Source organism: Callospermophilus lateralis, chromosome 17 (assembly GCF_048772815.1).
Source record: "Callospermophilus lateralis isolate mCalLat2 chromosome 17, mCalLat2.hap1, whole genome shotgun sequence".
Taxonomy (NCBI): domain Eukaryota; kingdom Metazoa; phylum Chordata; class Mammalia; order Rodentia; family Sciuridae; genus Callospermophilus; species Callospermophilus lateralis.
Genome location: NC_135321.1, coordinates 47,046,897 through 47,118,554, shown reverse-complemented (window position 1 = coordinate 47,118,554; position 71,658 = coordinate 47,046,897). Strand labels below are relative to the sequence as shown.

The 71,658-nt window shown below is 42.7% G+C and overlaps 1 protein-coding gene and 1 long non-coding RNA gene across 2 annotated transcripts; one reads left to right on the top strand and one right to left on the bottom strand.

Moving 5' to 3' along the window:
- Nucleotides 1-26,941: 26,941 nt before the first annotated feature.
- On the bottom strand, nucleotides 26,942-28,918 carry LOC143382580 (uncharacterized). The gene is made up of 3 exons (XR_013089012.1): nucleotides 28,848-28,918; nucleotides 28,450-28,722; nucleotides 26,942-27,002 (listed from the first exon to the last, which is right to left on the bottom strand). It is a non-coding gene; the product is annotated as an uncharacterized LOC143382580 (long non-coding RNA).
- A 4,093-nt stretch (nucleotides 28,919-33,011) lies between these two features.
- Gata6 (GATA binding protein 6) lies at nucleotides 33,012-63,865 on the top strand. The gene is made up of 7 exons (XM_076837026.2): nucleotides 33,012-33,133; nucleotides 34,488-35,647; nucleotides 40,295-40,461; nucleotides 43,848-43,973; nucleotides 44,872-44,959; nucleotides 45,055-45,158; nucleotides 63,698-63,865. The coding sequence occupies exons 2-7, from the start codon at nucleotides 34,525-34,527 to the stop codon at nucleotides 63,863-63,865; spliced, it is 1,776 nt and encodes a 591-aa protein (XP_076693141.2). The 5' UTR covers nucleotides 33,012-33,133; nucleotides 34,488-34,524.
- The last annotated feature ends 7,793 nt before the right edge of the window (nucleotides 63,866-71,658 follow it).

Genomic DNA, 71,658 nt, shown 5'->3' with positions numbered 1-71,658 from the left:
TTATGGGGAAAAGAAGACCATAAACCAAGAAACTATCAATATAGCTGATAGTGTTGTGTTATTGGCAGGCATAAAGAACTGAGGGAGCAGATGAAGAGTCATTTTGTGATTGTACATCAGAGAATGCCTCTAGTGACAGTAGTATTCCAGGGGAGCAGATCGGGGCAAAGGGAGTAGCATGGGGGAAGGCTGGAGGATTAGACCGGGCCTGGTAGGTTTGGGGAATTTCAACTCCATGGTGAAGTGATCAGATATCACTACCCATGCTCTGCAGGGGACTAGCTTTCAGCAGGACCATTATGGCTCTATGTTGGGAAGCAGAGTATGTGACAAGGCAAGATCTATACAGTGCTGTCTGCTCCACGGGATGGTGAAGCCGACTGCTCTAAATATTTTTAAAAAACAAAAGTTTAGCCGGGTGCAGTGATGCACACCTGTAATCCCAGCAGCCCAGGAGGCCGAGGCAGGAGGATGGCAAGTTCAAAGCCAGCCTCAGCAAAAGTGAGATCCTAAGCGAGTCAGTAAGACCCTGTCTCTAAATAAAATATAAAATAGGGCTGGGGATGTGGCTCAGTGGCTGAGTGCCCCTGAGTCCATCCCCAGTACCAAAAAAAAAAAAAAAAAAAGCCAAAGTCTTTTCTGAAATATGTAAGGGATTCACCTATGCTTCCTTAGGAAAGAAAAATAAAATGTTTCCTAGGACAGTGGCTATCAGAGATCTTGCCTGAAGCTCAAGAGTTGCTGAGTTACTCAAGGTGACTCCAAGGTTGTTGAGTCAGAGTTGCTCTGCAGGCTGTCAGTCCGGTAGCACCTGTAGTGCCCACATCCCATGGGGGCCTCCATGAGCTCTGGAGGCCCCTGTTTTCTAACTAAGCCTTGCTCCCCTTTTCCTGGAATCTGTCAGAACTGAGCCTTGGAATCCAATCACCCTGGATGGTTATAACCAGGGTCTGAATGAAAGGGAATGGAACTGTTTGAAAATAAACCAAGGAAGAAAAAGTAAGAAAGATGTTTAAAAGGACTCATTTCTCCTTCCAAGGTGATGTTTTCCCAAAATGGCTCTGAAGTGGTTCAGGGCACAGGTAGCAGCTTCTTGTCTCAGGAGGATCCGACTGCCTCGCCCTTGTCGTAGCCCAGGGGACTGAGTCCTTCCGTGTGTGACCATATTTGCTCTGACTTTTTCATGCAACACTTAGGAAAACAGCTCAGAAGGACTAAAAGCTGTGACCCCTGCAGCCTCTCCTCAGATATCTGAATTTTATAATCTTACTGTGGAAAGGGCTGCTTAGGCTTACTTAATTTGTTTAAATATGCTATGGCCTTTTTTCTCGGTGTCCTTCAGATAAGAAGGCGAGGTAGTTTCATTGGAGGAGGGGCTGTGGCTGAGAGTGGGGCAGGGGTTATGGGTAGAACCCCCACTCTTTCTGCTTCTGGGATCATAAAGAAGCTCACTCGTAGGGGCTTTATTAGATATGACCCTTTTCCCATCTTTGACACGTGCAGACCAAGCTGGGGTCTCACTTTGGCCCTCAATTGGCATTAGAATCCTTTCTTGGAAGGAGAAGTTTCTCTCTCTCTCTCTCTCTCTCTCCTACTGGGGATTGAACTGGGCACAAAGCCATATCCCCGGCCCTATTTTGTATTTTATTTAAAGATAGGGTCTCACTGAGTTGCTTAGTGACTCACCATTGCTGAGGCTGGCTTTGAACTCATGATCCTCCTGCCTCAGCCTCCCAAGTCGCTGGGATTACAGGTCTGCACCATGGCGCCCACCTGTAGCTCCAGGGCTCCAGAGTAGAATGGTGAGAAGTGGAATCTCTCCTTACCTTGAGACATGCTAACAGATCAAAACTTTTGGTGCCTCCTGCCTCTGGCATTGCAGTGCCTTGAAAGAAGGCCCCCTAATGTAAAACAAAACAAAACAACAACAAAACCCCCACAAATTTAATGGTCATTATTTGCATACATTCGTGGTTAGTGTATATTCAGATGATCATGCATGATTACTAGTTTGTTTTGATTCAAATAATTCAATTGTTGGCATTTTTTAAAGGACTGTTCTGTGGGAAGTATGGGAATTTAAATATGAAGAATTTCCACTGGGAGTAGTGGTGCATGCCTATAATCCTAGCAACTGGAGGCTGAGGCAGGAGGATCACAGATTCAAGGCCAGCCTCAGCAACTCAGTGAGGGTCCATATCAAAACAAAGAAGAACTGGGAATGTGACTTAGTGTTAAAGCAGCCCTGGGTTAAATGCCTAGTATCCAAATAAATACATAGCTGGGTGCTGTGGTGTATACCTGTAATCCCAGCTGCTGGGGAGGCTGAGGCAGGAGGATCATGAGTTCAAAGCCAGCCTCAGCAAAAGTGAGGCACTAAGCAGCTCAGTGAGACCCTGTCTCTAAATAAAATACAAAAAAGGGTTAGGGATGTGGCTCAGTGGTTGAGTGCCCCTGAGTTCAATCCCTGGTACCCCCCAAAATAAATAAATAAATAAAATATTAGAATAAAACAAATTATGAATATTCATAATGTACTAATAAAAAATTAAATAAGTGATGATTTCCTTTTCCAAACAACTTAAAATCTTACAAACACCACATATTCCCAAATTAGAAATGCTATATAGTTGGTGCTGAAGGAGGCCAGAGGAAAGTCACAATGGTGACAGCAGGAGCAGTTTCTGAGAAGACTTCCCAGATCTCAGGCAAGGAGCTAGCAGGCTTTAAATTCAGCAAATAGAGGTGAGGTGCAGCTCAGTGGCAGAGTGTATGATTTAGCAGGCAGGAGGCTCAGGGGTCAATCCCGGCATCAAAAGATAAGAACAAAAATGAATTCAGCAAATATTATACATAACACATGTGAAAGGGGGTCTGGAAGATACAAACTAAACTTGGTTCTGGGAAGAAAACTGGGATCAGGCATGGGAAACATTAAAGAGGACACTGGATTTTGGTCTTATTTATGCTTTACTTGTATCATTCAGTGATGTGCTGGTAAATATTTCAGAAGGAGCTCTCCAACAAACAAGCAGTCCCTATTGTAGAGACTATTTATTTTTATTTACTGTTTGTCAATAGTGTCAGTCCCTATTGTTTGTCAAGTTCCTTGGTGTAAATATTCCCACCATGGAAGATTTCAAGAAAGCAATGTGAGATTGAGCAGCTCACAAATTCTTGGAAATTTAACAGCTTCAGCACTTATTACGTGTCAGGTTCCAAGTCTGTGCTGAGGAAGATGGAGAAAAAGTTAGGGTGCAGCCATTATCTGCCACACAACAGAAACACAGTGGAGGAGTTAAAGGAAGAATTGAGGGAAGGACGTCAGGGGCCAGGGGCCAGGGGAGGTGGTGCATGCTCTAATCCCAGTCACTCATGAGGTTGAGGCAGGAGCAGTGCAAGTTTGAGGGCAGCCAGTAATGTAGTGAGACTCTGTCTCAAAATAATAATAATAATAATAATAATTATTATTATTTTTTTTTTTTTTTTCAAAGGGTTGGGAATGTGGCTCAGTGATGGAATGCCCCTGAGTTCAAATCTCAGTACCACAAAAAGAAAAGAAAAGGGAAGAAGGAAGGAGAGAAGGTAGGAAGGAAAGAAAAGAAGAAAGAAAAGTTAACTTTGGAAAAGTGTGGGAGAAATGGGGGAATCCGAGAAGGTTTTCTGAAAGATGAATCAGAACATGGAAGTACATGAGATATTTGGGAATTGTAAGTTGCTGTCTTTGCACAAGATTATTGGCAGAAATGGGGGATGAAGCCAGAAAAGAGCATTTGGGGCCATGTTATCAAAGAGGTTGCATTTCTCTTGCAGAAAGGAAAGCTACTGACAGTTTTGAGAAGCATTAGGTAATAACTCTGATTGCAGTATGGAAATGAAACTGATATAGAGACCTGTTCCAAGGAAACCATTATAATGTTTTGAGCAAGAGAGAATAAGAGCTTCACTTGAAGCCATACAGTAGAGGTAGAAATGGGGCAGATCCAAGATGCATTTAAGGGGGAAGACTTGATAAGACAGCATATTGGCTATGGGGAGGAATAGGTTGCTTGAATGTAATACACAGGACTTTGAAGAATAATCACCCTGCCTTCTGTGGGAATGAATGGCTTTTGTAAAAAAATAAAGAAGACTTTAATCAACTCAGTGAGACCCTATCTCTACTAAAACATTAAAAAGGGGCAGGGTTGTGGCTCAGTGGTTAGGAGCTCCTGGGTTCAATACTCAGTACCCAAGGGAAAAAAAAGTTGTTGTTTTTTTAAAAATGTGTGTGTGTGTGTGTGCGCGCGCGCTGGGGATTGAACACAGGGGTGCTTAACCACTGAGCACAGTCCCCAGTCCTTTTCATTTTTTCTTTTGAGACAGGGTCTCTCCAAGTTGCTTAGGGCCTCACTAAGTTACTGAGGCTGGTTTTGAATTTGCCATCCTCCTGCTGGGATTACACATATGTGCCTCCACACCCGGGAGAGAAAGCATTTTTTAAAACTATGTAATTTAGGACTTAGAAACCCAGTTGGTTATTTATTGGCATTTGTAAGTGTGAAAGAGAGAAGATCTGAGACATGAATGGTGGTCATAGAGATGTTTTGTTTTTTTTCCAAATTTGGATTTATGGATCTTTTTTGTGTGGGGGATCACTGGGGATCCAACCCAGGGCTTTGTATATGTAAGGCAAGCACTCTACCAACTGAGCTCTATCCCCTGCCCGATTTATGGATCTTGATTCTGTTTAGTGATGTTATTAAAATGACGGATTTTGACTTGGAACGAAGGGCATCTCAAAAAATGGGGATATGTAATTGGCACAAATGGGTGTGGTGGCGCGTGACTATCACCCCAGTAATTTAGGACATGGAGGCAGGATGATTGCAAGTTTGGGGCAGAGTGGGCAACTTAGCAAGATCCTGTCTCAAAAAAAATAAATGAATAAAAAGGGCTTGGGTGTGGCTCTCTGGTACAGCACCCCTGGATCCAGTTCAATCCCAATACAGCCAAAAAAGAAAGAAAGAGAAAAGAAAAAAAGAAAAATTAACCCAGGAGTTAGTTACTAAGTTAGCTCCCTTACTTAGTCTCCTTTCAAGCTCCACTGGATAAACAATGGGTAAACAATGGAGCTTCACTGGATAAACAATGGAGCTTGAAAGGAGAGTCAGTAAGGGAAAGGAGTCAAACAGGTAAACCTGTGAATTTAAGTGCTCTGCAGAGTAATAGCGTAATGCAGAAAGAATAAGGGAGCAGGAGGTGCCTGATGATTCATACGAGAAAACAGCTGGGAAGAGGCCAGAAATAATCCTCGGGGCCTTAGCTGTCTGTGTACTGGCACACAGGGCAGAGGTAACAGCAAAGTAAACTTGGGATTATAGCACCAGGTGGTAAACATGGTCATCTCCTTGGAACCTAAAGGGATGGGACCTAAGACTGACATTGAGTTTGAAACTGAACCTATATCCTGTTTGAAGAAGTGTACCTATGGGTTGAGGAAGGAGACCAGTGTGTGTTGGAACTCAATGGAGGCCCATTGAAGAGCATGAGGAAGAGCAGGAAGGAGAGTCAGATGAGAACATTAAAGCAATGAATACATGTCATCTTGTAGAGAATAATAGGACAAATATTAAATATCACATTTGTACAAAGCATCTAAATAAAATTTTCAAACATTTTAATGAGAAATATATTTGGGTTTATGAACATCATATTTTTATATTCATTTTTATGCTTGAAGTGGCTTCATATAATTCCTGACCAAGACTTTTAAAATATGATCTCAGTTAGGTGCAATGGCACACACCTGTAATCTTAGTGACTCTGGAGGCTCAGGCAGGAGGATCACAAGTTTGAGGCCAGCATGTACAGCTTAGCAAGACCCTGTCTCAAAATAAAAAAGGTTGGGGGTGTGACTCAGTGGTAGTGCACATACACATACACTCACACAATGTCTTAAAATTCCCAATAGTCACCATCAACAATAAAAAAATTTCCTTGCATAAGAAGGAAATACTTTTAGCCAGGTTTGGTGGCATGCCCCTGTAGTCTCATCTACTCAGGAGGCTGAAGCAGGATGATTAGTTGAACCCACAAGTTCAAGACCAGCCTGGGCAACAGAGACTCAATCTCAAAAAGAAAAAAAAAATTAATAATCATTTTAAAATGTGCAGTATTTATAATATAGAGGATCCCCTCCCTCCACCATTGGCAAATGTAATGTTGAAATGCATGTGATAAGGCAAAGAGTCTTATGATGGGGTAAACACGTGTGTCTCCTCTTCAGGGATGGCCTTCCAATCCGGTTAATAACCCCTCCAGCCAAGGATCATGACCATGAACAAAGAAATCTTATAAAAAATGTTCAATGAGAGTCTCTGGGAAGAGCCAAACCAAAGACATACAGGTGCGCTCAGGTAGTCTCTTTGGGAAGAGCGATGCTCCATTAGTACCTGGGAATATGGGTGGAATGCCTACAACCTTGTCTTTCCAAATTCCTGGGTGAACTCCTAGTATTTCGGAATGTGACCTTGTTTGGAAACAAGGTCTTTGCAGATATAATCAGGGTGAGAGTGACTGGATTAAGTTGGTTCGTAATCTGATGACTGCATCTGTTTTTGTCTTTTCTTTTCCCAGTTCTGGAGATTAAATTCAGGGAAATGCTACTTACTACTGAGCTTCGTGGCCAGGCCTTTCTTTTTTGAGATACTGTTGTGCTAAGTTGCTGAGGCTGGCCTTGAATTGGTAATCCTCTTGCTTCAGCCTCCTGAGTTGCTAGGATTATAGTTGTGTGCCACCATACCTGGCTGACTTGGTTCTTATAAGAAATTTGAGGGTTGGAGTGCAGCTCAGAGGTAGAGCTCTTGCCCAGCATGCGTGAGGCCCTCAGTTCGATCCGGGAGGTATGTTAGAGTAATATCCAAGCAGAGGCATAAAGCTTCAGTCCCAGGAGAGAAATGAAAATGAGGAACCAAGCCAAGCCCTAGAGAATTTCAGGCAAATTCAGTGAAGTTAAAACCATAGCTCAGGGGCTTCCCCAGAACTAACTTCCTTGGGAAGTAGCCCAGTGACTGGGTCAGATTGGTACATGCGTTAAAAAAAAAAAAAAAGTCCCCAAGCACCTATGACCCAGGGGATGCATGTGAAGTAGTTTTATGGAATAATGTTTGGAATTTGGGCTCAAAATTAAGGGAACATTCATTTTTTTTCATAAAATGCCATAGGAAATTTTGGAAAACAGGAAAAGAAGAAAAAACTCCCCACAATCTTCTAATTTGCATCTTGACTTTGAAAGAAAGAACGTAGGGTACAAACGCTTTCCCATTTTGCTATGTGATTTCTCATAAGTAAGTTTTTCTTTCTTTTCTTTTTCCTTTTTTCTTTGTGGTGCTAGGGACCTAACCCAGAGCCTTGTGTAGGGTGGGCAAGAGCTCCACCCGGAACTATGCTCTAGTCCAAGCATAATGTCTAGTGGTCAAGTCCACAGAGGGTGACCTGTAATGAGCTGTTCTTCTGCTTGGAGGGTCCAGTTATGCCTGGGTTCTTCCTATCAAAATTCTCTTTAATATATCTTCCCAGCCTAAGATTTTATGATTTTTTCTTTGGCAGAAAGCATTGCAAACCATTTCGCAAATTATCTTCTTTCTCTGTCTAAATCCTCTTAAGAAGGACCTTGTGCTACTTTTAGTCAGATGTCTGTTTATTTCCTCCATTAAAACCACAAATATGATCTTAAGAAAGTTCTAGCTAGCCTGGTGTGGTGGTGCACACCTGTAATCCCGGCAGCCCTGGAGGCTGAGGCAGGATGGTCTGGAGTTCAAGACCAGCCTCAGCAACTTAGTGAGGTCCTCAGCAACCCAGTGAGACCCCGTCTCTAAATAAAAAAGAAAAAGGGCTGAGGATGTGGCTCAGTGATCAAGTCCCTCTGGGTTCAATCCCTGGTACTAAAATTTTAAAAATGAATAAATAAAATAAAGTTCCATCTAGTTGCCTATCTTTGGTAGGTTTTCTTTTCAGTTGTACAAAAAAAAAAAAAAAAAAAAAAGCAAAATCAGTATGAATAATTCCTATGTACCCTTCACTCAGATTCCCCCAAAGCTAACAGAGTAATGATCTCAGTGCAGTGATCTCAGCAGAATGATCAAAACTGGGAAATTGATACAATACTCTTATCAGATTATAGGCCTGATTTGTATTTCTCCAATTGTTCATTTTCCTGGTTCTTTTTAGATATACATGACAGTAGAGTATATTTTGACATATTTCTACAAACATGGAGTGTATCTTATTCTAATTAGGACCTAGTCTCGTGGTTGTATATGATGCTCTAGAAATTAATGAAGGAATCACAGTCAGATTCTCTGTCCTTAGTCTCCTATAATCTAGTACAGTTCCTCAATCTTTCTTTGTTTCTTACAACCTTGACACTTTGGAAAAGTATAGGTCAATTATTTTATAAAGTGGCCTTCAACTTGGGTTGTCTCCTATTTTCTCATGGATTTTTTTTATGCCCTCACAGTGAGGTTGGATCTCTCCCAGAGCATCTGTATCAGGCTGTATGTGATATAGATTCATCTCATTACAAGTAATGTTTATTTTTATTTATTATTTTATTTTATTATTTATTTACTTATTTTTGATACGATATTGAACCCAGGGACACTTAACTACTGAGCCACATCCCTAGCCCTTTTTATATCTTTATTTTGTGATAGGGTCTCACTTAGTTGCTTAGGGCCTCACTATGTTGCTGAGGCTGGCTTTGAATTTGCTATCCTCCTGTCTCAGCCTCCCAAGCTTCTGGGATTACAGGAGTGCACCACTGTGCCCAGTTTAATGTTAATTTTTAATGATCTGGTTAAGTCCTTATCTTTCAGGTTTCTGGACTGAAAAGCTACTATTGTTTCCTTAGTAAGTATTATAGGACCCTTTTTTGTAACTATGTACAAATCTTGTTTTTTATCATTATTTCTCTCTCTCCTTCTCTCCCCACCCCCTGTTAGGGGGTCTTGTGGTTTCCTAGGCTGGTCTTAAAACTTCTGAGCTAAAACTACAGGTACATGCCACTGGGCCCCACTGACTTCTCATCACATTTGGACTAATTTTTGCTTTCATCAGTGAATCTTCCCTGGATCTATTATTACAGTGATTTCTGGATGGTGGTTTTCTAATTTCACTGTTCTATGTTTAGTAGGGGTACTATATCTTGAAAAGAAAAGAATATTAGTCTTCTGTTCATTCTATGTTGTTCCTGTTATCAAAACACATAGGGACCCTCAAAAGTGAGATGTCCAGACACAATGCATCCAGATGAAGGAGTCTCTGATTAACTTCTCTTGCAGTGCTGGACATCAAACCTAGGGTCTCGTACATACTAGACAAGACTCCGCCACTGAGTTATACCCCCAGCTCTTTGCCTTACTTTTCTCTTGCAGTACTGAGGAGTGAATTCAGGTTTTCACATGGTGGGTGAGCATTCTACCACTAAGCTACCTCACTAGCCCTTTTTATTTTCTAAATTTTGAGATAGGGTCTCACTTAAGCTGGTCTTAAACTTCTGATCCTCCTGCCTTAGCCTCCTAAATAGCTGAGATTGCAGGCCTGTGCCACTTCATCTGGGTCTCTGTATTAACTCTTGATGTTCTGAGTCTTCCTGAGCAATTATAGATCGTTCTGCCAAAGAATCAGAGGTTCTTTTTAAATATATCATTTATGGGCTGGGGATGTGGCTCAAGCGGTAGCACGTTCGCCTGGCATGCGTGCGGCCCGGGTTCGATCCTCAGCACCACATACAAACAAAGATGTTGTGTCTGCTGAGAACTAAAAAATAAATATTAAAAAATTCTCTCTCTCTCTCTCTCTCTCTTTTCTTAAAAAAAATATATCATTTATCCTTAATCATCACTATAAAGCAATATGGAGAGCTAGGGTGTAGTGTACTTGCTTATAGCTTGTGCAAGGCCCTGGGTTATATCCCCAGCCCTGGAAAAAAAATGAAATGGAAATAGTAATGCCATTTCCTCTCTACAGATGAATATACACTGTCCCAGGTCAGAACGGGCACAGCTGGGGCTAATTTTCAATGCCCAAAGATTTTAGTTCCTATCTGGAACTTCTCTAAAAATTACATTACTTCTATTTGTAAACAAATAACATGATATGTAAAAAGATGTTTTGATTGATTGATTGATCGATTGTGGTGCTGGGGATCTGGCCATACAAGGATTCTTCCATTGAGCTATATCCTCAGCCCCAAACGAAGCTTCTTGCAGATTTAAATTATGAAAAGCATTTCTATCTCAGGTTAAGCCAGGCACAGGGGAACATGCCTGTAATCCTAGTGACTCAGGAGGCTGAGACAGGAGGAGCACCAGTTCAAAATCAGCCCTTGCAACTTAGTGAGACCCTCTCTCAAAATAAAAAATAAAAAGGGCTGGGGACATGTAGCTCAGTGGTTAAGTGTCTCGTGGGTTCAATTCCTGGTACAAAAATCAAAAAAACAAATCTCAGGCTAAAATTTTCCTTTTGAATGGGGATTGAACCCAGGGATCACTTAATCACTGAGCCACATCCCCAGCCCTTTTATTGTATTTTATTTAGAGATAGGATCTCACTGATTTGCTTAGGGCCTTGCTAAATTGCTGAGGCTGGCTTGAAACTTCTGATCCTCCTGCCTCAGCCTCCTGAGCCACTGGGATTACAGCGTATGCCACCACATCTTGGCTTGACAAATCTTAAATATGAAATCTTCCATTCCTCTGGAATGATTATGAGATTCTGGTTAATTGAAGGTTGTCATATATAATAGGATCACAACTCTTCACAGAATCTAAACACAAAACTAAAGGAGAAACATTTACTTCATTAAAATTGGACAGTATCTTACATCAGTATGAACAGCAACTATCATTGCACAGACTCATTAAAAGAGATGCAAATTAGCTGAGCTTTGTAAATTCATCTTTTATGTTGCTTCATTTTCTTGTCATTTATCCCCTTCTCCCTAAAATAGCATGGAGGAGAAAAATATTAGGTTATTTGGAAGTTCTGGTGATTGGAATCTTGGATTTTAAAAAGCTACTATTAGACCCATTGTTAAATGAGCTCCTTTTTCTTAGCATAACAGCCCAATGGGGACAGCAGGCTTTCACACCCATGCACACAATTCAGACTCATTTTGAACTCTGTTCTCAGTGCAACACCCCTTCCTGGTTGTTGTTGTTTTGCTTTTAAGCTTTTTGCTCCCAGTGTGTGTCCCAGGCCTGGCACCAAGTAGGCACGGGATAAATATGTGCCAACTGATCCACTGACCCACTGATAGCCAGACTGACTTCACACCCCAAATGAGGGCCCGGCTGGGCTGTCCTCAATTCCTGGAAGTGTTTTTCTCATTTCAAAAAAATAATATCTGCTTGTAAAAAAAACTCTGGCTGGGGATATGGCTCAGTGGTAGAGGGCCTGCCTAGCATGCACGATGCCCTGGCTTTGATACCCAGCAATGAAAACAACAAACCCCAAACAAAAACAAAAATAAGGCTGGGGTTGTGGCTCAGTGGTAGAGCGCTTGCCTAGCAGGAGCGAGGCCCTGGGTTCGATCCTCAGCACCACATAAAAATAAATAAATAAAGTTATTGTGTCCTACTACAAAAAAATAAATATTTAAAAACAAAAACAAAAACAAACCAGAAAATCGGTAGGAATGATGGTAAAATGAATCGGACATTATTGCCCTATGCACATATATGAGTTCATGACCTGTATAACTCTCATCATGTACAATAGACGAATAAGAAGTTTTACTCCATTTATGTATGATGTGTCAAAATGCATTCTACTGTTGTGTATAACTGATTAAAACAAATTTTTTAAAAACAGAAAAATTACATATAAAAAAACAAAGCACAAGACAAGCATTTCCCCATTCACTAAATATTCTTCAAAACCATGCTTTTAAGATTAATAGAATGATATTCTATGAATTTGCTATATATAACCATTCCCATGTTGTGGAATATGTAAATTCTTTCTGATTTGTTATCACTAAAATCATATTGTAACATTACACAAAAACACTCTATTAAAGCTGATTATCAAGTTACTTTGCAAAAAGGTGATACCCATTCAAGTACACTTTGTAGTGGCCCATATATTGCACATGTTGACAGTTGAGAAATGAGGCTTTAGAAACAATCCCTTCTATTTAAGCAGCCTCTAGTGATAAGAGTGAACTCAGCTTTTCCTCCAGACTTAACTCTGGGTGCTTGTGCAGGGAAGGGTAAATCACAGGTGAGTAGATCATTCAGAAAGATTACCTTGAAACCTCAACCTAAATTTAGACCAGAGCATTAGCCAAGAAAGCATTCACCCTTTTAAAGAAGCCTATGACAATGAAATCTACCCTTCTGTATGAATAATGTGTGCCAATTAAAAAAAATTGGACTTTAGCTTCAAGTCACTTAGAGCAATGTTTCAGTTATCAATAAAATAATAAATTTGAAATATAAAAAGCTCATAAGATAAAGCCAAGAACCTTTGCCAAACTAGGCCTCTAGAACTTCATAGACCTAAGAACAAAGATCCCCAAACTGAACTATTAATAACACAAACAAGTAATATCATTATAAGCAGGTTGATGTCACTTAGTGCATGACTCCACATTAAAACCTATTTTCTCATAAAACAAAGAACCTATTTTTTTCTTCCAGTGCTATGGTGCACACCTGTAATCCTGGCAATTCAGGAGGCTGAGGCAGGAGGTTCACAAAGTTGAGGCCAGCCTGGGCAATTTAGCGAGATCCTGTCTCAAAATGACTCAAAATGAAAATAAATTTAAAGGGCTGGGGATGTACTCTGTGGTAAAATGCCCTTAGGTTCAATCTGCAGTGAGAGAGAGAGAGAGAGAGAGAGAGAGAGAGAGAGAGAGAGAGAGAGAGGAAGGAAAATTTCATTCTGGTACTTGTCTTTTTCTGCCTCTATGTATTCTGCTACAGAGCCTGAGAAACTATAGATGTCAGAATGGAAGCTTCATTAGATCCTATTGCAGGTGCTCTGCTTCACCTGAACCCTAAACACAGCAGATACACATCTCCTTATTTAGTCAGCATTTAAAATGACTGCAAGCCTTTACAAATATCTAAAGTGGTATTATTGCAGTAGACTAGCTTAACTATTTGAAATTTAACTATTAATAGGACAATTTATTTCTAGGCTTTTAGTTGAGCAAAGAGCTGGCTGTATTACTTGGCACCCTGGGGAAAGATAGAACCCTGGGCTCTGAGCCAGTCCCTCAGTGGGAAACCACCACATTAGAAAGTGGGATTTGGGGAGGATGGGATGAGTGAGATGGAAAGCAGCCTTCACAGGGGACAATTTTGCTGAGAAGCCTGAGTAATTGGCCCTTTCTTTATTTTACTTTTGTGTTGTCATTGATTGTCAGGCATCCAACTCCAGCATATTTTCTAATCACAAGGCCATTTATTATGTCTTACAGATTAATGGCTGGTGAGTGAACACTGTAACCGCCATAAGTTAAAAAGAGAAGGAAGGGCTGGGGGTGTAGCTCAGTGGTCAAACCTTTGCCTAGCATGTGTGATGACATGGGTTTGATCCTTAATGCAGAGAGAGAGAGAGAGAGAGAGAGAGAGAAACACTCTAGAGAGTTAGGCACACTTACTTTTATTAATGTGAGAGTAATCATAGTCAGGAAAGCAATGTTGATTTCACTTTCTTTATACATTTCTTTGATAGTTTTATGGTTAACTTTGCTAAAGAAAAAATTAAAAAAAAAAAGTTTGTGTATGGTACTGGGGATTGAACTCAGAGTTGCTTTTTTCCTACTCTTTTTATTTGGTTTTGGGACAGGGTCTCACTGAATTGCTGAGGCTGGCCTTGAACTTGTGATCCTCCTGCTTCATCCTCCCCAGTCACTGGGATTGCAGGCGTGTGCTACTATGCCTGACTAACCTGGCAAATTCTTGATGTAACTTACCTGAAAAGACATTGTTAACAAGTGGGTTCAAAAGCCACCATGGTTTCCTCCCAAAGCATGCTGGGAAGTCAATGGGCACCAAAGCTATTTTCACAGGGAACAAAGAATAAGTCATGCTTCCAGTGCTCTTCTACAAGGAAGTGGAGCCGAGAAGAAGGTAGAAGACTTCTAAATGACCCAGGAAAAGAGACATGCTTCTATTGACATTTTCCTTTTAGTGGCAGATCCTGAAGTTCTCAGCTGTCCTGCAAATTTATGTGGTTGGGATTTGAGACAAGGAGTGGGGTGTTTATGGTCTGGGGCTCCTAGGGGATAAGGATAGAAGGATAGAGTGTGCTCTTGGGTTGGGTGAGCAGAAGTAGAATCTTTCTATTTCTTTTTCTCCTCTCCATACTGTGTGCTGCCCCTGCTAATCTAGTTTTCTTAACTTTGCCAAACAATACCTTTTTGCAGTGGTCAAGGCTGGGGACAACCAGGAGAGCTGGTGTGGTGGACCTTGCTGGTTATCTATTGTTCCCCTTCAGCCATCTTGATGAACCAACATTTTGATTTTAGTTTACTTCATTGCCCGTGTACCTTTCGGGAGGAGATCTCAACCTGACCTCAAACCAGTCAGCCCATTCCATTTCTGAGTTAAGGTCATTGGCTCAAGGGTGGACACACAACTTACAAGGTCCAGTCAAGGTGAATCTCAGAATTCCTCCTTGGGATCCTAGGACCAAGGTCTTTCCCTCTTCTCCTCTGGATACCAGGATGTGCGGGAATAATCATGATCCTTTTGCTACCCGGGAAAAGCAACCTAACGAGGAAGTCAGAATATGGGAGAAGCACATGTATGGAAGGGGCAGAGATGGGAACAGGTGCTCTTAGAGAAGCTGACGTAAGGCTATGCCATTCTGAACTGCCAGTCACAGGAATGACCACATGAATGTCCTTATTGTTTAACCTATAACTAGAGAAAATTTTCTCTGTCTCGGAACCAAAAAAATATTCTGACCTTTAACAGAAGATTGGAAGTGTCTTCCCACATCCGTCCCTGGGGGCCATGTCTTCCGTCAGACACCATGTTATGAATGGGAGTCAACTGTGCACCTTCTTCTAGAATACAGATTAAACCGGACAGACACACTTGCGGTGGATGATAGTAGGAAACAATACTGTTCAGGCATAGAAGACTGTAGAGGGAGGGCAGGAAGGACAGTATTTGGGGATCTAACCATCATTTATCCCTTTCTGTCTTTGGGAAAATCTGTTTCACATAAGCAACATACTGGTGCTGGGGATTGAACTCAGAGTTGCTTTTTTCCAGCTCATAAGCAACTTAGAATGAACTTTTGGGGATTCTCTGGAAAGAAGTGAGAGACTATTCTTGACACTGTGGAACAGAAGTACGGGTGAACTCAGGTGGGTCTGGGCTCATGCTAGGTCCCTACCTGGAGTGCATCTTAGTAGATTGAATATTTTGTTCTGACAATTGAAGAAAAAGAACTCTGTAGTTCAGAAATTTTGCCCACACCATTCTTACAGTGTTCTACATTTCACCTTGTATGAGAATGTGTTTGTCTGGCCCTTTTTGCCCTCTATTTGGGTGTGGATGATTTTCCTCATATAGGTCACCAGTTCTCAGACTGCACACTTCCCCTACAAATGAGAAGAAATCTGGATTGCTTTGAATAAAACAATGGAAAATGTGATAGGTTTGTTTGTTTATTTATTTTTGCTGCAATGTTGGGGAGAGACACAGTGTTGGGCATGCTAAGCTTGTACTTTTCACTGAGCTATAATACCCCCAGTCCTTCTTTTATTTTTTTTTTTTTTTTAGCTTTAGTGTTTTTGGTACTGGGGATTGAACTCAGGGGCACTTGACCTCTGAGCCACATCCCCAGCCCTATTTTGTATTTTATTTAGAGACAGGGTCTCACTGAGTTGCTTAGCGCTTTGCTTTTGCTGAGGCTGGCTTTGAATTGGAGATCCTCCTGCCTCAGCCTCCTCAGCTGCTGGGATTATAGGAGTGTGCCACTGCACAGGCTCTTCTTTTATTTTGACACAAGGTCTCATTAAGTTGCCCAGCCTGACCTCAAACTCCAGAATCTCCTTCCTGTCTCAGCCTCCTGCCTTGTTGAGATTAAAGATGTGTGCCACTGCTCCCAGACTAAGTGACCATATTCTATTTATTTAATTTTTTATTCATACTAGGGATTGAACCCAGAGATGCTCTCCCATTGAGCTAGATCTCCAGCACTTTTTATTTTATTTTTTTTAAATAAGTTGCTGACCTCATACTTATGCTCCTGCCTCAGCCTCCTGAGTTGCTGGGATTACAGGCATGCTCCACTGTACCCAGCTGAGTGATAGTATTCTTAAACTGAGTTCAGCAAAAGCAAAAGAAGTCTGACTTTTCACTTGAATGAGCCCTTCAGAGCAACCCTTGATTTTCTTGTACTTTTCCTTCTTTTGGTGTCACCTCATCCTTTTTCATTTTTTGGTAGGTACCAGTGAGAATCCGATTTTTTTATGCTATAACCAATGGCCAAAAGGAGGCCACTCTTGAGACTGAAAATTGCTCCTTAATATTAGAATGATGAGAGCAAATGAGGAGTGTGTGTCAGCACTGAAAACAGACGTTATCTCTGTGCGGCATGTACATGGTGCTGACTATATTTTTGATGATTAAATTCTTACTCCTCGATCCTATACGCCCTTAGCCCTTAATTCTTCTTTTAAAGTGCTCATTCTAATAGGCTTACTAAATGATTGAGTAATGCAAAATGCTTAATACAGACAATGTAATATTAAAAAATGGCTGAATTAAGGAGAGAAAAATGTGCAGCATATATTCTTTTTTAAAAAAATTTATTCTGATTTGTTATTCATGATGGCAGAATTCAATTCCTTTTATATTATACATATAGAGCACAATTTTTCAAGACTCTGATTGTACACAAACTATTTTCACACCATTCGTGTTTTCATACATGTACTTAGGGTAATGATGTCTAACTCATTCCACCATCATTCCTACCCCTTTCCCCCCTCCCTTCCCCTCCCTCCCCTCTGCCCTATTTAGACTTTGTCTAATCCTCCCATGCTCCCCCTTCCAACCTCACTATGAATTAGCCTCCTTATATCAGAAATATTCAGCATTTGCTTTTTTGGGATTGGCTAACTTCACTTAATATGATTTCTCCAACTCCATTTACCTGCAAATGCCATGATTTTATTCTCTTTTATTGCTGAGAATATTCCATTGTATATATATGCCACATATCCCTTATCCATTCATCTACTGAAGGGCATCTAGGTTGGTTCCACAGTTTAGCTATTGTGAATTGTGCTGCTATAAACATTGATGTGGCTGTGTCCCTGTAGTATGCTGATTTTAAATCCTCTGGGTATAAACTGAGGAGTGGGATAGCTGGGTCAAAGGGTGGTTCCATTCCCAGTTTTCCAAGGAATCTTCATACTGCTTTCCATATTGGCTGTACCAATTTGCAGTCCCTCTAGCAATGTTTGAGTGTGTCTTTTCCCCATATCCTCACCAACACTTGTTGTTTGTATTCTTAATAGCTGCCATTCTGACTGGAGTGAGATGATATCTTTTTGAGTAGTTTTGATTTGCATTTCTCTAAATGTTAGAGATGTTGAAAGTTTTTTCATATGTTTGTTGATTGATTCTATATCCTCTTCTGAGAAGTGTCTGTTCAGTTCTTTGGCCCATTTATTGATTGGGTTATTTGTTTTCTTGCTGCTAAGGTTTTTGAGTTCTTTATATATCCTAGAGATCAGTGCTCTATCTGATGTGCTTGTGGTAAAGATTGCTCCCATTCTGTAGGCTCTCTATTCACTTCACTGATTGTTTCTTTTGCTGAGAAGAAACTTTTTAGTTTGAATTCATCCCATTTATTGATTCTTGGTTTTAATTCTTGTACTACAGGAGTTTTATTAAGAAAGTTGGGGCCTAATCTGACATGATGGAGATTTGGGCCTACTTTTTCTCCCATTAGGTGCAAGGTCTCTGGTTTAATTCCTAGGTCCTTGATCCATTTTGAGTTGAGTTTTGTGCATGGTGAAAGATAGAGGTTTAATTTCATTTTGTTACACATGGATTTCCAGTTTTCCCAGCACCATTTGTTGAAGAGGCTATCTTTTCTCCAAAGTATGTTCTTGGCACCTTTGTCTAATATAAGATAACTGAAGTTATGTGGGTTAGAATCTGTGTCCTCTATTCTGTACCATTGATCTACAGGTCTATTTTGGTGCCAATACCATGCTGTTTTAGTTACTATTGCTCTGTAGTATAGTTCTAGGTTTGGAATAGTAATACCACCAGTTTCATTCTTCGTGCTAAGGATTGCTTTAGCTATTCTGGGTCTCTTATTTTTCCAGATGAATTTCATGATTGCTTTTTCTATTTATATGTGGAATGTCATTGGGATCTTGACTGGGATTGCAATGAATCTGTACAATGCTTTTGGTAGTATGGTCATTTTGACAATATTAATTCTGCCCATCCAAGAACAAGGTAGATCTTTCCATCTTGTAAGGTCTTCTTTGATTTCTTTCTTTAGCATGCTGTAGCTATCATTGTAGAAGTCCTTCACCTCTTTTGTTAAATATATTCCCAGGTATTTTATTTTATTTTTTGAGGGTATTATAAATGAGATGGTTTTCCTAGTTTCACTTTCAACAGATTTGTCACTGATGTACAGAAATGCCTTTGATTTATGGGTGTTGATTTTATATCCAATTACTTTGTGAATTCATTTAGCTTGCCTTGCATGCACAAAAAAAAAAAAAAAAAAAAAAAAAAAAAAAAAGGAAGCCTGAGGAGTAAAGGAAAATCCCTTCTGAAATAATAGTTCTTTTAAAGATCCATCATACAGTGCCTGGGACCAGGAAATTTCCACAGATAATTTTGCCTGCACTAGTATTATTAAATCTGAAAACGACATGTAATGAAAGCATTTGATAATAAGCTCTACTCACTATAGATTCCTTCCAAGAGCCGATGTCCAAACTTTCCACTTTAGGATTTTATTTGGGAGGATGAGGAAGAAGGAAGTTGAAACTTAAAGAGATCATTGTCAGTTGGGAGCTGTGGCCTACGCCTGTAAACCCAGTGACTCAGGAAGTTGAGGCAAGAGGATCACAAGTTCAAGGCTAGCCACACAACTTAGGTCCTCAGCACCTTAGTGAGATCCTGTCTCAGAATAAAAACTAAAAAACAAGCTGGGGATGTAGCTAAATGGTCGAGCACCCTTGGGTTCAACACCTAAATGCAGCACTAGGAAAAGAGAGAGAGAGAGAGAGAGAGAGAGAGAGAGAGAGAGAGAGAGATATCATTGATTTAGTATGGAATGGTACATTATGGATAACTCCAGAATTTATGCTTTGGACTTGAAGCATTATCTGAAACTGTCAACATTAAGATGGTCGACAATTTTATTCCACTGGCATTTAGTGAATTCCATGTGCCAAACACTGTGTCAGTGGGAATGCAAAGATGAATGAGATATGATGGGTGCCCCTCAGATCTCACACACTTGGGTAGCAAATGGACATATTTGCCCATTTTTATGATTGGTTTTAGGCAGTTGGTAGCTTCCTACTTCTGCATCCTCATCCCTGAGATGGAGACCGGGGTGTGGTGGTGCAGGTTTGTAATCCTAGCTGCTCAGGAGGTTATAGTCAAGAGGCTTACAAGTTTGAGGCCAGTGACACCTTGTCTGAAACCAAAGGTTTGGAGATGTACCTTAGTGATAGAGTGCTTGCCTAGCATATGTGAGGCCCTGAGTCGGGTGGAGCATACCTTCTTCTATTCCCACTCTCTGCTCAGTTACTACTTATTGTATGGTCATTGACAAGTAAGGATTTTTTTTTGCCGGGCAAGGGGGGACTGAGTATTGAACCCAGAGGCACTTTACCACTAAGTTATATCCCCAGTCTTTTTTTATTTTGAGACAGGATCTTGCTAAAATGCTGAGGCTGGCCTTGAACTTGCAATCTTCCTGCTTCCCTAGTTGCTGGGAATACAGCCATGACCGATCATGCCCAGCAACAAGTACCCAGTACTGCAATGAAGAAGAAAGATGTAAATGGCTGGGTGTGGTGGTGCAGGCCTCTAATCGGAGCAATGCCAAGCAATGCCGGAGGCTGAGGCAGGAGGATCACAAGTTGAAGGCCAGCCTCAGCACACACCGAAAAAAGTAAATAAATGAAAGTAGAGAGATAAAATGGCAAAGGGATTAACCTCAGGCTAGTCACGAAGAGACCTGAGTGAGATGACTGAGGTGACTTGCTCTCTGGCCAAGCTGATGAATTCTTCAGGCTTCTATTTCTTCCTTGGACCCTCAGGATAACAGTAGTACTACCTTAGATTATATTACAAGAATGACATTGAAATAATCCATGTGAAGAGCTTGGCTCATAGAAAACACCTGGGAAATTGTAGCTACTGTCACTACTACTATTAGTATTACTATCTCTTAAGTATTCAGAAAAAAAAAATCCCACATTTGAAATAACTGGCACACTTGCCATTGTGAGGACAGCACACTGGAAGGAAGATAAAATGTTTTCTTTTTCGAATCAGGTCAGGCAGCATGGAGTTATTGTCTAATGCAGATCCAGCTCTGCAGTGAGCATCCATTATTTAAAGATGGCAATATATATATATATATATATATATATATATATATATATATATATATATAAATTTGTGATCCTCATTATTTGAGTTCTATATTTGCAAATTCTCCTACTTGCCAAAATTTATCAGTAACCTTCAATCAAAACTTAGGTGCTTTCATGGTCATTCTTAGATGTGCGCAGAGCAGTAAAAATTTGAGTTGACCAAGAAGCTTGTTGCCGCCAGGGCTCTCTCTGCCTTCTCCTTTCATCTCTCCTACTGTGAACAGGTGTGGTTTTCAAAGTCTCTGTAGTGCCATACTCCTTGCATTTTTTGTTGTTGTTGTGATTTTGCTGTTTGAAATGGCTCCTGAGTATAGTATGGAAGTGCTGTCTAGCTTTCCAAAATGCAAGAAACCTGGGATATGCCTTATGGAGAAAATTCAAGCATTCGTGAAGCTTCATGCAGTAATAATTTCAGGGCTGGGGTGTGGCTCAGTGGTAGAGCACTTGACTAGCGTGCACACAGGCATGAGGCCTGGGTTGAATCCCCAGCACCTAAAAAAAAAAAAAAAGGAATACATTACAGGGTTTTTTTTTTTTTTTTTGGCTATGTGTCCAAGTGTTAATGAAGCAAGATTGATGAAAATGTAGTGAAAGAGGCTTGAAGAAATTAACTCTGTACTTTCCTTAGACACAATGTCTCAGTATTGACTGAGTCAGTGGGGTACAGGGAACCAAGGATTCTATGTAGGAGTGGCAAGAGTAGTACTCTCTGGGGTGTCTGGGAGGTGTTGAGTTCTGGACGGATGGACAGAGAGAGAGACCCCCAAAGACCACAGTAATGTCATCCCCATTACCAAAAACACATTAAATGCTCAAATGTACAGGATGTACAGGACCTTGTGCTAGCTGCTGCCCACCAGACCCCTGAGCTGTCTATCAAGGAGAAAACAAAGAAATCAACGTATTGATTACTGCTGGCTGTTGGGTTAGCAAGAGGGAAATGATCAGAGACGCACTCATAGGGGCTTCAAAAATATTGATAATATTTTATTTCTTAAATTGAATGATGGCTACACTTTGTTTCAGTATCAGGAGACCACACATCATAGTCAGACAGACTCATATATATATATTCATATTTATTAATATAGTCAGGCTATTACATGAGACAGAAATTACTTCCAACTTGTTTTGATAACAATTATTTTGATCTGAGACAAAGTGATCCTCTTCTAAAGCTCCATGGTCTCTGAGACCGAAACTCTCTATTCTGCTGTCATTTGATGCAACATGTGGCTGCTGTCCCCTCGTAGTACATGACTGCTCCAGTACCTGCCATCGCATCTAAATTCTATCCCACAGTTTGAGAAACAGAGTCAGGCGTGGTGGTGCACGCCTTAATCTCAGCAGCTCAGGAGGCTTAGGTAGGAGGATTGCAAGTTGGAAGTCAGCTTCAGCAACTCTACTCAGTGAGGATCTGTCTCAAAATAAAATAAGGAAAAAAAGAAAAGAAAAGAAGGGCCCAGGAGGTAGCTCAGTGGTTGAGCATTTGCCTAACATGTGCCTGGGTTGAAATCGCAGCACCCTCACCCCCTACATGAAAAAGAAAGAACGAACAAATGAAGGAACAGGTGGGTGCAGTGAGGAAGATTGGGGTGAGAATCAGACCTCAGGAGAGACAGAGAGAAGGACTTCCAAAGTAGAGGTGAGGACTGGTCAGTCAAGTCTGAATGCCAGGTAGATTTTCTTGCTGTTCCAACATCAGGGTCCTGCACTCAACTCTCTGCTTTCTGGGAGGCCTGCATAGTCCAGGGAAGAGATGGCCAGGGTCTGGAGAGAAGGTGCTACAGGTAAACAAAAGTAAGCAACAGTGGTTTGGGATTGATTTGGCAATGGCCTGGGCGTGCAGAGCAGGGCTGCTGGTAAGTGAGAATTATATTAGCTGCAGTCTTCGTTTGTTTTCTGTGGTTATAACTGAATGCTGGAGATGGAATAGTTTTTAACGAATAAAAGTTTGTCTGGCTCAGGGTTCTGGAGACTGGGAGGTCTAAGAACTCAGGCTTGCATCTGCTAAGGGACCCTGCAGATGACATCTGACACAAGGTCGTTACATGTCCAGACAGAGCCTCTCACTAGCTCTGGTCTCTTCTGCATGAGCTCATGGAATCCTAATTACCTCTCAAAGCCCCACCTCTGAAACCCATCAACATATGCATTTTGGGATCAAGTTTCTAACAGGTAAATTTCGAGACACACCCAAACCATAGCTGATGGCACATCCAGGAGGCTGGTGATGGTACGTTTCTAGGTCAGAGAAGTGAGGGGTAAGTTTACGGAGATCTTATGTGCCATGCATGAGTCTTCACATACGTGAATATGGCTCTAAGAAACTCAGTACCAAAAAGAAAAGAAAAATTCCAGCTTTGTAGAGCTTACACTCTAGTATTCTGTACTAGTTTTATTAGTTTTGGGTCCACTTTAATGCCTAAAATCTCACTTTAATTTGCTTTGAGAGATTCAGTCATTACTTGGCCCTCGTACTACCCAACAGTGATCTCTTTGTTGGAAAAGGTTTTCATCCTTGAGGCCCATCTTCTAGTGAATGTACTCAGGGATAATTTCCTTCCTCATTGGCAATTCTCAGGATCACCTTCCTACCTCACAGTTTTGAACCCTTGATGCCTTCCCTATTCTCCTTACTTCCCTCTCCTTAACAAATGGCCTGAAATAGAAGTTCATGTTTTTGCTGGGTGTGGTGTCACATGCCTATAAACCCAGTGGTTTGGGAGGCTGAGGCAGGAGGATCTCAAGTTCAAACACAGCCTCAGCAATTTAGAGAGGCCCTAAGCAACTAAGTGAGGCCTGGTCTCAAAATACAAAAAATGAAAAGGGCTAGGGATGTGGCTCAGTGCTTAGGTGCCTCTGGGTTCAATCCCAGGTACAACCCCCACCCCCCAAAAAAAACCCAAAACCAAAAACAAGAAAAAGAAGAAAAGAAATTTATGTTTTTACTTATCAAATATTTCAAATGGCCTGCCAATCCTATGAATCAGCTACTGTTACTACCACCTTCTTTTTTACAGATGAGGAAAATGAGAAGTAGGGAGATTAAGGATTTGCATAAGGTTGCATAAACTAAAGAGGGACAGGGAGATGCATGGCTGAGATTTGAACTCATGCCTGCAGGCTGCCTATTTCATTGATGCCAGAGAATGTTGAGGGGGTTTTTTTGTTTGTTTTGTTTTTTGTGGTCTGGGGATAGAACCCAGCACCACTGAGCCACACCCCCAATCAGAATGTTGAGCTCTGACAGAAAGATGCCTTTGAAATGGAAAGGTGGACAGCTTTATTAGTGTATCCACACTGTGGTTTTTGGCTGGACTTTGCTGGGCTCAAGCTCCAAGGTGGTCAGTCTTTTAAACGGATGTAATATTCACACTGTTTTTGTTGGATAATTGCATGCCTTTAATTTGTGGTAGTATAAACAGAGTAGTAATCTGGCTTAGAAGTAGCCAGAAAAAGTTATTGGATATTATTTGCTTAGGTAGAATTGAATAATATTATGATCAGGAAAAGGTTAACTTTGTAATATATTAATATTTGTTAATATTTGTAAACCTGACCAGACAGGTTTAAAAAAAAAAATGCCTTGTAGAGCAGGTGACAACTGCTTCCTTCCCTGATTAATATACTTGTTCCCTTAGATATTATGACAGTTAACATCTTAAGGGAGATCATAATTTTTTTTTTTAGTTTACAGACTTGGAACAGTAATCTCTCTCTCTCTCTCTCTCTCTCACACACACACACACACACACACACACACACACACACACACAGAGATAAATGCTACTACTTAAGGTGTCTACCTTAATCAGAAAATTCTTCTCCTTCTTTTGGTGGTTCTGGGGATTGAACTCAGGGCCTTGCATGTGCTAAGCATGCATTCTACCACTGAGCTACAGTCCCAGACCAGAAAATTCTAATACTTCAAGATAAATGCAAATGTCAACTCATGCAAAATAATGACTTACTTAGTAAATATGAAGTTCTCATATAGGATCCATATTGAGAATAAAGTTGTCCATCCTTGGTGGTGGCTTTTGGTCAGTGTAATGTGATCTAGTGGACTTCTATATGTACAAGCCCAGGATAAATTATTTAGATAGCATTTTCCATCAGGAGATATTTCGGTGGCTTGAAAACGTGAGTCTAAGTTAACTGTTCGGCCTTTGGAGATGAATCATTCCATTTGTTTGGCCCACTGGTGGAGTATTTAGATTAATGACTAAGTTTGTATTTAACCTGACAGAAACCAAAGAGCCAGATCAGACAGATGCACATGGTCTTCCTGAAACCCTGACAAAGGACAGAGTATGGGAAGGAGCACCCGAGTCATTAGTTTGTGATGAATGTTTGTAGAAAGTAATATTTCTGCCATTTTATGGATGGAGCAACTGAGGCACAAGAGGTTAAGTGCCTTGCCCTAGATCACAAGGCTGTTTGGTAGATCCAGCAAAATCCAGCACTCATGCAGGCCCTGATTTTGCACCTGATTTTAAACATTTGCAAATGTTGCAAGTTACAGTTCTTGTATTTGCCCACAGGTAGGTTATAAACTAGATGCCGACAATTTGCCTAGGGGAAGGAAGCTACCAAGGTTTGCTGTGGAGAACAGCAAATAGGAGCTCAGGCTTCCTGTCCCATGAGCATGACCCTCCTGGACTGGCTGGCTCTTTGCTGATCCCCAGTGGCTTCTGTCCATGAGGATTCAATCAGCCTCAGGGGCCGGCTGGCCAGGGTGGGGGGCAGGAGGACTGTGACTCTGGGAGAGCTGCAAGTATTCAAGGTCTTGAACTTTATCAGGTTTGAATGTGTGATTGTGAAAGTAAAGAGCAGAGAAATGACAGCACTCCGTAAATCAAACGTAGAGAAGATCAAGACTGTCAAAGAGAGAAAAACAGGCTCTGTGCACAAACCCGGCTGGAAATCTACAGGGAGGAGAAGACTTTTATGTTCCCTCCAGACTTTGTTTTCTGGAAAACAAATCTCTTTCTCTGTCGTTTTATCTAGAGAAACAGTATTCTTTGTTATGTTTCACAGATTTCTCTTTTAAAGTATTCATTGTTGAGGTTTAGACCTTGTTTTAGAAGACAAAGTAGAAGGAGAGGAGGAAGAAACCAGAAAGAAAAATAAGATGGAAAATATCTGAAGTGGTCTAGATTTTTCCCTATCAATAATGTGTTCTGGCTCAGAGGGTGTAGCTTCCTGGTAGAACATTTGCCTAGTATGGAAAAGGCCCTGAGTTCAATCACCAGCACCAAACAATAGATTAAATAAATAAGTTAGGATCAGATCAATTTACTTAGTTCTTTTTCTTCTTTTTTCCCCCTAATGTCAAATGCTAGTCATCAAGGCTGCCCTCCTTAATGACTTTCAGTTAATTCCATCCTATCTACTCCCAGTGAAGGTACTGCAGAGGGCTGGGATTCTTCTGTTGGAGCAAGAAGAAGCCTCAAGATTACTATCTTTGTCCCATGGAAGACACTGGAGTCTGCTGCTGGCATTTGCCAGAAACAGCAAGGAATGTTTCCTTGTTTCCTCTTCAAAGGAAGCAAAAACAAGTAAAGGACTTATGCCCCCACCCCTGTGCTTTCCTACCAGAATGTAATAAATGAAACCTTCACTACTGCTACTCAGAGGAGGCTTAAAGTCTCATGGATGCTGGGTCCCAAAATTAAATAGGCACTCGAAGAAGTTCTTTCCCAGGAACTAATTAATAGTTAGGTTATATGTGACATTGCATTGGGCATAGCATGCAAGTCTATTAGTCATAATAGATCCCACTAATACACTGTTTACTATGTGCCAGGTACTGTGAGCGCCTTCCATTGAAGACATTTTTTTTTTTTAAATCTTGTCAACAATCCTGTGAAAGAGGTACTTTAATTATCCTCATTTTACAGAGGAAGAAACTGTGGTACAAAGAAATTAGGCAACTTGAATTGATCACATAGCAAGTGATCACATTCAAACCCAGGGAGGCTGGCCCAGAGTCCTGTGCTGATCCAGTGGCACCTAGAAATTTCATCAATACATGAGCCAGAGTGAATGCCATCTTTTCAAAACCATCATGAAGCCTAGAAAAAAAAAAAAATCAGTATTCGAGTGCTTTTCTAGCCTTCCATCTTGGAAGCTGTCTGTGGAACTTTGCCTAATAGGCTTTATAGAGGTGCCAACCTTCTAGACTGTAAACACTTCAAAACTAGGACCTACCTCTTAATTTTTTTTCTTCATGCAGTGCATATTCAGTGAATGTCAGGCAAGTGGCAGGAAGCTGGGGGACTTTATAATGGTAGACAAGTCTTCCGTCCTAATTCTCTGCATATTTGCAACATAGCTGAAAAGAGAGGTCATATTTCTGAGTGTCCAATGTAGCAACTTTAAAAAATTTCTTGGGTACTTTTTCCTTCTAAGATCAACTCAAAGAAAGGTATTTGCAATGTAACAAATCTCCAAAAGCTCATTTCCTCCACTTTTCTGCTTCCCTTTAGCAATTACTGCTGCTTCTTTGAAAACAAAAATGAAAACAAAAACACTACCAAATGGCAAGGAAGATCTCTGAGCCAAGATCTTTGGGGCAGTGGTAGCTGGACCCTGACCTTAGACTTGGCATGACTGTAGCAAATTCCAAGAAGGGCCCAGTTCCTACCTGCCTAGGGTGTTGGAAATTTCTGTTTCTTTTACCTTCTTAGGAATAGAAATGGTACTTTTCCTTCTGATGCCCTAATTGTTCCTCATCCCTGTGTTAGGGGTACAGATTAGATAAAGGGGATGATTGTGGAGTTCACCTTATTTGGAGGGGACCAGGAGAGAAGAGGGGCATCTTTAACTTCCTGTCTCAGCATGAAGTGACAGACATCCTGGATTGCCTTTTGGAATTAAGAGTCCTATCTCCAACATTTTCCAGAGAACAGTTTGAGAGAGCAGAGGAGTGGGAAGGAGTTATGAGCAGGGACCCCAAGGGGTCTCAGCTGCACCTCCATGCTCCCCCAACTTCTGGTCTGTCCTATTTCAAGGAGGCAAAAAAGGCTTCTGCTTTTTGTGGCCTGGAGTATGGGGGAATTCTCCATCTACAGAAAGGGAGGAGAAAATATCAAAAATACTGGAATCTGACTCCCCAAGCCCACTTCCAGAGTCCTGAATCAGGAAACTTAACTGGATATTCCCTCCCTTTGGTGAGGAACGCCATTGCTCCAGGAGCAGGGCCTCCACCCAGCTGGCAGCCCCAGGCTTTATGTAGCCATGCCAGTGGTAATTAATAATGATAATAAATACCACACTTCACAACCAAACCCAACCTGAGCATGACTGAATGATTGGACCTCTGCCTCCCACCTGCACGCTGTTAGCCTGCGAGTCCACACCCTTAGTTAGCCTCAGTCGAATCCAACTGCCCAGTTCCACCCACAAGGTCCTGCGTGGGGTTCAAAGGACAATCTGTTCACCACCACTACCGCGAGATGCGGGACACCAGAGTGCTCCTACGCAGAACCCTAGGGAGTGGGATGGAGACTTAGGGGGTGCTCTGGCTTTGTCTTTACTTAATTTTGGAACATCATCAAAATAGGACAGTAATTTAGGGCCCGATAACCTCGCTTTAGTTTTTCAGCCAAATGCAGGAGGGGAGGACGTTTGATTCAACAACCCCAGCTCGGACCTGGAGTCCGCAGCTCCCAGGGGACCCCAATGTCCGTCCCGCCCCCAAGTCCTGGCATTCCTGATCGAGGTGGCCCGGGCGTCTCCACTTCCCCTCCTCCAGCGGCCACCAGTCCCTCTGGGCCTACCCGAGCTCTGCGGTCGCCGAAGTCGGGATCGCAGGGTCTCTGGACTCAAGCAGGCCCGGGGAGGGAGGCCGGCGCCGGTGTGGAATTTCTTTATCGGACTTTGAGAGCTGCAAGCTTCTCCTTCGCTTCTTTAAGCGATCACAGAAAGACACCTTTCGATCTTTTGTCAGACATCTTGGCCCTTAATAGCTAAATTTATTTGGTTTAAAGCGGCCACGGGAGAAGCAGGGAGGGAAGATCTTTCGTCGGTCATTGGGTGGCCTAGATAACGAGCTTTAAGGGAGAGGGGAAGAAGAAAGTAAAAAGGTTAATGGATGCGGGGTGGGCGAGCGGCGCCCAGCGTGGGGCTTTTATAGCGACCCTCCCCCGGTCGCCCCCTTATCGCGGCCCTAACTTACCCGCGGCGTATGAAGTACATTAAGTCACGTAAACAGCGCGCGGAGAGGAATGCCACCGCGGTGACCTTTCGTGCGCCGCAGCAGTGAGCCCACCTCCGCGCCGTGCTGGCGGCCGCCGGCGGCGCACGGGGTCGGCCCGGGGCAGCGCCGGGAGAGGGGCCGCCGGGTCCCGCGCACCCTGGGACGTGATTCCCACCGCCTTGGGGACCTCGGCGTTGGGTCTGCGTGGTCTTTACCCCAAGCCACACGCGGCGAAGGGAGGGGGGCGGGGAGCCGGGACAGGGAGTTGGGGCGACCTTCGCGCTTCCGCCACCACCTGACATTTCTAGAATATGTTGGTTTTTTTTTTGAGAATTAAAAATAAAAGGAGGGAAGGAAAAGAGGAAAAAAAAAAAAACAAAAGGAAGGAAGAGAGGGAGAGAGAAGAAAGAATAAGATCAGAAGGAAGGAAGGGAGGTAAGAAGGGAGTAAAGAAGGAAAAGAGAACTCTGCCTGTGGGGACTCTGGCCTGCGCTAGACTGAAGGTCGCTGAGAGTAGGGGGACAAGCCGTCCGGACCCGGCGACTGGCGCCGGACGCTGGGGGTTGGGGGCGCGCCAAGGTGACCCTGTGTCTTTGGACGAAAAGCGTCTCAGGGACAAAATGGATTATGGTATAAGCGAGAGGCCCCATAAAACCGGTTTTAAAAAAATCTTTAGTTAGAACCATGTTTTCTTTTTTTTTTCTCTTTTTCTTTCTAAAAAGGCGCTGGAAAGACAATGATATGACAATATAAGGCGCTTGATTTTGCGGGGGTAAAGGTGACGCAAGTCTTTGCCTGGGTCTCGCCGCTCCTCCGGAAGCAGCGCACCACAAAGTCCCCAAACACCCCTTCCGTTTTGGCAGCAGAGCCCCCGCCCCCTGCCCAATTGGCTGTTGTGTTCTGGTTGGATTCGAATCGCGTCTAGTGGCGTGGCGCGGCCCAAATAAATCAGCCCTCGGGACAGGCCGCGCCCCAGGGCCAGCCCTCTCCAAGGGTGAGGAGTACGGCTCGTTTTTGGAATGGTCGCTTTTGGGGTCTAAATAGTCTTGAGATAAACGGTTTCGTTCAATATTAGCAGGTTCCTAAAGAGGAGACAGGAGAAGCGAAAAGAAAAATATTTTTTAAAGAAAAAGAAAATAGGGGAAAAAAAGAATAAAAGGAGAAATTCTTAAGAGAATTATCTGTTTATGTGGGCACTCTTGGGTTTTATACAGCTCTTGGGTTCCTCCTTAGTTTGGGGTGTGCCTCTTTCCTCTGCACTCCGGATTCTGCTGACATTTCAGAGTGGATTAGAGGAATCTCAGTGCCTGGGGCCTGGAGCCCATGGGGGCTGGCTTGGAAAACCCGCCTCTGTCGGTGGGTGTTTGTCCCCAGCGCCAAAGTCTTTGCGTCCGAAAAAGGCAAATTGGGACAGCCAGACAACCTGTTTTTTTTTTTGTTTTGTTTTAATCGACTGTTCAGGTTTAATAGTTTTGTTTTATTTTAAAATTAACTTATATGGAAAGCATTTCTTTACCCATTCCCTCGTTTGATTGGAAAACCAATCTTTATTATAAAGAGGTATAACTTGTGGCCTGAAAAGGAACAATTACTTATTTTTCCCTTTGGTTTGGGTACTCTTAAGTGATTGGGAATATTAAGGTAAAAATGCTGGGTTCTCTCTTGAACCCTTACAGCAGCCCGAACATTGTTGAATTGGTCAATATCCGTCCAGCAGCTCACCTCTGTCGCATCGGCGCCGGGTCAGTGGGCCCTCCTAATGCTGCGGGGGAGCTGCAAGAAAGGCAGGACAGTGGGGGTTAGCTATCGCCCAGGAAATCCACACGATACCATACTTGCAAATATAAAGAATCACAGAGGATAGGTAGGAATCAAGCTCGTGCCAGGGCTTGATCTCCTCCGGGGCTCAGGCTTGAAGGCCATTCACAGCCTGGATGCAAACCTAACCAAAGCATTTATTTTTTAGCAAGCATGGACTTAAAAAATCACTTTTAATAGTAAATCTGAGAAACATTTCAAAAACAATTGGACTCAAAGGAAAATAAATGTCCAGAACATTAAACAACCGCTTACAAAAGAACTCTGCAAAACCCAGTCCATTTGGTCGGAACTCAGCAAAGAACCGAGTGCAAGACATCTGAAGCCATGAATTGAGCGGCCGGCCAACGTTACTCCGGTAGTTGCATTCGATCGAACTCAGGTTAAACTTTAAAGGCCCTGGATCCTGCTCCAGTCACCCATCTCTCCATTCCAGAGTTTTCTACCTTCAGCGTTTCCGAAATGCGGCCACGCTGAAACTGGGAGCCGAAGTAGTGATTGGGGGAGGCAAAGAGGAATGTAATAAAAGGGACTAAATTGAACGAGAACGGTTTATGGACTTTCTCTGTAGCAATTTAAAATTCAGAAGTGTTTAGCAACAATTTACAACGAAGAATTTAAAAAATGGAGAATTTTACCCAACTTCCTAGAGTCCGCGCCCCCACCTCCGGGTCAACGCGAAACGCTTTTCCCCTCCCCCGTCCCCTAGGGATCCACAGGTTCACCACTCACTGTTATATTGCCAGGAAACCTACCCTTCGCAACCAGATCTCACAATCAATCGAAACCATATTTTACAATGCACCCATCTATCCCTGTTCAACTCTGATTAGGTTCCTCTTCCTTCCCCAATGAACAAAACAAAACAAAACAAAAACACAGCCCAAACGCTTTCAGGGAGACTGACCTTTGGAAAATCATTTATTTTGATTTACCTCGGGTGTGTGTGTGTAAAAATCCAATCCCACAAGACAACTCCTTCTGCTTAGTTAAATGCTCTCTCCGCAGCCTTCTGGGGTCACGCCTGTCGGAAGAAATCCGTTTTGTGAGCGAAAGGGAGCGAGACATATATCACGGCTCCTGCCGCGGACGAGCCTGCGGCCGCGCGACTCGCTGCTGACAGATCGGCACTGATAACCCCGCGATGTTCATTTCCAGTCCCTTGGCTGAGGACCGTATCAGTTTGTACACAGTTGTGATAATCTTTTGGAGGGAGAGAAGGTGTGTGTGTGTGTGTGCGCGCGCGCGCGCGTGTGTGAGAATGGGGGTGGGGAACCAATATTTTGCGTTGTGTCCAGGGAAGGTACCACCCCACCCCCTTTCCAACTACTTATTTGCAATCTACCTGAAGCGCAGGAAAAGCTCTGAGTAAACATGACAACAAAACTGAGCGTGCGCCCTAGGACAGGACTGGAAGGGAACCCCTCTTCCATCCTGCGCATCGCACAGCCTAACCTTTCCGTACTTGACAACTCCAGAGTTAAAATGTTCCCTAAGGTTGGCTAGAGAGTATCGTCGAAAACTTCCCGAAACTTCTCAGGAATTTAGTATATATTTTAAGAACAGGGGAGAGGTAGGGAGTTGGACACCCAGGCCCCTTCTTTCCCAAGTCCTAGGAGCCCGGATCCCCAACGGCCACCACGACCTGAACCCTAGCATCCCGAAATAGGGTCGGGGAAAGTTTAAGGTCAGTTACACACAACTGCGGAGCAAAAACTTAAATTTAATGTTGAGGGAGGAGTGAGGAGCGCCAGAGAAGCAAAGCACTTTCCCGGCTCATTTTGGGGGCGCGCTGACCCAGGAGCTGGCGCGCCCCTCCCTCAGCGGTGGCGGCGCGACACAGGTTCTCCGTGCCAAGGTTCCCTCCCCTACTCCGGGGTGTGTGTGTGTGTGTGTAACTGGGGGCGCGAGAGGGTGCTCTGTGGCAGGATGGGTGTGGGTCGCCAGCCAGGTCAGGCGTTCTGTCGCCTCCGCCCCTCCCCCGGCTCCCTAGGCTCGGCGCCCCCTGGGTGGAATCTCCCCCGCTACGGGGACGGTGCTAGCCACTCAGCCCACGCCCGTAGGCTGCGCGGCGCTTATTGTCTGCCGGGGCGGCGCGCTCCCCTCCCCCTCCCCTCCCCACCCTCTTTTCTCTCCTCCCCTCGATCCCTCCTCCTCCTCCTCCTCCTCTTCACCTCCGCGCCCAGCTGCTCCCAGAGCGCAGTTCCGACCCACAGCCTGGCACCCTTCGGCGAGCGCTGTTTGTTTAGGGCTCGGTGAGTCCAATCAGGAGCGCAGGCTGCAGTTTTCCGGCAGAGCAGTAAGAGGCGCCTCCTCTCTCCTTTTTATTCACCAGCAGCGCCGCGCAGACCCCGGACTCGTGCTCTCTCACCGGCGCCCTCGGCCTCTCTCCGAGCCCGGGAGCACCCTCCGCCGCGGCCGTTCTCCATGCTCAGCGCTCGCCCGAGGTTCGGCTGCTTCCTCCTTTGCTTGTCTCCCTACTTTCCTCCCTTCTACCCCTACCAGTCGCGGGCCTCTCGGCCTCCGGCCCTCTCCCGCCCGCGGCCGGCTCCGAGGGTGTCTCCCTCCTCCTCTCTGGGAGGGCTGCAGCGGCTCCCAGGTTCCCGGGACACCACGGACCAACTTCTGGTGTCTTTTCCTCTCCCCTAAGTGCTTATCTGCGCGCAGCCTTATCTCCGAGTTATCTCAGTGCAAAGGGGCGGGAGCCGGTGGTCAGGCTGGTAGAGAAACTTCTTTCTGGCTATCTCGCCCGGGTCTGTGTGTGGGCATTATAATTTTTAGTGTGGTTATCTCTGATGAGCCGAAGCGATTTGGAAAAGCAGCCCCGAGGAGGCCCGCCTGGCAGCTTTTTGCTTCCTTCCCCACCCCCTCTAAGTCTCCCTGTCATTCTTCCTGCTCTCCCCTTTGGGGTGGCCTCGACTGCGGGGCGGTCTCCCGCCCCCTCCCTTGCCTTTCCCCCTCCTTTTCTCGGCTTTCTGCTCCACCCCGCTACGTCCTATTCCGGATCGGTCTGGCCTTTCCCTGGCTGGGGATAACCGCGGGGTGGGCCCGGGTGGCCCGGCCGGCGTGAGATCGCGCGCTGGTGGCGGCAGACGCGGGCTGTGGCTAAGGTGTGCGGCCCCGCAGGGACGCCTGTGGGGCGTGAGGCTCCTGCCCCGTAGTTTTTCCTGACTATTCCTGCCAGGAAGATCTTGGGCTGCCATCCCTGCCCTGGCACCCCAGTTTCCCTAGGCTGAGTGCATTTCTCCCGGGTTTGTGTGGGGTCTGGTCGGCACGGTTCGGAAAGCTCTGGGGACAAGCGGCGGTTTCGTTTTCAGGAGCAGGTTGCCTTCCTTTGAGCTAGCGATTTCCACTTGGAGAACAGGGAGGCCTTCCCGGAGAAGGGCACCCTGAGGCGGGACGAGACCACGCCGCCGACACGCAAAGCTACTATTCTTTTGTGTGTCATCAGCCCGGAGGGAGCCACTCTGGGGCGGAAGGAAAACCTCGGCCAGTTTGGCCGTCACTCCTAGCATCTGGCCCGCGTGCGGGGGAAGGATGCTGCGGAGAGGGTGGGCAGAGAGGGCTAGGGGGACCAAAGCCGTGCGGGGGAAAGAAGGAGGGTATCCTTGGGGGACCCTGTGGCTGCTGCGCAGGCTCCGTTCTCCTTCCTCCTCGACGCGGGGGCCCAGGGTAGAAAGGGACCTTTGAGGGATCTCTTCAGCTAGCAGAGGGAGTGGAGGTGAGGTGGTGCACTGCCTAAACCTTTAGTAAGGCCTCTTCATCTCTTTTACCGTCCCTGCCCTCCCAACCCCGCCTCAGGAGCTAAAAGCTAGCTAGGAGCAGCGCCGGATCGTGGATGGCCTTGACTGACGGCGGCTGGTGTCTGCCGAAGCGCTTGGGAGCCGCGGACGCGGGCGACTCCGGGGCCTTTCAATCGCGGGACCTCTCCACGCCGCCTTCCCCCATCTCTTCCTCGTCCTCGTCCTCCTGCTCCCGGGGCGGGGATCGTGGCCCCGGCGGCGCCAGCAACTGCAGGACGCCACAACTCGACACACAGGCGGTGGCGGGACCTCCGGCCCGCTCGTTGCTGCTCAGCCCCTACGCCTCGCACCCTTTCGGGGCTCCCCACGGACCTTCGGCTCCCGGGGTCGCGGGCCCCGGGAGTGCCTTGTCGAGCTGGGAGGACCTGTTGCTCTTCACTGACCTCGACCAGGCCGCGACCGCCAGCAAGTTGCTGTGGTCCAGCCGTGGCGCCAAGCTGAGCCCCTTTACACCCGAGCAGCCCGAGGAGATGTACCAGACCCTCGCCGCCCTCTCCAGCCAGGGACCGGCCGCTTACGATGGCGCGCCCGGGGGCTTCGTACATTCTGCAGCAGCTGCAGCTGCAGCCGCGGCGGCAGCCAGTTCCCCAGTCTACGTGCCCACCACCCGCGTGGGTTCCATGCTGCCAGGCCTGCCGTACCTGCAAGGGGCGGGCAGCGGGCCCTCCAACCACGCGGGTAGCGCGGGGGCGCACCCTGGCTGGCCCCAGGCCTCAGCCGACAGTCCCCCATACGGCAGCGGAGGCGGCGCGGCCGGCGGTGGGGCCGGGGGCCCTGGCAGCGCCGGCTCCGCCTCGGCGCATGCCTCTGCGCGCTTCCCCTACTCGCCAAGCCCTCCCATGGCCAACGGCGCAGCGCGGGAGCCTGGGGGCTACACTGCAGCGGGCAGCGGGGGCGCGGGCAGCGTGAGCGGCGGCGGCGGGGGCAGCCTGGCGGCCATGGGCGGCCGGGAGCACCAGTACAGCTCGCTGACGGCGGCGCGGCCGCTGAACGGGACGTACCACCATCACCACCACCACCATCCGAGTCCTTACTCGCCCTACATGGGAGCGCCATTGACGCCTGCCTGGCCGGCTGGACCCTTTGAGACTCCGGTGCTGCACAGCCTGCAGAGCCGCGCGGGAGCTCCGCTCCCGGTGCCTCGGGGCCCCAGTACAGGTAAGGGTCGCGCCGCAGTGAGAGGGTGCGTGACCGAGGTGCTGGAACACAAGGGGGTCTGGAGCAGCTACTTGACTGGTGTCCCGGAATGGATTTGCAGGACTGTGGCAGAATGACCAGAGACTAGTGTTGTGCGAACTATCCCAGTTTCTTTCTAGGAAAAAGACTAACACTTCTGTATCTCTGAGCCTTGCAGAAGTTGCGGGGTCTTTGATGAATATTGAGTGGGCAATTGGGAAAAATTGAAGTTGGGAGGGAAATGCCAGAGCCTTGCCTTGAGTTTTACCGCATACCCCAGTTTGGACAAACGGAATAGTGAGATTCTGCTCTGGGGTAAGTTTGGAGGAAATGTTGATTTACTCTCTCCTCCCCAAATACACACGTATTTATGTACAAGCACTCGTGTGGTGTATTTTCCTCTTGGAAATGGGGATTGAATCCAGGGGCACTTTACCACTAAGCTACACTCCCAGCCCGCTTAAAAATATTATTTAAAAATAACATTGCTTAGTTGCTGAGGCTGGCCTCAAACTTGGCTACCCTCCTGCCTAAGCCTCCCAAGTGGCTGGGATTACAGGCCTACACTATGGGGCTAGGGAACACAAGTTCCAGGAGAGTAAAGGAACCGGGGATCCAGTGGGCATTCCTGCCCGCTAAAGTGAGAGGAAAAAGATGAGAGGACACCTAGATTGGACAGCCTTGTGACTTTATACTGATGGTCTGCTGGTGGATATGTGTTAGGGTGGGTGGGGGTCTGGGGCTGCTGCTTCCACGTGGCCAGGCTGGGATCCAGGGATCCAGGAGCAGGGCCACCTATTTTATTCTTCCTCCAGAGTTTAGCCCATCATTTTTGCAGTTGTTCCATTCATATTCTCATTACTGTGTCTGGGGACCATTTTAGGATAAAGTGGGAAAACAAAATTGTCAAATAGGGGGAAATACCTTATTTTGGAAAGTGTTTGGTTCTGCCCTAGCAGGAGAAGGTCTGAGTCAGATTGTTTGACTGCTTTTCTCAGTCCCAGCATTCTGAGTCCTTGGTGCATTCACGGGTCATTTTGATTTCACCTGTTGTTTCTAAAGAAAAGCAAAACTTTTACTGTTTGTTGGAGGTGAGTTGTGGGGAGAACTTGGCAACAGAAGTGGCAAGAAAGGAGGCATATCAGTCCAAAGTGTTCTATCTTGGTGTCTTTTGTGCCCCAAGTCTGGGCTTCTCCTAGGAGCTTCCATTTAGGCATATATGGAGGACTTTTAGGGATTCTAATTAAGTAAAAAGGGGCCTGAAAATGAAAGAAGGGATTTGAACAGCTCGCCCTTGTAACATTAGGGACAGGGTAAGACTTTTTGGTAACAAGTGCGCTCTCTCTCTCTCTCTCTCTCTCTCTCTCTCTCTCTCTCTCTTCCTTGAGGTGCTGGAGATTGAACCCGCAGCCTCAAACATGCCAGGCAAGCACTGCTGTCCTCTAAACCACATCCCCAGCCTTTTTTTTTTTTTTTTTACATATAGGCTTTTCATTTTAATTTAATTAATTTGCCAGGTACTGGGATTGAACCCAGAGCCTGGAGTGTGCTAGGCTAGTGCTGTACCACTGCACATCCCCAGCCACTCTTCACTTCTTTCAAGACTGACCTAACTTCTCCAGTCCTGCAAAGATGGCCCTAGGAACCATCTTTACCAACATTATTTGGAGCAGAGGCAGAGGACTCTGCTGAGATTTGCTCTGTTGGGTTAGGACTTGAGAGACCCAAAGATTGCCACCCTTCCTTCCAAATAGGAACCCATGTTTGGCTCCCAGAAACAGAGAGGCTGCCTGTAAGGGACTCTTCAGAGAATGGGAAGCCGGTGGTGGTTAGGATGTGAAGCTTCGTTTTTTCAGTCTGCAGTCCTGTAGGGAATCTGACGTGGTATGTTGAGAAAGCGGTAGCTGCAGTTTGAGTAGGATCCTGCAACTCTGCCTGTTGATTGACATACCCTAACTTGATCTCCAGATTCCTTTCCCCCAGGCTTCTAACAGGTCACGTCAAGGTGGGGGGGGGGAGGAGGGAGAGAGAGAGAGAGAGAGAGAGAGAGAGAGAGAGAGAGAGAGAGAACACAAACACTCTAGTCTTTAGATGTTGACAATAACTTGATTCTGTTTGAAAAATCATTTTTAGAGTATAATGTGGTCGCAGGCAAGTTAGAGGTTTCTTTTGGTTTTAAACTTAGCCTATTCTTTTCCTAATTTTTACACCTTCTGGGCTTGACATTATAAAGAAATTGCAGACAGAATGTTTTTTAAAAAAATCAGGGTTGGGGGGTGAAGGGATTTGAAACACCCAGATTTTGCAGTCTTCTAAGAAAGTAGGAAGCGTCAGGGACCAAGTCAGTATTTGAGGTGAGAGGGTGAGTGGCCCTAACTTTGCTTGTCCTCACAGGTGTTCTAATGCCAGCTTCTATCTGGATTTCCTGTTTCTTCTCTTTTATTTTTTTTTTTAAACAAATCATTTTTGGAGGCAGGCTCCTTTTAATTGACTTGAGCAAACATCTGGGCTAAAACCCGAGTGCTGAGCTTTATCACGCCATACAGTTTAGAGGCTTTTGGAAACCCACTCCCCCTACACCTTTCCCTGATTGGTGGTGGATGGGTTGGGCTCATTCAGGGATGAGCTCTGAGTACTCACAGCCCCTCATACCCTGGTTCTCAATTCCCTGGTTCTCAATTCCCCAGAACTGTGCTCCATTTGCTGGGTGATGGAATCTGTCACTTCCCAAGAGCATCTCAAACAGCCATCTCAGGAGAGCAGACACAAGCTTCCAGCACAATTAGATTTTTGCAAAATTTAGGCAGTGCCCCGCCTCCTATTTAGAGTTAGAAAAGTCTAGCTGCCTGGGTGTGAGTAAGAGGTAGAAAGGGAAGGAAAAAGAGAAATTTTATTTAATTTTTAAAAAGCAAATTTCCTAGATTTTATTTTTCCAAAAAGGACTTTAAAATTTGTTTTTGGATTTTCAGGTAACTAAAGAGGTCTACCTGGGGAGTTCACACTCTTCTTTTTCCAGGGAATCTGTTTTTATTGTTCCCAGGAGAGGGGAAGAGGCCAGGCACCTAGCAAGTCGGGTTTTCCAGGGAATGCCCCACTCTTCTATGGAGAGGGGCTCTGATAGGTAACATTTTAAAGTCAACAACAAAGACAAATACCTTGTTTAACTTCAGCGTCCTTGAAGTCCTGAGCATTTTACTGATTACCGCAGTCAATAGTGGCTTTTAGGGCGGAGAAGAATAAATCTTTGTGATGTGTTGTAAGTTGCAGTATCCCAACGACAACTTTGAACTGGTGTAGGATGCTAGTTTAAACCTAAGAAATAACTTGAAATGAGGAAGGCCACTTGTTTTGTAGGGTAAATATTACTAATGGATTAAAGCATTTTAATGCTAAAGTCATGCTCAAATGTCTTTACTGCACAATTGCTGGTAGAAGCAAACTATCAGCTGCAGGAGAATGAGAAGGAATAGAAAGGTTTGCTAGCACACTTCATCTTCAAATAAAACCTCAAGTGTAATGTTTATTTACTTTAAACAGTAATTCAGAAATATGCTTCAAGAATGCAAAATTAGAACATTTGAACCCTCTATAACATAAAGAGCCCTAAACAGTAGGAAACATTTGTTTTTCAAGAATTTATTTAGTAATACTAATCTAATTTTAGAGGATATTTATTATTTCATATTTAACCTTCTCAAAGGGAAGTAATAAATGTACAACCATTTACCCTTAATTCAGATTTGTTTTTAATTAGCAGATCTAGGGTACTGCAAATTCCAAAATCCAATCAAATGATTAATTAATGTAAAATAATCACATTTAGAATAGATTGCATAAATTAAAATTTTAGTGTAGAAAAAGGTGGTTTTATTTATCGCTGAGAAGTTCTTAGTAATTTCTCAACCAGTAAAGTATTGACCTTTTGTAAAAAAAAAAATTTCAGAATGGAATAGAAATATTTTAGCGTTTGATCTTTGTGGCACGTAAATAGAACTTTTATCTCAGCGCCTTTTCCCCCTTGAGAAGACCTGAGTAACTTTCTCATTGACGTTAAGTGTCTTCAGAACAGTACTTCTACTTTAACTCATCTATTTTTTTATTGGGAAAAAGCCATATAAGAAGGAAAAGTTGTAGATTTAGAAAATACTTTAAAAATTACTTGATAAGTATAAATACGGCAGCGTGTCCTGGGGCATTTGTGGGTTGCAGCCGGGGTGAGTAATCATTGTTAACACTGTGCGGCTGGCTCGGTTTGGCAAGCGGGAAATTGTAATTATGATGAATTTTAGTTTTAAAAATCGAGGGGACAGCCAGAGAGTTAGGGGTCAGGCTGACCTTCCCGTAGCTCATCTCAGACTCTAGCACTGCCCACGACTTTCCTGGGAATTTCTACCGGAGGCACCGCGATGGTACAGAAGTATGGGACTAATGGTCAGCAAATCCACGGCGACAGGATCAAGTTCCGGCTTGGCCGCCAAGGGGAAAAGCGCGATCCCCAAGGGCGCGGGCGGGGATGGCGGCAGCGCACCTCCCGCGCTGGGTGCAGGGGCTCTGGGGGCGTTCGGGTGTTTGGGGAGGCGCGGGCCCCGCGCGGCCTCACGGTGCTTTTTGTCCTGGCTCTCGCCGCAGACCTGCTGGAGGACCTGCCCGATAGCCGCGAGTGCGTGAACTGCGGCTCCATCCAGACGCCGCTGTGGCGGCGGGACGGCACTGGCCACTACCTGTGCAACGCCTGCGGCCTCTACAGCAAGATGAACGGCCTCAGCCGGCCCCTCATCAAGCCGCAGAAGCGCGTGGTGAGTGTGAGCGCCGGGCGCGCCCCGCGGGGACAGGTGCGGACGCCGCGCAGTCACTCCCCGGCCTCCAACCCTCGCTCGCCGGCGCCCCCGTGGAGGTTACCCAGAAGCCACAAGCCAAGACAGCCTTTCCTCCTTTGCCTATTGAAAATGACATTCCTAAATGGCAAGAAAGGAAGGTGCTGCTAGCTTTTTTTTAAAATGCAAAAAGTATTTACATATCTCTAGATATACTTGCCAAAGCAGCGAATTAATTCTCGAGGGATACGCAAGACATTGGGAATGGCGAACGTAGGGAGTGGAAAACGGAGTAGACCTACCCAGGCCAGGAGAAGGAAGCTTTGATCTGGTTTGGATTTTATTCTGGGGAGACCATCCTCTCTTCTAACACCCCCTCCGCCAGTACCCGCCTCCCTCTGCTCCTCACAGAGCGCTCTGGGTCCCTTTTACTTTGTTCTTTCTACTTCTTTACCCTTCTGCCGCTCATCCTGGAAGAAAGGTTTATCCCTCTAGGTTCCTGATGTCTTTGGATTGCCCTGTACTCCAGCGAAAATTGATTTACCCAATCCTTAGTAATTTTGAAAAACAAACAAACACCCATATAGTACTTGAGAATATGTATGTTCTCAAATTAAGGATTTTCACCAAATGTGATCACGTTTTAATCATCTTTTAAAGTATGGCGATGCCTGATTTTCTTCAGGCATTAATCTCGCATTGTCATTGTTATGCGTGCGTAGTAAGAGAGGGTATGCATTATTATAGTGATCAGAGAAAATAAATTAAATCTTCCAGGAACCCCACTTTAAGGCTAACATTTGTTTAGCCCAAATGCTCAATAGTATAAATGCCTTTAAAAGTAAAATATTTTACAGTTAGATGTCAGTCATTTTAAGTATCCAAGTAATTTATTTAATTGTTATACTCTAATTAGCAGAACAAATGCTACACATGTTGTTTGTGTTAAATAGATTAGAGCGTAATTGCATCACAATGTAAGTCTGACACCTTAAAGAGAAGTAATTAGCTTTATGGTTGGTTTGTTTTTAATGCATTTAAAATAAAGTGGCTGGCATTAATTTAATGAGTGTATGTGCCTTAAACTTGTTAAAGTCTCCCACAGCTTAGAATTTTAAGGGGTCCCTTTCAGTGTGTGACTCTCTAATAAGGTTATTTTTCTTATATGCATCCTATTTTAAATGTAGTCACTGGAAAATATTCCAAGGAAGTTCCTTGTTTTCATATATTAGACAACACATGAACAATGAAACTATTATTAATTCTGTAAAGCTACATTGAGCTAAGCACTAGTTGAGCTCTGAAGGGTAACATTTTGTCAAGATTGAGAAAAAAAACACCTTGTTAAGAGTAGCCAATTTGGGTTCTAGTTGAGGTATGAATTTGATCTAGTGACATTCCTATGTAGATAGTGCCATTTATTTTTGCGTGCAGCAGTAAAAATAACTGTTACTAGCAAGAAACCCGTTTTTAACATTTCTGAATCGGTTTTCTTGCTTTGTGGCAGGTGTCTTGATGGTAACCAAGGTCAGCCTGTGTGCTTTGGGTAAATGATACCAATTGTAGGGTGTGTCATTATCAATTAGTTCTCCTTATGGGCTTCTTATATATGGTTTTGATGGATCTGACTTCATTCTCAGAAACAGAATGTTGAACCCAAGTTTGTTTAGCCAGCAATATAGAACCAATCACTGTGAATTTGAACTTGCAATACATTGCAAAATAAGAGATTTATGGTGTAACTTGAATTCCTTGTCAGTGAGGAATATGACTGAGATCACTTGTTACAAGGAACTTTTATAACCCATTCACCTTCATTTCACATGTTTATGAGGACTGGCTTCACTTATGATCTGCAGTTGACAGTCATAAAGTTCTTTGTTATAATGGCAAATTCTGATAACAAGTTTGCTTCACATTGGCTCCAAATTCCACTGGAAACTGTCATAAATGGCCTGTTTGTAAAATGAATCTTGCCATCCTTCCTTTACTGATTCACATTTATGGAGAAAAAATAGTGCTTGCCTAGAAAATGGTTTTCTTTTAACCATAAAGCAGCTCCGATGTGTAAGGTTTTGTAATGTTCTCAACTTTCAAACAAAGCAATTCCCCTATAGTTTTCCTATCCGCCAAACATGATCATTTCAACCATATTCTAAGAAGTCAGTGCTATCAGTGCTAATTTTTATAGTGCTGAGGCTCACTAGTGTCTATTTTTACAAAATGACTGTAAAGAATGTTACTAAAGTAATACAACAGGATGCAAAATGTAAATGCTAAATTAAATGTCATTATTTAAATTTTCCAGCAGAGAGTTAGACATCTCTGTTTTCTAATCTGGGAATATATTTGATACAAGCTCAATTAATATTTTTGTTGTCCATTGTTTAAAAGAAGATTAAAAGAAGAAATTACACAGTATTGCTAGCTCCCCAAATCTTGTTAAGCTTTAAGAGTAATTTAAAACAAGTTTTAAAGGCATTTTAAATTTGATAGTTGAAAAACAAATGTTATGTTTTGTTATGCTGGGGAGGAGATTATACTAGTTTAAATTCTCCTTTATAATTCATTTGTAGTTATTTAGAGGAAATGGAGCATATTTCTTTCCAAACGGTTTAGTTTTTTTTTTTTTTTTTTTTTTTTTTTTTGCTAAGATCTGCTTCTGTTCATGTATGCAGGCCTTTTTAAAGTTTCTGGTTGATTTCCCTACAGCTGAATGAAAAATTGACTTGGTTATCTCAGTTTTTCAGGTGGACACTACCCAAAGCTATTTAGTACATGTAGCTGCTTTGTGATTGTATTTCATGACTGTCTCAACCTATGATAGTAGAGCATGACTCTCCATGGTGGGGGGGACTCCCACCTTAATGTCCAGTTGTATTGATACTTTTGGCGAATTTCAGAATATAACTCTTACTTGGCAACTTTTAGAAACTCTTCTAGTTTCCCTTTAAAAAACAGCAGTAAGTGGAAAACTAAATTCTTGGAGAGGTAACTACTGTTGAAACTCTCTGTGTGTGATGCTGGGGAGAGATCTTTGCATGGAGTAATTGTGTGACTGCTTCCCATTTATTCTGTAGTTTACAAGGACAGGCTGGAAGAGCAAATGGAAGGTATGGCATCTAGCACCCTGTGCAAACCTAGTTTCTTGGTTCAGGGAACTCAACCTAATTATATTTCAAAATTTTTTCTCAAATGATATTTCATTTATACATATCATTATAAATATTCATAAATTAGGAACATGCAGAGCAAAGATGGGCATGATATACAGGTGTGTATATATGGGACACACATTACAGTTAAAATTCCTCAACGTCATGTATATATTTCCATATTTCCACTTACTTTCTTTTGTTCTTTTATAGCCTTCATCACGGCGGTTGGGGCTGTCCTGTGCCAACTGTCACACCACAACCACCACCTTATGGCGCAGAAATGCTGAGGGTGAACCTGTGTGCAACGCTTGTGGACTCTACATGAAACTCCACGGGGTACGCCCTTTATTCTGTATATACCTTTAGTCTGGTTTCCATTACAAAACATAATCAGCAAATGAAAGGTGCCAAAGTGAGAAATTTGAATGTGTAGATAGATGTACTTCATTGAATCTAAGAGGCTTTCAGTTTACAATATGTACCAGTAAAAAACAAATTGCTGCCTATTAATCAGAAACACTCATCGTGAGACACATTCCAATTTTAGAAATATGAAAATGTGAAATGTGCATTTTAAGAGTTGATGACGTGTTAGTAACTGTTTAATTTTTTGAGCGAGAACACCAATGAGAAATGCACAATAACTAGTTTATATCTTAAATTTTTTGAATGCAACCAGAGACATTTGTACAAAGGAGGAATACACTTGATATTTTAGTTAGAATGACTCTGTCCTTCATCTTCAAGGATTACACAAAATATTACCTCAATCACACAAAGAAAAATGACTTACCTTATAGGAGGAAGAGTACATGCTCTCCTTTTTAAATAAAAAACCCAATAAATTTTTATTGTATAATTAACAACTCATTTCAAACAATAATCATTAAGTTGAAACAATTAAATTCTCCTTGGTATTCCGCCCCCCTCCGCCCATTCCAGCATTTTGCGAAGCTAGGGATCAAACCCTTGTGCCAGGATGTAGGCAGGCACTCTATCACTGAGCTGTCTACCAGTGGGCTTCATTCCTTAGCCCAGTCATCCCCTTTTTTCTGAAGGAATCTTTACATTTGATGGGGAAAGTGTAGTCTTGTGTACTTGGATCTATGGAGTATATACAAAAATGGTTGATGCCAAGTTCTTTTGCATGAAGCCTTGTAGTACCAATGTTGGGTGTTTAGTTTGGTTTTCCTTCCATATAATACTTATTAAGGCCTATGTGGACATTTTTTAGGTGCCTCGACCACTTGCTATGAAAAAAGAGGGGATTCAAACCAGGAAACGAAAACCTAAAAACATAAATAAGTCAAAGACTTGCTCTGGTAAATATAATAAAAATGCCCTTTGATTGTAAAGTATTTGCCTACTGTCACAGTAGGTATGTGTATGTTTATAAAGTTCATTTTGACTCTTGCAGGTAATAGTAATACTTCTGTTCCCATGACTCCAACTTCCACCTCTTCTAACTCAGAAGATTGCAGCAAAAATAATTCCCCTCCAACACAACCAACAGCCTCAGGGGTAAGTGTTAAAACAGAATAGACTCCTTCAACTTCGTGGGTTGCTCTCTAGTAAATTATCTCAAACTTTATCTTATCTGGCAGTACAATAACCTAAACCAACAGTTTAGTTAGTTGATACCTAAGAATAGTTTTTAGAGGAAGTTACATTTAAATGTCAACAAAATGACAAACTTAAGTACTTTACAAACCTCTTAATTAAGATCTCTATCATTTTTTTTATGGTTAAATTAACCCAAAGAAAAGCAAGAACTTTTGAAGAGCTTTAAACTGTTTTATTTCTAGGTTTTTTTTTTTTTTTTTTTTTTTTTTTCCTAATCAGAGTTGCTTCGCTCGCTATGTGTATTTCTAATATAGATCAGGAAAATTGCCAGGCCTGTGGTTCCACAGGTCCTGGGCCCATGATGTTGAAGTTGGTTGCTTTTGCAACCAGTCAACTCTGGCTGTCTTTCTTTTTGTTTCTGCCCAAAGTGAAACTCTTCTTAATGTGTTCTGGGCTTCTGCATTCACGGATCTTACTTCCCCCAACCTTCTTTTTTTTTTTTTTTTTTTTTTTTTTTTTAAATTAATTTTTATTGTAGGTTGTTCAAAACATTACATAGTTCTTGATATATCATATTTCACACTTTGATTCAAGTGGGATATGCGCTCCCATTTTTACCCCATATACAGATTGCAGAATCACATCATTTGCACAACCATTGATTTACATATTGCCATTCTGGTGTCTGTTGTATTCTGCTGCCTTTCCTATCCTCTACTATCCCCCCTCCCCCCTCCCCTCCCCTCTTCTCTCTCTACCCCCTCTACTGTAATTCATTTCTCCCCCTTATATTTTTCCTCCTTTCCCCTCACTTCCTCTTGTATGTAATTTTGTATACCCCCAACCTTCTTGCTGGGAGACCTTTCTGCCTTCATTGTACACAGGCCTAATTCAGTCACCGGGCTGGGCTGCAGCGGCAGCAGCAGCGGTGAGGGCTGCCTGGGACAGGAGATGGAGGGGTCTTTGTGAATATCACAGAGTTAGTTTCTGTGGAGCTATGATCAAAATTGCCATCCATAAGTAAAGAGCATTGTCCTACCTTAATGTTTTCCAGATTCACCTGGGAAACCCACCTGGTTTTACCTGAGACCTCAGTGAGGTCAAGGGCAAGAACTCAGACAAGCAGATTTTTTTTTTCTTTTACTTTCTGTGATCTCAGGAATGATCCCAGGGCCTCCTGCGTGCTAGGGAAGTGCTCTTCCACTAAGCTGTATTCCCAGTTCTCCTGAAGGACTTTAAAATGTGCCCTAGCGATGATTCTTAGGTTTACTCTAAGATTAGTTTAATTGTTTTCTACTTTTAGTTTTCTTCTAAAATTGTTCGGGGCACTTTAAAACACTACAGATTCCTGGGCCCTGCCCTGGATTTTTGAATCTTAAGTCTCTAGGGGTGGGGCTTGGAAATTTGTGTCTTTGAACAAGCGCCCCAGGTGAAATTGAAACTGCTACCCTGGAGTCCTTGGGGAACCACGAATCTAAGGACCTGTCCGCCTCCCCCACTCTCCCCTCTCCTGTCATATTTTTAGCTGACTTTAACAAACAAAAATGATGCTTAAAATTATATTTGCTATTTCTTTTTGTTCACCAATACAAATTCTCTTGAGCTTTTTCTTTAATGAAATAAAATATCTAATTAATTTCACAATGGAAAAAACTTTTCATTTGTCACAGACACATGTTAAAGAACCTTTATAGACTTGATAAAGTGTATTTTTTTTTTTTAGCAGGAGGATTAGATGTCACTTTGAGGATCTAAAGGGGTAAATAGAATTAGTTACTTGTGGTCAAAATTATTTAATCCTTGGAAGCAATTGCACAACTGAATGAGGCAAAATGGTGTTTCAGAAACTAAGGTATTGAGGGGAGGCTAGGTTTTTGGCCTCAGTGTCTGTGTCCTATCTCCTATGAGCATGCTGCCATCTCTGTGGAGTGTAGAAAGAGCCTAATTTAAATGATAAATGGCAAAGAAACATATTTGACCAAGAATGGGCTTTGGGTTCTGGATGACTTTGTAGGTGGAGTCTGGTTTGTTCTTGTGGTTTTGTGATGCAAAATTTCAAAATTGGCTTTCAGCAAGTTCAATCAGTTGCCCTCCAGGGAAAGGAGGGTGAAAGGCACCCAAAGGAGCCCTAGTCCCTTTGGTGTCCAGGACTCTAACCTGGGACTGAATTCCTAGAGGTAGCTTACAGGTCAGTGCCCTCCTGGATGAAAGATTAACTCCTCACTAGAGACCAGGAGGCAAAGCAATTGGATTTTTCAGGTTGGGGGAGTTTTGAGAGTAGTTTCACACAAGGTCTTTTACTGTAATCTTCATTCCTCCCACAGCCCAGGCAGCCTCCACGGGACCCTGGAAGCTAGCAGTGGCTGGTGTAGGCTGCAGGCTGGGGGGCAGTGCCTGAAGATGAAGCTGGGCTGTAGAATTTCCTGGGAGCATTTCCCAGGGTAGGGGTGGGGTTGCCCTCCCACCTGCCCATGCCCCTGGACTTCTCTTCTCCTCATTCAGAGGGCACAGGGCTGACACCCGGGCTTGCAGGTTTTCCTCTGATGGTGTTGTTTTATTGTGGATGACTCCAGGTTATTACCTGACTTGGCTGTTGGGGGGCGGGGGGCAGGACCAGGCCTATTTGGCAGATGCCCATCTACTGATTTCATTTGGAAACTCTGTCCCCCTCTACAAATAATTGCAGCGGGTGGAGTGGTTTTGCCAGAATGCCTGCGTGCGCCTGTATCTGATGTCGAAGGGCAACTGGGTTTGACTGGTCACCTATAATTGTGTAAAACACTATAGGTAAGGAAAATCACAGAACCCCACAGCAAGGTTGAATCTGGGGTTTAGAAAGTGAGTGCATCATACAGCGCCTTCATTGGCTTAGGGTTTAAACACTGGATCCATCCCACTGACTTTCGGTGCTCTGTGTGACTGATGTGGTAGAAATAGTAGTGCCGATGCCCCAGTTTTATGGGTCTACCAGGCTGCCAACAAAGGACAATCTAAGGCACACGGTCAGTAGAAGATGGGGACCAGGGACCACGCATCTCACCACTGAAGAATGTACATGGCAATACAACTGCCTTTCCTAAGTGACTGTGAGTTACTGTAAGGAAGTTGAAGAAAATGGTTCCAGAGGCCCATGTCAAACCCTGTGTTCACGTAAATCCCCACTTTGAGAAACAAGTTGCAGGAGAACCCTAGTTGGCATTCTCAGCAGGCTTCTTGCTTGTGGGCCATTTAACATGTAGGCACAGGTTTGTGGGTTCTGTTGGTCCAGGTAAAAGGGGCCCCAGCAGCTGAGTGTCCTGGAGGGAGACTCTTCTAATTGTCTGTTGCCATGAGCAGTTGGCATTGAGAGAAGCAGGAATGGAGGTGTGGGCAGGATTCCTAGCACAGGGCAGGTAAACATTGAAGTGTCCTAGAAATAATTTTTGCCCATCTCTGACACTATTTCTTTGACTAATTTTTGGGTCTTGGCTTTATGTACTTGCTGCTGATTTGTGCTTCAACAGACCTCTGCTTGGGAGAAAAGGAGACATTCCTTCTGATAAGTCACTTGGTTGATGACCTGGTCACATTTTCTCAGTTTCTTGTTGTTGCTGTGTGTGTGAGGTGTGTATGCGTTCGAGGTAGAGAGACAGCAATTTATTTTCTGCTTGAGATCAGGAAGACTTACTGCCAGGTAGTCTGGTATTAAAATATTGCTGTTTTTGTTCCTTACATGTATTAAACTTAATTTTTGATAGATGGCTGGTTAATTTTGTGAAAAAAAAATCTAGCCTTTTCTTTCTGGCTAAAATTTTCATATTGTTATGGATTTACTGAAAAACATAATTAATTGACATAAATAGACATCAGATTTCCTATGGCATTTATTCACTATGGAATATAAGGATATTAAAGTATTTTGAGTTCCCTTTTTTTGATTATTGTTATTTAGGAGAAAAACTTGGTAATGTATTCTATGTTAGCCATTCTCATTTAATAAGCATGCCGTAAGTTTTCTCATCCATCTATGGCTTAAAACTCTAAAACTGTAGGATATTTTATGTACACTTTATAGCTAAGTCTCCCCCCATCCCGTTTTCTTGAGGTACTGAGTAATGAATCCTGAGGCATTTTACAACATCCCCAGCCCTCTTTTTTTTTTTTTTCCTGAATTTTGAGACAGGATGTCTCTAAGTTACTAAGCCTGGCCTCTAACTTGTGATCCTTCTGCCTTAGTAGTTAGGATTCTCCCAAGTAGTTAGGATTTACAGGAGTATACTACAGCACTTGGCACTCCCCAGATTTTGTAGATTAAAAATGTCTTTCTTTATTTCCTTTGGGATAGGAGAGAGTAATTTAGGGATTTATCACTAAGACTTAATAACAGAGAATAGGTAGTCACTGAACATACTTTGCCTAAAAATAGTTTATATAAATAATTATTTAAAAAAATAAAACCTTCTTAGGTTGATGTTAAAACTGCATATATAATTGAAGTCATCATAATGTGTAATACTGAAATAAATTTGGAGATGAAAAATATGTGACTAGCCTTTGCTTGTAGTTGTTAAGCATTACTCTATGGAAAGCAGTTTTTTTTTGGGTGGGGAGAGGGATACTAGGAATTGGACCTAGGGGCACTCAGCCACTGAGCCACATCCCTAATCCTCTTTTTAATATTTTATTTTGAGACAGGATCTCACTAACTTGTTCAGGGCTTTGCCAAATTGCTGAGACTGGCTTTGTGACCCTCCCGCCTCAGCCTCTGGAGTGGTTAGGATTATAAGTGTGCCCCTGGCTGGGAGGCATTGTCTACAAACGAGGAAACAGGTCCCATAGGTCCCATGCCTGGGATTGGTCATAGGTGGGGGCAGGTGTAGATAGATATCACTGCTGGTCAGATTTGGATCTGCTGAAATACTGGAGGAGGCAGTGAATTCTGGTTGTAGACTGTTCCCCAACCAGTGCTGGGATTGAACCTAGGGCCTCATGTATGTTAGGCAAGTGCTCTACCTCTGAGCCACATCTCTGGCCCTTGACTACAGAGGTGGAAATACCTTAACAGGAGTAGAAGGTATCTGAACTAATTGGGTGGGACTTGTTCAGGGAAAAGTGGGGATAGAGTGTGCAGCACAGTAGGTGTAGGAATCCATGGTACTAAAGGGTGTAGGTTCAGGGTGGCTGGAATGCAGGGTGTAGGAAGCCAAAGGCGGGACATGAGTCTGTTCAGTGAAACAGGTGGAAAGAAGATATATGACAATATTTCAATTCCATTCAAGTCTCCTGAAAGCAGGACTCAGACTCTGCTCATTTCAAGTTGATGGACTTAACCCCAGCTTTGGTGATTAATGCTTTTTATGTCTGTTGGAATTCAACAATGAAAAAACATTCTTAATTGTACCCAGGGGCTCTCTACCACTGAGCTATATCCCTTTTTATTTTTTGAGACAGGGTTTCACTAAATTGCTGGGGCTAGCCTTGAACTAGCCTCAGCCTCCTGAGTTACTGGGATTACAGGTGTGTGCCACTGTGCCTGGCTTAATTGAGAGTGTTTTGATAATTGACTTAGTAAGCGCCTGCTTGTTCCTTTCACAAAGAAGGTTTTTCTTTTCATGTCAGTGGAGAAAAATGTTTCCCCAGTGTCGATTATATGCACTGACCTCACGCAGAAATTTTTCTCTCCATGGGCAGAATGGCTTGGGTGGCTGCCTGGGTCACTTCTTCTACTGGAAACATAAGGCCTGGTGTGTTGGTGAGAAGAAATAGGTTTCCTCACTTTTGTGTTTTTTGTTGTTAACAGTTGGGATTACAGGTGCTTTATAAGGTCTTCTGAAGAAAGCTTAGGCACTTTGTAGGCTAATTAGGAAAATTGCTTTTTAGATTTTATTTTCTGTATGAACATTTGCATCCCAAGAAGGAAATTAGAAAATACCCACTTTGGTCCTATAGCTTACTATTCATTTCTTCCTGAAAAAATGCGTTAAATTTGGGCTGGGATTGTGGCTCAGTGGCAGAGTGCTCGCCTAGCACATGCGATGCCCTGGGTTCGATCTTCAGCACCACATAAAAATAAAATGAGGTATTATGTCCAACTATAACTAAAAAATAAATTTAAAAAATGCATTCAATTAGTAATCAAAATCAGGAAGTTTTTTTTTTTTCTTGGCAAATTTTTATTTCACTTTCTTTCTTAAGCTTTGGGATATTCCTAGATTTACCATGGCATTACGGTTGGTCACAAGATAAAGACCGTTAAAGAGCTGAAAGGTAAATTCAGAAAGGACTTAGGTTGCACTGATAGTGTGAGTTGCTTTTCCTGGGCTGGGGCGGAAAATCACTGCTTTACTCTTTGTTCTTTTGCAGTGCTGGGCATTGAATCCAGGCCCTCACACATGCTAGGCAAGGGCTTTCACACTGAACTACTCCCCAGCCCTGCTTTACTCTTTTTTTTTTGGTTGTTATTTAATTGATACTGGGAATTGAACTCAGGGGTGCTTAACCACTGAGCCATATCCCTAACCCCCCCCTTTTTTTTTTTTTTATTTAGAGACAGGGTCTTGCTAAGTTGCCTAGGGCTTTGCTAAATTGCTGGGGCGGGCTTTGAATTTCCTGCCTTCAGTCTCCGGAATCCTGGGATTACAGGTGTGTGCCACTAAGATGGTTCTGTTTCACTCTTCATTTGAATATTCTGCAAAACTCTTTGGAGGAGCCAACCACTCCTGGATTAGTCTTTTATCATCGACTCACTTATAAGATAGTAGGGAGGTGGGAAACTAGTTTCTATCAAGTACCTTTTATGTGCCAAGTGCGTTTTTCTCTTTTAACCTTTCTCCTGAGTAAGGTACTGATCAGGCCCAAGGACTGTGTCAAATTAAGAGAAGACAAGGCTTCCATTTGGACCCAGGTCAGACTGATGCAGAGTTAGCATTGTTCCCACTAGAACATAGAGATTACTGTGATCTTAGTGCATCTCTTTGAAATCTTTAGAGAGAAGAAATAATGTTTTCTTAAAAAAAAAAAATTTGACTAATTTTGATTACTAACTTCAGGATCAAATATCCTCCCACTAAAGCAGATGGGAAAACAGTGACCAAGTATGTAAAGCCCTTAATACAAATTTTCTTATCAATATTATACTTAGAAATAAAATGTAGTGTAGGACTAAGAATATGACAGGTAGATGATAGGTGAAAAACTGCTGTTTATTATTTTAGTAAAATTATTAGTATTATTAAATGGTAAAAATTCTGTTGTTGATGTACCTGATATGGTTATAACAAGGTTCTTTTAAAATACAAGATTGCAATAATGACATCCTCCTAGTGGTGTGATTTAAATTTAGACATAAGTTTTGTAATTTAGGCTAAGTTGTGTAACTTTTCAGAATGTTTGAATTGCCTTCAGTTTTTGTGGACTCATTAAACAAGTATTCCATAATAGGCAAGTATCCCTAACTCCCGCCACCCTTTCCAGAATTTTATGGTCCAAAACACTCTTTTCTAAATGAATAATAATAGTAAAAAAAAAGAGAGTTAAAAAATCATTAATCTCTGACAAGGGTCTGAGAAAGAGTTGCGGTTAGGTATTATTATTGCCTCATTTATAAACCAGGATCCCGAGTGACTCCATAAGGTCACAAAACAAGCCCGTGTTGAAGCCGGGACTGGAACCGACGTCTCCTGCCTCCCAGTCCCCGTCCAGGGCTGTTACCCTTCCCAGGGAGTTGACCAGTCATCACAGTTATTAATATCCCACTTGCCACATGCTACAAGCCATGAACATAAATATTTTTTTGGCATTTTATCTTCATGCTCCTCGTGTGCCAGGCTCCCTTTCTCTCTCCATTCACAGCCCCTTCTAAAAACTCACATTCCTGTTTGAACACTTTGGCCTTCACGTGAAAGTCACACGTCACCCTAGCAAGGAATGTTTCAGCATGCAGACTTTGCATACTTTCATTTTGATCTCAAGGCTTTTTTTTGGACGTATGTGTGTATGTGTGTGTGTGTGTGTACGTACGTACATGTACTAAGGAGAATGATAAGAAGTAGTAATACATTGTACCATATTAATAGCTAATGGCTTGGTCTATATGTTAGGAAACAGTAGAACTATATTGCTCTTTAGCTTGTATTATAATATATATGCTCCCCAGATGTAACACAGAACTATGGTTTATTTAATAAGTGACTCATTATTACAATTTGGAAGTCAGAGTACTAGGTAAGGAGTAAGTGTAGGCAGAAGTTATTTGCCTTTTCATTTGGCCTCATCTCTGATATTCTTTTCTTGGCAAATTATAGAATTTTTATTTTTATTTTATTTTTTTTGCAGTTTCCCCCTGCCTCTGTAAAAATATACAAAATTGTCACAAAACATGAAATAATGTTACGGGAAAACATGACCAAATTTAAGAAATCTGGCTTAGGATGCTCTGAAATGTTATTGCTAAATGAATCTTCGAAGAAAATGAATTCCCTTACTGGAACCAAAGTAATTTATTATGCATTTCATGGGTGTCTGCCAAAAGAGTTACTAGCAATATGAAGATCTAATGGATATGAATTAAGTACAAACTGGTAGCTCTCTTTACGTTTGGCGCTACCTGTTAATTTTCTCTGAAACATCAATAATTTAGAAAGGCACCTCCAAAGACAGGTGTTGTCAATAGACAACACCTAGTTTAGCTGCTTACCATATGGGGCTTTATCAAGACCCAGTTCTCAGAATTTTTGAGAAAGAGCACCAAAAGGTTATTTTGACCTCAGAATTTTAAGAACCATTTGAGCAAATAAATAACAAGGCATTGATATCCATGTCGTGGTGGGGGTAAACAGAACCACAGGCGAGTAACTGCTGAGGTTTCACTGATCACTAGTGGCTTGGTGGTGTGCTGTCTGCTTGGGTTGCTGGCATCATAGGGTTTTACCAGAGCCGGGCCACACGCTCCAGAATCTTATTTTTCTTTTATTGAACACAAAGACTTTACGTTTAAAACACTCAATAAATTTAGTTGCTCGATTTGTAGTGAGGCCTGTCTGTGGCCTGAAGTTCAATCTGGGGTTTGTGGATTAGCTGCTGAAAGGAAACAGATTCAGGCAGCCAGGAGATAGCTCCGGCTTGGTCCATGCCATGATAGCGAACTGCCAAGGGTTTTTGAAGCCTCTGTTTTTCTTCTATGGCAGTGGGGGTGGGGTGGGGTGGGGGTGAGTAAGTCCTGTTCTCTGGCCCTTAGGAGTATTGTGTGGTATAATCAGGAGGTGCCTGCAGACCTCTTTGAAGAGCAAAAAGAATAGCACTACTTAAATTTGATCATGAATTAATAGTGAATTAATCATGAATCAATAGTGATGTGTTTTATTTGTATGTCTTTTTTTTTTGTCACCCCAAGACATTAGAAATGAATCCTTACCTTCCTAAAGGAGACATTTAGAGATGTAGAGTACTATGTTAAGAAGGAACCGAATTTTAAAGCTTTTTATTTCTCTGATGCTTGGTACTCTCCCAATGCTTTCTGTGGTGAGAGAGTGCTCTGTGAGTGCTACTTGGTCCTTGGTTCATGGTTGTGTTTTCTGTCATTGTGATGGGAAAGATGAAAATACTCAGCCAATCCTCTGAAAAGCCAGCTTTGTTACAAAACTTAAGATTCACCAGGTTGTCTCAGGATTCTTGACCACTTCATTTGAGGACTCGAATAAGAGTACTCCATTCTGGTCATTTCAGAAGATAAGCCCTGAGCCAGGGGACAGACCCCCCCCCCCCCCCCCCCGGCCATCTATCTATATTTGAACATCAGCATTTTGCTGATAATTGCAGTGGACTGGTAAATTTGGAGTGCCGACTTTACCCCTAATGCTCGCTATTTTTTTTTTTTTTTTGGTACTGGGTATTGGAACCTAGGGGTGCTTAACCACTGGACCTATTTTCCCTCTATCCAAACTGAAATGAGCCTCATTTTTGTAGTGGAAGTGAAGATTTCCATGAAAGCCTTGTCTCTGTGCTGCAATTAATTCATAGGCAGCTTTTGAAGAAGGCAGCTGTAAAGCATGGCAGGAGCCTAACATCCCTAACCCTTTTAAAAATATTTTATTTACTATATTTTATTTAGTGTCAGGGTCAGACTAAGTTGCTGCAGCTGGCTTGTAACTTGCAATCCTCCTGTCTCAGCCTCCCAAGCCACTGGGATCACAAGCGTGCAACAAACACAGTGCCTGGTCAAACACTCTGTTCCTTTGCCCAGAGCGACTTGTGGGTAAAGCGTCGAGCCCCCCCTCCTTGAAAAGGGGCACCATCCTGTGGCAGAGATATAACTTGGCCCCCGGGGGTGAAGGGCAGCCAGAGAAATCCCCAGTAAGGAATCTGCCGAACTACAAAAACATCATGAAACTGTTCTGCTGAAAACTGAGTCACATCATCAGCTAAAGGTGACAGATTCTTTGGCGAGAGAAGGTGCTCAAGTTCTCTTGCTTTATTCAACTCACAATCCTCCTGTAATGGGAGAATCCGAGGGTCTTGTTGTGATTGACGATTTTCACGTGTCCTTGTTCCTGTGTCTTTCCTGTCACGTCTGTGTCTGGACCTGTTTTCCCCCATCCATCCAAATTGAAGTGAGCCTCAGTTTTGTAGTGGAAGTGAAGATTTCCACGGAAGTGTTCCCCTCTGCTGGAATTCATACGGAGCTTTTATTTTGAGGAAGGCAGCTCCGCAGGAGTCTAACCTAGAGGTTACAAAAGCAGAGGAGATTTGTCTGGCAGGCAGGGATGACTGGCTTCCCCTCATCACCAAAAAACCTGTGGGCTGGGGGTGTAGCTCAATGGAAGGGTGCTTCGCCCAGCACGCACAAGGCCCAGGGCTTGATTCCCAGCACAAGGAAAGAGCTAGAACCTCAAACTCACTCAGATCCGTGTAAGAAGGGCCGTTTAGTGGCCATAGCCTGCTGGGAGTTCTGGAGGTAGTGTGATCTCCATCAGGGTCTTATCCCTGAGAATGACCACACACTTACCTGTACACAAGCCGGAGAACCCACTTTATCCTTCTGGAAAGGATATGCCTGTAAAAAAAGAAAAGAGGGCCTACGGTTGGTTTCCCTTTTCTTGGATGTGTTTCTTTTCCAATGCTGTCTCTATGAATCCCCACAGAGGCCGAACTTCAGTCCATCTTTCAGGGAGATAAAAGAAAGAGGAATAATATTGTTGAGTAGCCTGTTAGAAACATTTTTTTGGGAGGTACCGGGGATTGAACTCAGGGGCACTCAACCACTGAGCCACATCGCCAGCCCTATTTTGTATTTAGAGACTGAGACTGGCTTTGAACTCACAATCCTCCTTGCCTCAGCCTCTGGAGCCGCTGGGATTACAGGCACGTAGCACTGCGCCCGGCAGGAGCCAGAAACTTTTTTATTTTTATTTTTAATATTTTTTAGTTCTAGGTGGACACAATATCTTTATTTTATATTTATGTGGTGCTGAGGATCGAACCCAGGGCCTCACTCTTGCTAGGCAAGCACTCTACCTCTGAGCCACAACCCCAGCCCCAACCAGAAACTTTTCTTGGACTTTTAACTGCATGTGTATCAAATCAGAAGTCTGCTTTTTTAGAGAAGTGTCCAAAGTCAGTGAAGGCTTATTCTCACAGGAGACAATCTGGGTGATCTACAGATAACTGTGCCTGCTTCACAGGCTGGGGCATATTTTCCCAATGTATAGCAGCTCAGCTTCTCCCCGGAGTCATTTCTTCCTTTGGGAGGGAGTTTTCCAGCTGCTTTTCCAGCCCAGTGGCGCTGCCTGTCTCCCACCTACCCTGGCCTGCATGCAGTGCTAAGCCCGGGCTGGGTCTGGTGCTGATAACACATTCTTTCAACAGGAAGTGCCTCCATTTTCAGTTGTCTGTGGGAGGGTGGAGGGCAGATAAGCTGTGAATGGAAACACAGAACAGATTTCTGCTCCACCCTCATATTGCACTTTGATCGGGAGGGAGCAGGGACCTCTGCCTGACCCGAGCTGCCTGCCCAGCCTCGGGAGGAAGGATGGGTCAGCTGCTGGGCATTCCGAAGAGCTCTTCTCTACTTTTGTTCAGGAACATTTGTTTAGGTTTGATTAGGTTTGTGGCGTGTCTGCTTTTGCTATGTTGAGATGTCTGCCATCTGAAGTCCTTTGAAGGGTTTAATTAGATGTGGGAAAACACTGACCAACTGAAATTCTTACAAACGCATGTGCGTTTGTGTGTATGTGTACTGGCTGCAGAGCATAATGAGCCAGGTTTCTTCAGGAGAGTTGCTGCAGTAACATAGACCAGTTCTGATCCCATGTTCCTCTGATGCATGGATGTAGTGTTTTCCGTGTTTTGACTTGGCTGCAGTGTGTTTCACATGTGCATACTTAGCCAGTTCCCACATGGAGAGATTTCAGGGGTTCCTGGGGCAGCTTCTGGCACTCCATTCCCTCTGTGAGTCCCCTCACTCTGATTCCTCCCTAGTTTTTCAAGTTAGTTTATGACCCTGTCCTGGCTGGGTTGACCCTTAAGTGCTTATGCATATTTAATCTTCATTTAATCTTCCCTGAAGTTGGATGGTCTTAGCTGCATGTAGTGGTGCATGCCTAAATCCCAGCAAGTCAGAAGGCTGAGGCAGGAGGATCGCAAGTTTGAGACCAGCCTCAGCAATTTAGCAAAGCCTGAAGCAATCTAGTGAGACTCCTGTCTCAGAAGTACTGGGGATGTAGCTCAGTGCCTTGGTACAAAAACAAACAAACAAATAAACAAGCAAAACAAAAACAAAAACAATAGAAAAAACTTCCAAGATAAGGTAAGCCGTAGATTTGGCCCCCTAGTTGTTGTGCCTCCCGCTGCTCAGCCTCTGGAGATGCTGGGATTACAGGCTCGTAGCACTGCTGCTCATGGATTCCCTTGTAGTACTTGTGCATGGGACAAAGAATTCATATCCTGCTGTTTTTCATTTAACATTCTATGATTGGATTTTTCCATTTTGTTACATGATCTTATTTTTAATAATTGCATAATCGTTCATTGAGAGTGTACCCTGCTTTTCCAAATCATTTCCATGTTATTAGACATTAGATTGTGTCCATGGTTTCCACTACCAGGAGAAGCCTGGCAGTGGCTGGCTTCCTTTGTGGAGATTTTCCTTTCTCTTAAATGATTTCCTTATAAGGGATTTCCATAAGTGAAGTTACAGGGTTAAGCTGTGTTTAACTTCTTGATGGCCCTGGGCACTTGCTATTCTACTGCTGACTGCCACCCTCTCTAAGGCTTGTACCAGACTCTATAGCCCCACTAGCTATGGACAAGGGGACTGGGGTACTCACCTTACAATAATATTTCACATTTAAATATTATTATATTTAAATATTATGTTAAATATTATATTTGAATATTATTTGTAATATTTCACATTTAAATATTATTATATCATCATTTTAAGGTTATCAAGTCATGGACACAAGTTCTCTTTCCATTTTTTCTCCCCAATTCTGGGCATCCAAGCCAGGGCCTTGAGCGTGCTAGAAAAACTCTCTACCACTTAGCTATAGCCCCAGAGATCACTCACATAATTTGTGGTTTGTTTGTCCATTGGCCATATGTCTGACTATGGTTCTGCTATAGAGTTTAACTTTTAATCTGAAGAAAGAAAACAGTAGTTAATTCAATAGGTGGCTTTTGGGATAATTTCTTAGGTGAAAGAATAATGTCCCATGTTAGTAAGGGCTTTATACGTCAGGTATTTAGCTCATTCTTATAACGACCTTATAATGTAGGGCCTCTTATTTCCATTTTGTGAGGGCACTGAGGCATAGAATGCTTGATGCCAGTCTTGCTCAGTTACCTCTCCCACCTGATCACTTTCCATGCCCTTGCTGAACCCTTCTGTTCCAGCTGGCTTCTCTGCTGAACAGTGCCCGCTGCCCCACATCCTGCATGTCCTCTTATTAGAACAATCTTTTTCTCACCAGTCACATTAACCTCCTCTTTGGCTTGTTCAGCACAATAGGGCATCCTGCTGAGGATGTCACAACCATGAGCTCAGTTAATTGCTGCAGTCATACCTGTGGGAGGTAACTCAGGAACCAAATAGAGGAGGCTGCTGCAGGAGGTGACTGCACTCAGCAGGTGACCTATCCAGGGCATGACTTTGCAGCTCAAGTTCATTGCCTTCGCCCATCACGGAGGAAGCCTCTGCAGTTCCTTTTCTGACTTTTGTGCTACTACTTCCTTGTCTTAGTGACTTACTGGCCACGATAGGCTACTGGGTGGTCTTGCTCTGTCTAGTGTAGAAGTGTCCTGGCTCTCCACGAAGCCAGGAGCTCCTAGTTCAAGTGCAGGGCTCTCAGTGAGGGCTTTGCTAACAGTGTTCCTGGTTGCTGGCTGTGTGGTGAAGTCAGCCCTCTACTGTCTTAGTACCTCTGGCTGTTTCAGTGGGCTACTTCCAAAATAGCACTTGCAGTCATTTAGACAGAGACCTGCAGATGTGCTTTTATGGAAGAGGTAGATCTATGCAAGGCTGGGTCTGACATCAATCATTATAAGGGAATTTGCTTTCTTTTAATCCATAGTTCCTTTTTAAAAATTTTTTAAAGTAATTAGTTTTTTTTAAAGAATTTTAATATTTATTTTTTAGTTTTCGGCAGACACAACATCTTTGTTTGTATGTGGTGCTGAGGATCGAACCCGGGCCGCACGCATGCCAGGCGAGTGTGCTACCGCTTGAGCCCCATCCCAGCCCTTTTTTTTTTTTTTTTTTAAATAATACTAGTACCAACCCAGGAAAAGTGCTCTCCAGACAAGCTACATCCCCAGCCCTTTCTTTTCTTTTTTTTTTTTCCTATTTTGAGACAGGGTCTCTCTAAATTGCCCAGGATGACCTCAAACTTGCTATTCTCCTGCATCACTCTCCCGAGTTGCTGGGATTACAGGCATGCACCACTGTGCCTGGCTTGATAGTTCCTTTTTAAAACAAACCATTCTTTTGTAATCTTTTGATGATATTCATCATCCTTTGGTTTTTAAATTTCAGACATCTCAATAACTTGGTGAAAATAGCCTTTTTTCATGAATCCAAAGCCCTTGCTCGGTTTTTGTTTCTACATTTGTGTTATTTAAACGAAAGTTTGGGTGTGGGGTGCCATTGTTCTTAATTTCATAAACCCTAGTTTTGCTAGGAAAGGGGAGGATCAATTGGTACCTGTGGAGGACGTTTGGGTGGGCATAGAGCGAGTTGGGGGACTAGAACTGCCAGGCTTCTTTCCTACACTGTGCCTCTGTTTCATAGAGGTGTTGTGAGAAGCATAAAGCCAACCAGATCTTGCTTGGGAAAAGGAGTCCAGTAGGACTATGTTTGCTTCTTAGGCACGAAGGCTCTCCCGTGTCTGGTGTTCTGGGTTTCTCTGAAGTGGTTGTAAACATTTGAAAAGTGAATGAAACATTCTATTTGTCTAATAAATATTCTATAAGGTATGAAATGGAACCCTAAAAACTTGGAAGCAATTAGGAGCTTCTGAGCACTTAGGGAAATATATGTGATTAAAAAGTACATAGTTATGGCTAGATTTTTGAGAAACTCTTTCAAATGCAACTGTCTCTCAAACTGTAGTCTAAACCGATTCCAGTTATTTTGGTTTAATTCTACTCAATTATGGAATGTTTAATATTTGGCTCTTCTCGAGACATTGGATGGGAGGAATGAATGAAATGGGAAAGGTGAACTTTTGCCTCAAGATATAATGGCCATACTCACGACAGATAGAGGATGTTAGCATTTTCTTTACGACGTGGTCTGCTGCAAACGTGGCCTCTTCTTGTAAAGACTTAAGGTATCCTGTTCATGGATAGGCAGAACTAACATCATCAAAATGACAATATTACCAAAAGTTCTCTATAGGTTTAATGCAATACCAATCAAAATCCCAATGGCATTTCTTATAGAAATAGAGAAAGTAATCATGAAATTCATATGGAAAAATAAAAGACCCAGAATAGCAAAAACAATGCTAAGCAGGAAGGGTGAATCAGGCGGTATAGCGATACCAGACTTCAAACTATACTACAGAGCAATAGTAACAAAAACAGCATGGTACTGGTACCAAAACAGGCGGGTGGACCAATGGTACAGAATAGAGGACACAGAAACCAACCCACAAAACTACAACTATCTTATATTTGATAAAGGGGCTAAAAGCATGCAATGGAGGAAGGATAGCATCTTCAACAAATGGTGCTGGGAAAACTGGAAATCCATATGCAACAAAATGAAACTGAATCCCTTTCTCTCGCCATGCACTAAAGTTAACTCAAAATGGATCAAGGAGCTTGATATCAAATCAGAGACACGGCGTCTGATAGAAGAAAAAGTCGGCTACGATCTACATACTGTGGGGTCGGGCTCCAAATTCCTCAATAGGACACCCATAGCACAACAGTTAATAACTAGAATCAACAAATGGGACTTACTCAAACTAAAAAGTTTTTTCTCAGCAAAAGAAACAACAAGAGAGGTAAATAGGGAGCCTACATCCTGGGAACAAATCTTTACTCCTCACACTTCAGATAGAGCCCTAATATCCAGAGTATACAAAGAACTCAAAAAATTAGACAACAAGATAACAAATAACCCAATCAACAAATGGGCCAAAGACATGAACAGACACTTCTCAGAGGAGGACATACAATCAATCAACAAGTACATGAAAAAATGCTCACCATCCCTAGCAGTCAGAGAAATGCAAATCAAAACCACCCTAAGATACCATCTCACTCCAGTAAGATTGGCAGCCATTAGGAAGTCAAACAACAACAAGTGCTGGCGAGGATGTGGGGAAAAGGGTACACTTGTTCATTGTTGGTGGGACTGCAAATTGGTGCAGCCAATCTGGAAAGCAGTATGGAGATTTCTTGGAAAGTTGGGAATGGAACCACCATTTGACCCAACTATTCCCCTTCTCGGTCTATTCCCTAAAGACCTAAATAGAGCATGCTACAGGGACACTGCTACATCGATGTTCATAGCAGCACAATTCACAATAGCAAGACTGTGGAACCAACCTAGATGCCCTTCAATAGACGAATGGATAAAAAAAATGTGGCATTTATACACAATGGAATATTACTCTGCATTAAGAAATGACAAAATCATAGAATTTGGAGGGAAATGGATGGCATTAGAGCAGATTATGCTGAGTGAAGCCAGCCAATCCCTAAAAAACAAATGCCAAATGTCTTCTTTGATATAAGGAGAGTAACTAAGAACAGAGTAGGGACGAAGAGCATGAGAAGAAGATTAACATTAAACAGGGACGAGAGGTGGGAGGGAAAGGGAGGGAGAAGGGAAATTGCATGGAAATGGAAGGAGACCCTCAGGGTTATACAAAATTACATACAAGAGGTAACGAGGGGAAAGGGAAAAATAATACAAGGGGGAGATATGAACTGCAGTAGAGTGGGTAGAGAGAGAAGAGGGGAGGGGAGGGGAGGGGAGGGGGGTAGTAACGGATAGGAAAGGCAGCAGAATACAACAGACCCTAGTATGGCAATATATAAATCAATGGAAGTGTAACTGATGTGATTCTGCAATTTGTAAACGGAGTAAAAATGGGAGTTCATAACCCACTTGAATCAAAGTGTGAAATATGATATATCAAGAACTATGTAATGTTTTGAACAACCAACAATAAAAAAAAAAAAAAAAAAAAAAGACTTAAGGTAAATGAGGTCGATATTAAAATCTGTCTATGCATGGGTTTATTTCCATGAAGTCAGTGCACAAAAATTTCATGTATCAGGGAATGTTGAGCTGTGTAGCTTTCCTTTTTAGACTTTGACATAATCTGTGTGTGTGTGTGTGTGTGTGTGTGTGTGTGTGTGCGTGTCTGTCTGTGTCTGCAGTGCTCTGCATTTTGTCTTTCAAAGTGATTAGATTGTGTGAGCATCATTTAGGCCATGCAGTGTTTACCTGTGTGGTTTGGTTTGTTTCACTGTCAGAGATCTTTGAGTTTGGCACGTTTATAAATAGGATTCCTTCAGTCCCCCTTTTCCTTGCTGAATGGTTAGTTACTGAGCACTCCAAAGTGAATAGGATCAGAGCTTAAGTTGCCAGGGTCAGGTCAATGGCACTGTGAATCATCTTGTGACATGGTGACAAGCTCCTGCTTGTTCCGGGTAGGGATGAGCAAGGCAGACTTTCTTTCTTTGTCCTGGGATGCTCCTGAGAACAGCCCTTATTCTGGCTGCAATGACCTCTCAATTTTTTTTTTTTTTTTTTTTTTTTTTTGTGGGGGGTAAATTGAACCCAGGATGCTTAACCACTGAGCCACATCCCTACCCCTTTTAATTTTTTATTTTTGAGATAGGGCCTTGCCAAGTTACTGAGGCTGGCCTGGATCCTCCTGCCTCAGGCTCCCTGGAATTACCCTGCTCATTGGTTTTCTGTGTTGAACTAGCAGGATTGGGCCAGCTGACAAAGTGATGCATAATGACCATTTCTCTTTCTCTCTGTCCCCCTGTTTTGCCAGGCGGGTGCCCCAGTGATGTCTGGTGCAGGAGAGGGCACCAACCCTGAGAACAGCGAGCTCAAGTATTCAGGTCAAGATGGGCTCTACATAGGCGTCAGTCTGGCCTCGCCAGCCGAAGTCACATCCTCAGTGCGACAGGATTCCTGGTGTGCTCTGGCCCTGGCCTGAGCCCCTCCTGCCAAGAGGCAGGGAGGGCTCCACCAAAGTCCTTGCATCTCTTATGTCTGATTTTTGTCCAGCAGCCCAGATGGTGGCAACGATGCAGACAGAACATTCCTCCAATGTGTGATTTCTGTGCCTTTGTTTTGAAAGAGATATATTTCCCATGAAGCTTGCTAAAAGAATAGAAGATGCGACTCTTCCGGGGAAGGGCTGGTGCAGCAGGAATATGGACTGCTTCATCTAGCCAGGGCCACCTCCAGCCAGCCTTTCTTTGGGTCAGCTCCTGCATAGCTTGCAAAAACTGAGACTTGGGCCAGGGCCTTGCCTGCTAAGGAAGATGGACAGAGAGTCTTGAAAACAAGGTTTTACGTGCATTGCCCCAAATGTGTTTCTTCTAATCGATTTTGGTTATTCCAGAATTTATTCATACCCGTTCCACATGCAGATTTCACAAATGTTCATGGAGAAGATCATTGGAGGCCATTTGGTACACATCCTGGAGGCTGAGTGGGTTCCTGGAACTCTTTGTCAAAATTCCTCAATTTGCAAGACTGCATAGTAAACTCTAATGTACACTGTGACTGACATTTCTCGAAGTTCATCTTGTGTGACTGATCTGAGGTCAGTCGGAATTTGTAAACAGGGTAGCAAACAAGATATTTTTCTTCCATGTATACAATAATTTTTTTAAAAAGTGCAATTTGCGTTGCAGCAATCAGTGTTAAATCATTTGCATAAGATTTAACAGCATTTTTATAATGAATGTAAACATTTTAACTTAATGGTACTTAAAATAATTTAAAAGAAAAATGTTAACTTAGACATTCTTATGCTTCTTGTACATCCACATCCCATTTCTATATTCCCAATAGAAAAACTATTTCAAGAACAAATCTTCTCTCAGGAAAATTTGCCTTTCTCCATTTGTTAAGAATTTTTATACAAGAACACCAACATTACACCCTTTCTTTTACTGTGGAATATGTGCTGGAAAAAATTGCAACAAAACTTTACTACCTAACAAATAGCATTTGTAAATATTCTAGGCATCTGTAAACACTCTGATGAAGTCTGTATAGTGTGACTAACCCACAGGTTGGTTTACATTAATTTTTTTAAAAAATGGGATGTCATTGAAAACTATTTCACCAGAGTTTTAAAAAAAATAAAAGGGTATTGTTTTTGTCCTGTACAGCGAGTATTTTCCCTTTTACTTCATTTGGATGCTGCATATGGTTATAGATCTTCATATAAAACAAAGGCACATAGTGTCTGCAAGCTGTCTTTTTTTTAAAAAATTGTCCTTTGGAAGCTATTGTGTACTTTGGTTTACTTGAAGTTGGCACATGGAGTTAGTTGTCACTTTCCAGTTGCACTGGAGACAATTTTATAGGTGAAGAGGACCCACTATTAAATGACATTGTCTGAGATATCAGCATTTTGTTTAGGATCAATGCTTGAAGAACATTTTCCCAAGTCCGGGGTGTTTTTTCCTTGTAAATGAAATAGGCTCCATGGCCCAAGAACAGAATGGGTTCCTTTATGGTTCCGCTGTTTTGTAGAGAGCCATGAATTCTCAAAGCTCATATAAGCTCACAAATGGTCTGAACGGCCTGTTTGTTTTTTTCATTGTTGGGTGGATTTCAGGAAATCAGAAGTCAGTTCCATAATATGAAATGGTGGTATTTAACTTTGGGCTCTTTTGAATGTGAGGCATTTTGAACTTTTTTTTTTTTCCATGTATTTATTAGAGCCATTCTGTGAGGTTCAGTCTGAATCTTTAAGAGAATCTTCCTTAGTGGGAGATGCCTCTCTATGTAAGGAATGGTAGGTGATGCTGGTGGCCAGACTTGGGCTGGTGTATGTGCTTGTGTGTGGATCTGGGGATTTCACGGAAATCCACAGACACCCTGCTCTAACCCCAAGGACTAGAACAGTGGTTCATAGTGCTGAGAATGGAATTAGACCTTCAAATCTCTTCAGGGCATTGAACCAGCTCTGTGAACTTGGGCTAGTTGTCCAACTTTCATTTTTCTAATATTGTAGAATAAGGCAAATGGAGTATAACTCATGGGCTAACCTGAGATAATCCATATAAAGTACACAGTGCCTGGTATATAGTAAGCATGAATTGTTAACTTGACTTTGAAAGGCAGTGGCAAGAGCTCTCACAATGCTGGTGCTTTGAATAATATCTTGGTCTCAGAAGTTTATGGTCTCTCAGAGTCTAATGTCCCTTAGGTCACCCGCACTTCTTGAATAAGGCTGAGGAGAGAGAAATGAAGGATTCTCTCAACCCAGGGGGTTGGCAGAGTTGGAGGGAGGATGCCTGAGAGATTCCAGTCTGCCTGGGGCTGATAGTTTTATAGAACAGGGCTGCTCTAACAGCAAAAGAAAATTATTACCCTCATGAACTGATTTTTTTTTTTTCTTTTCTCTTACGGTTCTTATTACTTTGAGTGCTTTCTGGTGGGTTGGGAGTTGTTAAAGTTAATGTGCTTTGATAAAATTAATATGCTTTGACTGAAAAATGAATTTTTCTGATTGTGGCTTCCAAATAATCTTTTTTTGGGGGGCTGGGGGTGGTCTTAACTATTGCTCTTTTCCAATCCTAAGATGACATTAAATTGCTAAGTCCCCTTCCTTTCTTTTAGAATACAAAGCGAGAAAAATTCTAGTTGTCATGAAATAAATTACAAGAGGCAGAAGAAAGGGAAGGGGCTCTTTTTGTTGTCTGTTCTAATACAACAAACTCTCCTAATCTGGACCTTTTAAATGACGACTTTCTTACCTGTGGTTGCATAAAGCAAAAGTTCCATAATTGGTTCCAAATACACAATCTCCACACGCCTCCCTTAAAGTATGTCATACAGAAATAAAAACCGATGATCTCTCATGGGTGCTCCTTAGCTTAAGAGATCCTTAGACCCATTAGCGTGGGTTACAGAATTTATGTCCTCTGTCACCCTTGGGCTGATGTTAGGCCATCTTACATAAGTGAAGGCTCTGTCTGGAGTCTCTCTTAAGGGTCACTTAACGTTGCTTCCTGGTTCCTATGGGAGGGTCAGGAAAGCAAAGGGAGCCATTCATTTCCCCCTGCAAATAAATTAACTTCTTGCTCATGGGAAATGTTTTCCCGAGGCCTTGGAAATTTGATGTAATTTCAGATCATAGATAAATGAGCTGCTGGGAGGGCAACTCAGTGGTGGCTCTGCTAGATTCCAGTTTGGGGCCTTGTGGTGGCTTTGGAGTATTAAGTTTTACGGGCCCACATCATCTACGGGTTCTTGCATCCCAGTGACTCAGAAGAAAATATGAGGGGCTGAGTGTGAGACAAAGAGGAGGCGGAGAGCAGACTATCATTCACAATCAGGCAGCTCTGGCTAATTTTTGTTTCTGGATTGAAATAATAAATCAGTCTGGCAATACTAGTTATCTCTTGTTGCTTGGAGGCCCTAATTAGCAGTCAGGAATTTGATTATTTTATTTTTTTTTGATACTGATGATTGAAACCAGGGGCCCTTTACCCCTGAGCTAATCCCAGGTCCCCTTTTTTATTTTTTATTTTGAGACAAAAAAGAGTCTCAATAAGTTGTTGAGGCTGTCCTCAAACTTTTGATCCTCCTGTCTCAGCTTCCTGAATCGCTAAGATCACAGGAATGCACCACTATGCCCAGCAGAGTTTGATTATATAAGTGGGAAACAAATATAGAATAATTTGTTAGACAAAATTTTTTGAAATAGGATCTGTGGGTCAACATCTGGTACCTCTGGCTGTGGCTACCTGAGGCCTTGCCCTGGATCCTTTGTGGCTGAACCTTCAGCAGCTGGGCTCTGAGCAGGCCGCCTTTGACTGTGACCTGCAAGAAGATGATAGACATTGTAAGACACAGAAGAGAGGAAATAGGATGTTTTCGTTGGTTCAGCTACAAGATATAGGTAGGCTGGAGGCCTATGTAAGTTCATAGGGCCTGGTGTATATCATTTCTAGTCTTCTCAAACAGATCCTAAAGGACAGTTGTTAGCATGTTGCAGGTGCATGTTGAACCTCTGAGACTCATATCTGAGTGAGCATCCATGTTCCCCCAAGTATCCTACAGCATCTCCCACATCTGTATGAGCCAGATGACAGCTGGTACTACACTGTTCTCAGCAACTGTCACAGGGAAGTAAGTGACTGTTTCATAGATGATGTTGCTATTTTAATTAAAGAGAGATGTACTTGGCTTGGTGGCTTGCTTTTTTTTTTTTTTTTTAAATCACTGAGCTGCCACATCCATAGTCCTTTTTATTTTGAGACCAGATCTTGCTAAGTTGCCCAGACTGGCCTCAAACTTTCGATTCTCCTGCCTCATCCTCCTGGGTTGCTAGGATTACAGATGTGCACCTCCACGCCTGGTACTTGTTTTTTTTTTTTCTTTTCCTAAATGAACATTTTAAAAATGGTTAAATTATAACAATTACAAATGAAATAATATTTGTTTAGTAGGAGTGTTTGGATTTCATTTATCAGTGGTCCCCTCTGTTAAGATAGTTATCTAGATATCTAGTGATTTTTGGACAAAGTGTTTCCTCTCTCTGGACCTCCAGACATCCAGCAGTGTTGTCTCAGAAGTTCCCTCTACCTTCCTTTGCATCCCATGGTCCCAAGGCAAATTCTGTGTTTAGGGATGGTGCGTCTGTGATGTGGTCTGAGTTTGAGGTACCTCATGAGTAGGAGGGAACTGGAGTCTTCTATCTCTCTTCTTGCCGCCTCACCTCCTCAAGAGATGGTCTGTGGAGATCAAGGCCACAGAGGATGAGAGTCCTGGTCATATTCATGAACACAGGGATGGTAAGAAGTGCCATTGCCCCAACACCCAGCCTGTTCGGTCTGAGGCTTCTGATATAAAACATACAGCGATACAAACCCAGACCGGAAAATGGAAAAGTCTAGTAGCACCACAGTCCGTAGAACAAGGAAAAAACAGTTTTGCTTTGCTTGGCCCATTGCTTCAATATCTTCTGGTGGGTTTTTTATTTCTTGGAAATACCAACTTTTTGTTGTTTGCTTTCTGTACCTTCTCTTTAGCTATTCCAAAATTTTCCTCACTCTTTTCTCCTACTTCCGCAGACTTTACTCATATTTTTTGTAAATTCTTGTTCTTTAACACTCCAAGACTGAGACAATAATGGTAAATATTTAGATAGCACTTCCGATGTGCCAGTTTCTATACAGAGTACTCCACCTGCTTCCATGGGTTTTAACCAATATATATTTTTTTTGTGAACTCTATTCCTTTCATGCTCCAAAGACTGGTCTGGGATAATAGTAGCAAATATCGACATAGTACTTCCCATGGGCTGGTTTCCATACAAAATGTTTTACATATACCAACTGATCTAATTTTTACACTGAGTAAACAAGGCAGCACTCTCCCCATTTTACGGATGTATCTACTGAGCACAGAGAAGTAAAGTAACTTGTCCAAGGTTCTGCAGTGGCAGAGCTGTGATTGGAACCCTGAAGTCTGGCTCCTGAGCTACCTTAATCACTACAGAATATTATCTTTTCATTTTTATTGAAAGATGATGAAATGGAAGAAAGAACACAGAGAGAAAGCTAGCCCTGCTTGGGATTTGAGGCTATGGTTCTCTCTTCTAACATCTCAGAAATGCACAGTGGTGATTTGCTAACACAGGTATGCCTAGATTGAAGAAAATTAGGACACATTTATATTTCCTCCAGTTAGCTATATGTTTAACCCCTGTTTTATTTTTGTTTGTTTGTATTGAGACAGGGTATTGCTATATTGCCCAGGCTGGCCTCAAATTCCTGGGCCCAGGTAATCTTCCTGCCTCTCCTGAGTAGTTGGGATTACAGGTGTGTGTTCCCATCCCTGGCCTAGGTATTTGCTTTCTAAGTGCCTGGTTGTTAGCTGGATAATGGTGAGTCTGGAGGTTTTTCTCTATCTCTGGAGCAATTCCCTTCTCTTTTTCATGTAACTTCAAGTAAGGCTTGTGATCTTCTTATCTAGCTTAAAAAATTAGGGGAGAGCATTTTGCAAAATATAGAAAGATGGAGGAATTATTAATAGTGGCTAAAACAGCACCAGAGAACATGAGGAATACCTCATGCTGGTGTAAAATCTTTCTGTGCTCAGCTGTGCCAAAGAATTTTTTTTTTTTTTTTTCAGGAAAACTTGCGTAAGATTTTGGCAGTGGTGTCTTTGGCTTTATCTTCTTTGGTGAGTGTTCATTACTGCTTACATCATTGTTGCTATTATTACTTTGATAAGTGTGCATTACCAGTGACGCTCTGCGCCAGGGGTTCACCAACTCCTGTGTGCATGAGAATCACACACAGTGCTTATTTAAAATTGCAATGTCCTTCAGTCCTTCCCCAGAGAATCTGGTTTTATAGGCTCTGTGTCATGCTGATGAAATGGCACATTTTGGCTTTCACATTCATCAAATTTCTTGGCTAGTACAAAATTCAAAAGTCAAAAATTGGAAATGCAGTGGAAAATAATTGTCTTTTCCACCCCTGTTCTCCAGCCATTCAGTTCCTCTCCCAGATGGAACTGTGACTTCTTGCATAGGTTATAGTTGTTAACTGGCAGTGCACACATAAGTGTATACAATTATCCATATTTCACTCTTTTAACATGTGTGGTAGCATGTCATAAACATTGCTTTGCAGTTTGCTTTTCTTTCTCTCAGTACACCTGCGTTCATTATTTAGTTCAGTGCCTGTGCTGATCTGTTCAAGTGATGCTGCAATTAATATGCGGTATCTGTGTCATTTTGCACATATCTAAAAGGTGAATTTTTAGAAGTGGCATTCATTACTGGATCAAGGGGATCTTCTTTCCATTTAGATAGTTATTACTAAATAGCTCTTCAGAGATTGTCTCCTTTGTACTCCCCCTGGCAATGTGACACTGTCTGTTTTCTCTTAGTCAAATGAATTTGTTATCAAGCAGATCTTTGTCAATCTTGTATCTCTGATTTTTGTTTTGCATTTATCTTATTGTGAGTGAGAGCGAACAACTTTTCCTGTGACTAAGAGCCAGGGGTAGTTCCTGTTCCTTTTGGTGAACTCTTTGCCCATCTCTGTTTATATCTTCTGCCTCTTTTTTTTTTTTTTTTTTTTTGATTGGGTTATTGGCCTTATTGACTTGTGAAGTTTTTTGCATGTTAAGGAAAGTAGGCTTTTGTTTCAAATGTATTTTAAAGTTGTTTTTTCCTGGTTTTCCATTTGACTTTATACTTTTAAAAAATTATGTTATTTTCTTTTTTTAAGGTAATTCAATTTGTCAGTCTTTATGACTTCAAAATTCTGTGAAATATTTATGAAGGCCTTTCCCACTCTTCAGATTACTTTTAAAGATCTGTTTTCTTTTATGGTTTTTTTTTATGGTTTTATTTTGGAGGTTTGCAATTTTTTCCATATGGAGTTTTTGTTGTTAGTTCTTATGATATGTAGACTATAGATTCAATCTTATATTTTTGCAAATGGCCACCTAATTATCTCAGCATTATTTCCTGAATAATGCATTTCCCTTCTATTAATTAAAAAAAGGCAATAAAAATATGAAAAATCTCATATGAATATGTATTCTTATGTAACTTCTTATGTGAATATATATTTACTACAACTATATTGACTTTTTTTGGATATTCTATTTTGTACTAATGATCCATTTATTTAATACTTCAATACCATGTTGCTTTATTATATTTTATAATGAATCTTAATATTTAGAGGGTTTGTCATTTCTCATTAATCTTACTTAAAAATATTTGGTCATTATTCT

What these genes read in the sequence shown, in the direction of transcription:
- Gata6 (XM_076837026.2), top strand. Translation starts at nt 34,525, where the DNA reads ATGGCCTTGACTGACGGCGGCTGGTGTCTGCCGAAGCGCTTGGGAGCC. An exon ending in GCCTCGGGGCCCCAGTACAG is followed by an intron (nt 35,648 to 40,294) that starts GTAAGGGTCGCG and finishes CTCTCGCCGCAG; the next exon opens with ACCTGCTGGAGGACCTGCCC. An exon ending in CACAACCAACAGCCTCAGGG is followed by an intron (nt 45,159 to 63,697) that starts GTAAGTGTTAAA and finishes CTGTTTTGCCAG; the next exon opens with GCGGGTGCCCCAGTGATGTC.